This window comes from Medicago truncatula, chromosome 1 (assembly GCF_003473485.1).
Source record: "Medicago truncatula cultivar Jemalong A17 chromosome 1, MtrunA17r5.0-ANR, whole genome shotgun sequence".
Lineage (NCBI taxonomy): Eukaryota > Viridiplantae > Streptophyta > Magnoliopsida > Fabales > Fabaceae > Medicago > Medicago truncatula.
Window position 1 is genome coordinate 25,756,957 of NC_053042.1, and position 72,089 is coordinate 25,829,045.

At 35.1% G+C, this 72,089-nt stretch overlaps 1 protein-coding gene, 2 long non-coding RNA genes, 2 other non-coding genes and 1 pseudogene across 5 annotated transcripts; 3 read left to right on the top strand and 3 right to left on the bottom strand.

Annotated features, from left to right (window-relative positions):
- The first annotated feature begins 24,964 nt into the window (after positions 1-24,964).
- Positions 24,965-25,485, top strand: LOC25480831 (uncharacterized). The gene is made up of 2 exons (XR_003008402.2): positions 24,965-25,105; positions 25,203-25,485. It is a non-coding gene; the product is annotated as an uncharacterized lncRNA (long non-coding RNA).
- Positions 25,486-33,895: 8,410 nt separating this feature from the next.
- On the top strand, positions 33,896-36,912 carry LOC25480828 (FT-interacting protein 1). Its single transcript, XM_013586686.3, has one exon. It carries the CDS (start codon positions 34,111-34,113, stop codon positions 36,502-36,504), a length of 2,394 nt encoding a protein of 797 aa, XP_013442140.1. The 5' UTR covers positions 33,896-34,110; the 3' UTR covers positions 36,505-36,912.
- A 2,507-nt stretch (positions 36,913-39,419) lies between these two features.
- On the bottom strand, positions 39,420-39,526 carry LOC112417803 (small nucleolar RNA R71). Its single transcript, XR_003008281.1, has one exon. It is a non-coding gene; the product is annotated as a small nucleolar RNA R71 (small nucleolar RNA).
- Positions 39,527-43,966: 4,440 nt separating this feature from the next.
- LOC120577977 (small nucleolar RNA R71) lies at positions 43,967-44,073 on the bottom strand. Its single transcript, XR_005643953.1, has one exon. It is a non-coding gene; the product is annotated as a small nucleolar RNA R71 (small nucleolar RNA).
- A 12,986-nt stretch (positions 44,074-57,059) lies between these two features.
- LOC120580639 (uncharacterized) lies at positions 57,060-58,209 on the bottom strand (annotated as a pseudogene).
- Positions 58,210-61,008: 2,799 nt separating this feature from the next.
- LOC120580668 (uncharacterized) lies at positions 61,009-62,505 on the top strand. The gene is made up of 3 exons (XR_005646419.1): positions 61,009-61,166; positions 61,256-61,349; positions 62,158-62,505. It is a non-coding gene; the product is annotated as an uncharacterized lncRNA (long non-coding RNA).
- The last annotated feature ends 9,584 nt before the right edge of the window (positions 62,506-72,089 follow it).

Genomic DNA, 72,089 nt, shown 5'->3' on the forward strand with positions numbered 1-72,089 from the left:
CAAAATAATTGACACTTTAATACCAATATAATATTTATTATTTTACTAAATGTATTTTAGTAAATGATATTAATCTTACCAATTTTTTTTTGGATAAGCAAGGAACGTAGACAGGCATCAAGAGGTATCATTGACATCCCAACTAGGTTGGCACCTCGAGAGACCTCCATCCTATGCCGCCACGCTCTAAAAAATTTATTAAAAAAGGGGAAAAAATAATTACAAAAGGAGGGGGGACTAGACCAAAACCCTCAAAAAACAAAAAGAGAAGGAAACAGAAAATAAACAGAAGAAACAATAAAAAGCAACAAAAAAAACAGATCATGGGAATCTATAATTTGGAAGTCCACATCTATCCCTATAGAAATCAAGTCTTAAATCAATAGGTAGAGTGTCTAGCCAGACTACACCAACACTGGAGTGACCCATAGAAGTCAACCTATCTACGCAACTGTTTCCTTCACGGAAAATGTGCGAAGAAATAACCTGAACCTGTAAGTGTCGGGCATATGTTACCGATACCTCTAATATTCCAATAGAGACAATTCATTGATCAGTGGATTTATTGTCACCCCGTGCACGAGATTTAGAAGGCTTCTTTGAAAGAACATGTTGGACCTTCAGTTTCTGCTTTTGATTTCTTGTAAGAACCGGCATAAAGCCTGCAGATGCGTCAACTGCAGCTTCAACTGCTGATCGAGCATCATACTCTCGGACTCTTTTCCACAAATCTAAACCATGCTAAATGTTCTTGCTAGGATGAACCTCTTGTCTTTGTAATGTACCAACCTCTTGTGTTTTGTCCGTAGACATACCTTGTGACCCAGCAAGAGCATCGTAATTACCAATTTGAGCATCATCAGAATTTTCAGTAGTTACCATTGAAATCAATACAATCAATCATTTTTTTAATAGTCGTGTACAAACTTTAAACAACTACACGATTTAAAGACGAAGGGAGTATATGTGATATTAAATTTAAGGGTTAATAGGTAAATCCCTGTAATTTCTTTTTTTTAGATTTCGTCCATGTAAAATAAAGATTCTTTAGGATTGTCCTCTGAGCTCTTTGAGTCAGCAGAATCTTTGACATGGCAACTACGTGGCTTTTTCTTTTTCTTTTTTATTTATTTTTTGATTGGCACGCGTAAAAACAATATACACATCATTAATAATTAAAAATATGCTTGTTCAAAAAAAAAAATTAAAAATATGAAAATTAATTTTCAAAAATAAAAAAAAAATGAATTAATTAGGGAAATATTTTTTTAATTTAGAAAAAATTATAAAAAAATCTAAAATTTAATATATTTCGAAAAATTATAAAATAATTACGAAAAAAATTCTAAAATATCCAAATTAAAATTAAAATTAAAAAAACTTTGAAAACTAAAATATTTTCTAATTTTTTTTTATTTTGAAAATTAAGTTCCAATATTATTTTTTTTTAAATATTCCTAGTTTCGAAAAAAAATTCAGGAATAAAACTGTCGAAAAAAATCTGAATTCATTTTTGAATATAAATTTTTTGAAAAAAAAACTGAAATTAAGATTTTTTTTGAATTTAAAAAATATTTAAAATTTCGTATAATCTGAATTCTGGAACAATATTTCAGGATATTATAAAATTTAAAAAAAAATCTGAATTTTTTCTTAATTTAAAATTTTTGAAATAAATCCAAAGTTAAGATTTTAAAAACTTAAATAAAATCGAATTTTTTTCAGATTATATAATTGGAATTTGAAATCATTTATATCCATATTTTTAAAAACTAAAATATTTTTCAGAATTTTTTTTTTGTAGAAAAAATAAAAAAAACTTTTTTATTTCGAAAAAAATCTGCTAGGGTTGGCCTAGCGGTATATGCTTGAGAATTAGGAGTCTGCTCCTCCTCAAGGTCTCAGGTTCGATTCTCTCTGGTGCCAATTTGAAGAGGCTAATTTAGCTTCTTAAAAATATACAGACAGATAGGCACAGCTTAAAAGGCTCATTAAACATTGCACATGACTTTCTTTTCATTGCATAAACGATGTATTTGATCTATATTCTATATCAAATACATTAATTACTCAATGAATCTAAAAATTGACGAGTTTCACTTTTCTTTGCATTTAATTTTTTTTTTGTTTTCTTTTTCTTTTTGACGGCTCTGCTAGGGTTTTGCCTTCATTCCCTTTCTCCAATCTGTGATCGATCTTCATAATGAATCAATCCATATCATCACGATGTTTTGAGGTAATCATATATTGATTAGTGTTACAATTGGTTTTCTCTTGGTTGGAAAGTCAAACACGGCTTGCCTTCTCCTTTGAAATCCAATTCATATATTTAGTTTATTAATCATTCAACTTTTCAATTGTCGTCAGCTGCTTTAAGTTATTTTATCAGCATCGGTTTCTTTGATCCATTGCTCGCCATTCTTTCGAATTGCATATACATTGGGGTCGTGCAACCGTGTTAATGCCTCGGTGCATTACAAAGGTTGAACCATGCGTGTATCAATACTAGGATTGGTCTTGGTGGATAGATTTCAGTTTATAGATGGCATACGCGTGCCAATGGTCGTGTGTTTTGGAGACTACACCCTCTACAACTTTGTTAACTTCTGCAAAAATGGTGCAACCTACTACAACACCATTGTCTTTCGCAGCAGCTCTTGCGGGGACTAATGTTACGGATGACAGGCCTTTCCCTTCTCCTTGCATCAAAGGCGATGCTTTAAGCATCAAATTCTGTCAAGAAGAATACCATAAGGGACTGGAAGATTGTCGGAAAGTGTTAAGGGCTCAGTTGACTCTTAACAAAGGGGACAAACCCTACTGTGCATGTGATCTCAGTATTAAAATTGGAAAAATTTGGAAGACAGTGGCAAGATGGAAAATGGTGCCTCTTGGTAAGGGTTATTATGACTTTCACTTTAACTCGGCGGAGGACTTAAAAAAAATATGGGCAGTAGGAACGGTAAATCTTAAGCCTGGTTTGTTGAGATTTTCACAATGGACCAAGGACTTTAAATTTCAAGCGCAGAAACAAACTCATGTATCACTTTGGATATGTTTGGTAGAACTACCGCAAGAGTATTGGCGGGAGAGGACCTTGAAGGAAATTGCAAGTGCGGTTGGAACACCGATTGATATTGATGGACCAACTAGAAATCGTACTTTTGGTCATTATGCTCGCATTTTGGTGGACATTGATTTATCGAAGAAAGCATATGATGAGATTCTTGTTGAACGCGATGGCTTTGCGTTCATGATGGAAATCCAATATGAGTGGAGACCTCTGTTTTGCCATCATTGTTACTCCATTGGTCATAATATCAATACTTACAAATGGTTAAATCCGCAAGCCGCCAAGGATAAAGAGAATCGAGGGAAACAAGAGGTTAAAGATAATGTGGCTGCGGCCCCTAAGGCACCACAAAGCAAGGATGTGGATTCCTCTACCTCGGCCATTGGAGGTAAAGGGACATGGGTTCCGTTTGTTAGTTCTACCACTACCAGGATGACGGTCCCAGTTACTCAGACAACATAGGCTACACCAATTCCGGTCAACACACATACTCAATCAATTCTGGTTTCTTTACCTGCAGTACCGGTATCAGACATATCATCAAACTCGTTCAGTTTTCCGCTTCATAATGTTTTTGACAGAATTGATTGTATTTCGACTGAGGAGTCAGATAGGCTTACACCTGTGTTGGAGAAGGTTGTTTCCCATGTAGCGTACGATGACGTGCAACCTGTAGAAGCGGGAAGGTCTCAACAGACATCACGGGAGGTGGTGGAGAACCCCATGGTGTCTATTGTTACCAACTCGCGTCTGGATGGTGTGAGACACAATCTTGTGAACTCGAGGGAGCTGGCGGAGAGTCCCAACGGTTTCATTGAGCGTGTCACACACTCATCCCCTATTGGGCGTGAGGACGTACGCCCTGACGGAGTGGAACAGACAACTCAGACATCGTTGGAGGAGTTGGAGATACCCACGGTCGATGATGTTTCTGGTCTGCTTCAGGATGATGTGGAGCACGATCATGTGAGCCCACGGGAGCGGGTGGAGAGTCCCACGGGTGCTCGTGAGAATGTATCAAGATCCTTCATTGATGAGCATGTTGCTATGCATGAGTTAGATGCTGACCTACAGGGCCATCACGTGAATTTGGACATTACTGAAAATTCTGATGATGCTCGAATTGGTAATTATGATGCTTTTGCTGGTCCACATGGTATGTCTACGGACAATACACAAGAGGTTGGTACATTACAAAGACAAGAGGTACATCCTAGCAAGAACATTCAGCATGGTGTAGATTTGTGGGAAAGAATCCGAGAGTATGATGCTCGATCAGCAGCTGAAGCATCTGAAGGTACAACATGTTCTTTCAAAGTAGCCTTCTAAATCTCGTGCACGTGGTGACAATAAATCCATTGATCAATGAATTATATTAGAGGTTATTTCTTCCCACATTTTCCATGAAGGAAACAGCTGCGCAGATAGGTTCGCTTCTATGGGTCACTCCAGTGTTGGTGTAGTCATGCTAGACACTCTTCCTATTGATTTAAGGCTTGATTTCTATAGGGATAGATGTGAAGTAGATAAAATAGTCACAAGGAAGGGGGGATTTGAATTGTGACCCTTTAAAAATTATCCTGAAACTTAAAAATGATTCTCAAGTTGTTTACTTGGAATTATGTTAACTTTCTGACTTCAGAATGTTCTGAAGTTCATAAACAAAATTGCTTAATAAAGTATAAGTGTAAGTGTGTGTTGTGTATACTGTAAATAAAAGAGTATAGAGAAGAAAGAAAGAACACACAAAAAGTTATAGTGGTTCACCCAATGTGGGCTAGTCCACTCCCCACAATCCTGTGAGAGTTTCCACTAAGATGCTTGAGATAACCTCTCAAGTCCTGCACCTTACAATCTTGTTCACCTGAACAATTACACTCCTGTATTCTCTAAGCCTCAGCAGGCTTGCACCTTCTTGCTAAGTTAACCACTTAGACTTTTACAACCTTTGCTCAACCTAACACTTTAGGACCTCTAAAAGCTAGATGAGACTTTGTTACAATTTGTATGGAAGTTGGGTGTTTGTAAAACAAACAATGAAAGAAGAAGAAGAAGAGGTTATCCTACAGATAACAAGAGTATTGATTTGCACTAAGTTGATGAAAGACTTAGAGATTGATCAATTTCAGTTTGCAAAAGCTTCAAACAAAATCAGAGTTGTTTTCTTGTATGCTTTGCAATGGTGCAAGTTTTGCTAAGGCCAAGCCCTCTATTTATAGAGTCTTTGGGCTCATATAGCCGTTGTAGGGTGTCCAATGGTGTTATGCCATGTGTCCTGGGTCCCACAAGCTTTAACTTGAAATTCTGGGAAAACATTCTGATCTCTGATGAACATCAGAATGTTGTTGTGTTCATGATGATCTTCATCTGGGTTCATCATGTTCTTCATCTGGGTTCATCATGTATGAATGAGCACATGAAGTTCTGGGCTATGCATATGCTTTTCATATGAATTTCTGGACAATAACCAATGTATGGACTTTTCTTCATACATCAGAATGTTCCTTTCCCAGATTTTGTCTTGGAACCGGTGCAGGAGGATTTAGTGGGATTCTGCATCTTCATGCCCATGCTTTGAGAGATTGTGTTGTCCTTGTTCAGTACCAACTCTCAGACGTGTCTATCTCTTGTTGAATATGACAGATTTGCTTTGCTTTTGCTTTTTGCTTTTCACCTACTATACTGTTCATAAAGTAAGCATGAGCTGAGCTCGAACATTCTGATCATCAGAATGTTCCATCTGTTTCACTTAGGATGATTTGTAAGACTATCATTTGATGTAATCAAATCCTAATAGTGAAACAATAATGTAGAGCAGTGATAATAACATCTAGGATGATATTCCTTTGTGAAATATTCCTAGTACATCAATGTTCATAGTCTTAAATGAACATTGAATGCCTTCTTTGACATAACTCTTGTATATGCCTTTATTGCTTGATTGATCCATGCAAATGTACTTTCCTGGACATATATTCATGTCACATGTGCCTTGCATGACCTTGATCACAGTTCTTGAGATTCTTGGCTTGTATAAGAACAACCTTCTGAACTAGGTTGCTTCTGAACAACCTTCTGAACTGGTTGCTTCTAAACAACCTTCTGAACTAGGTTGCTTCTGAACAACCTTCTGAACTAGGTTGCTTCTGAACTGGTTGCTTCTGAACTGGTTGCTTCTGAACAACCTTCTGAACTAGGTTGCTTCTGAACTTGGTTGCTTCTGAACTGGTTGCTTCTGAACAACCTTCTGAACTAGGTTGCTTCTGAACAACCTTCTGAGCAACATTCTGATCTAACTTTCTGAACCTCAGAATTAGTTCATGGATTCAATGTCCTTTGATTTTATGCATCTTGGTATGATTCAGACCTTGTTCCTGTCTTAGTGAAAACACTCAAGAGCACAAGTTAAATACCAAGGAATTAATCAAAGTCCATTAATTCTTTAATCATATTGGTTTATTATCTTTAAAATTAATTAGGGATTTTGCCTCAACAATCTCCCCCTTTTTGAAGATGATAAACTTATGATTTAGGATTAAGGATTTTGATTATATAACAGAGCTAAAAAATTTATTTTAATGCTCCCCCTCATTTTTATAATCCATTATGCAGAGTTTTTAAGAACTTTAAAAAGCTCCCCCTCAATTTCATAATCTTTTGCATAGAGTAAAAATATGCAAGACTGAACCAAATTCAATATTCATTCATTTGATATAACATGAAGTACATTACATGAAAGGATGGTTCAAAAACAAAAAAGAAAATCAAAGTGCATGTGATCAAGAAAAGCAAAAGATGGAATTTATAAATTCCAATATCAATTGATCACCTAGACCTACTTAGGGCCTATAACTAAAAAAAAACTTAAAGACTTTGAATCCTAAAGCTTCTCCCCCTTTTGTCATCTGCAAAAAAGGATAGGGAGGATTTCTGAAAAGATTCATGGAGTGGAGTCTCCAGAATCAGAAGAGGGTTCTGCTTCAAAGATGGAGGGGTCATCAAATACTGGAGGTGGAATGGCCAAACCAGGAGCATGGACTTTGACAGTCCAGTCAGCCAGCACACAAGCAATTTTGTGGGTCTTGGTGGAGACTCTAAGTGCCCTTGAGGCTATCTTCTCTGCTCTTGAAGGCTTAGCAGGTTCAGCAGGACCAGAGGCTTCAGCTTGCTCTCTGTTTGCAGACACAAAGGTGTTGAGAGAGTCAAATAAAGCAGCCATGTTTGGAAGTTTGCTTCTTGTGGTGGTCTTCATTTGTTGTGGTGGTGGAGTGGATGAAGGAATGAAAGGTGGAGTAGGAAGGTCAGAGACCAAGAAGTTGGTAGCACCTGCAACAGAATCCATGGTGGAGGATGATGGGTTAACATTCTGACCATTTTGGGCCATGAGCTGTACCTCCTCAGAGGGCAGAGATCCTGATGCCAAAGGCATGGGATCAACTGACAGCTGGCCATCTGGAGGAAGTTCATTTGAGGCATGCTGATCATCAAGCTCTTGATTGTCTCGATCAGCCATGACATGAATATCTTCATCATTCTGGGCTTTAGACACTGCAACATTCTGACCAACAGAAGTTTCAACATTCTGAACATTCTGAACAGCAGGAATTTCAACATTCTGACCTTTTGGAGCTTGCTGAGTTGTTTCTTGTCCATCTTGAAACAACTCACTATTGAAGTCAATGTTGATATCTTCAATATTGAGATCAAATCCAGTTGAGAACTCCACATCTTGAGCTTCTTCTTCAATGTTCATATTTGAAGCTAAGAGCTCAGCCACTTCCTGAGTTTCTCCATCAACATTCTGAGTATCAAACTCAGTATTTTCTGCTGGTGGAGAGGGAGTTTTGGTATCTGTAATCTCTTCAACCCTTCTTTTCTTCACAGCTTTCTGAACATTCTGATCAGAATTTCTTTTACCAGATCCAGAGGGTTCAGAAGTTTTGGAGGCTGGCATGTTGGATGAAGTAATATGGAGTTGACCTAAGGTCTTGGAAGAAAAGGTCATAAAATCCAGCTTGCGTTTCTCTCCTTCAAGGGGCACTTTTGCCTTTTGAAAAATGGAAGTGAGATGCATTCCATAGGGTAGTCCAGCAGATGTTTGTTTTATGGCTAGGCATGAATCAATCATGTGTTGAATAATGATAAAACACAGATTTAATTTAATCTTTTTCATGAGATGGTAGATGAAACACAGATCTATGTCAGAGACAAGTTCAAAAGATCCACATCTAGGTAAAAGACAATGCCTAATCATGTTGTGAAGAATTTTGGGAGTATCTTCCAGGTTTGTGGAGTTAAAGGTGTGATTTTCTTTGGTGTATTTAACTATGAGTTTGTTACGGTTAACTCTAGACTCATCAAACCAGAAGCTAGAGTATAGCTGATTACCTTCATTTGGAATTTTGAATGTTTCAGAGACAAATTCCTGAGTCATCTTGATCTTTACACCTTTGACTGATGATATAAGAAACTTCTCATTTCCATTCTTCTTTTCCTGAACTGATAGGTTGGTGTAGAGCTCTCTGACCAAGTCTTCATAGGTGTGTTCTTGAAGAGTTATGAAGTTGGTCCATCCTTGAGGTTCAGTGAACTCCTTCATATTCCATGCCTTGGTTTCCAGACTTTCAAGGTTGAAATACTTGGTTCTACTCATTGGTCTGAGAGCAATTTTCTCAGCCCTAGATGCTTTTAAGGTAGCAGCAAGTTTGGTAATATCTTTACCTTTCCCATGCTTCTTAGAAGAGCCTTTCTCTTCTTCTTTTTCAGTCTTTTCTTCAGATTCTTCCTCTTTACTTTCTTCTTCATCTTCAGAGGTCTTTTCTTCAGATAAGGGCATAGCTTCAGCAGCAATCTCCTTCCTCCTTTGAAGTATTTTCTTTGTAAGTTCCTTATCCCTTTTTGAGGAAGCTTTTACTGATTTCATTGCGTCAGAAAGAGTTTGTTCAGAGTCTTCATCCTCTTCTTCTGGATCTTCCTCTGTTTCATCCTCAGAGTCTTCATCATCACTTGAATCTTCTTTTTCTTCGTCAGAATCTAGATTCACGTGAGATACCTTTGGTTTCTTCAAAGGTTTCTTCATCCTTGTTGATCGTCTGGTAGGTATTGGTCTGGGTTTGATGATGGGTTTTTTAGAGGATCTGGTTTTGGAAGATTTGGGATTTTCAGAAGCAGGAATGATTACGTCCTGAAGAATGGTGCGTACAGGGGTTTCACTCAAAAGTTGTTGATCAGAGGTTTGATCAGCAGCGGTGTTGGATGGTGGTGGTTGAAAATGTTCTTCAGAAAGTTTTGGGGTAGTTTTGGTTCTAGCCATTTTTTCAGAAAATAAAGAACAGAGCAGTTTGAATTTTTAGGAAATGAGATGGAAGTGAAATAATCAGAGTTGGTAACTGATTATATAGACAAAACGTGCAAGAGAAAAAGAATAGTAGTGATATGATGACAGTTAGCATTGGGAAGGATGAAAAACTGTCAAAAAGCAACGCCTAGGAGAGAGAAAGGAAAAAAATAGCCGTTTGGGAAGATGAATGGATTTTGGATGATTTGATGGTTAAGCCATTACATGGTGGTTAAACCTTAAACATGACTTCTTATAACCAAGCATTAAATGCTTAAGATTATGGAGGGATTTTTTGAACAAGTCAAAACAAGATCTCACGCATGAGATTGTTTGACCCAGAATTTGGGTTCTGAACAAAAAAAAAGTTTCAAGAACATCATGATTGGATAAACTCAGATGAACATACTTGTGACTGTTCTGATCGTATGAATATTGCAATGAACATTCTGATCATTTGAACATTCTGACCTGATGAACGTTCTGAACTCAGGAACATTCTGAACTCAGGAACATTCTGATGAGAGTGAGATAAAGATGGATCTATCTGATTTGTATCAGATGACATCAAGGGGTTTAGTTTAAGGCCCTTAGTGATCAGTAATCAATCTTTATTGGGATTTTTCATGATTAACAATTTTTCTTTAAGAAAATTGAATCTATCCTCAACAAGGGGTTTTGTGAAAATGTCAGCCAATTGATTTTCAGTATCAACAAAGCTTAATGCAATATTCTTTTTCTGAACATGGTCTCTAATGAAATGATGTTTTATTTCAATATGTTTAGACCTAGAATGCTGAATAGGATTTTTAGAAAGATTAATTGCACTTGTATTGTCACAATAAATAGGAACACTTGTGTACCTTAGAGAGTAATCTTCCAGCTGATTTCTTACCCATAAGATTTGAGAGCAGCAACTAGCTGCAGATACATACTCAGCTTCAGTTGTGGAGAGTGCAATAGTGTTTTGCTTTCTGCAAGACCATCCAATCAATGCTTGTCCTAAGAATTGACAGGATCCACTTGTGCTCTTCCTCTCAACTTTGTCTCCAGCATAATCAGCATCACAATAGGCTACAAGATTAAAACTAGAACCTTTTCTATACCAAAGGCCAAGATTAGTAGTACCTACTAGATATCTAAAGATTCTTTTAACTGCAGTTAAGTGAGATTCTTTTGCACATGTTTGAAATCTAGCACATAATCCTACTACAAACACTATATCAGGTCTGCTAGCAGTCAAATATAATAAAGAACCTATCATGCCTCTATATTCTTTTTCAGAAATAGATTTTCCACTCTCATCCTTATCTAAACTTGAAGATGGGTGCATAGGGGTGCTCATGATTTTTGCCTCATTCATTTTATATTTCTTAAGAATGTCTTTGACATACTTTTCTTGACTTATGAAAATTCCATTTGAATGTTGTTTGATTTGTAAACCAAGGAAAAAACCAAGTTCACCCATCATGCTCATCTCAAATTCACTTTGCATAAGGTTGGAAAATTCTTCACACATTTTTATTTTAGTAGCACCAAAAATGATGTCATCCACATATACTTGAACAATAAGCAAGTCAGTATTATGTGTTTTTCTAAAAAGTGTGGTATCAATTTTTCCTCTTGAAAAACCATTTTCAATTAAAAATGTACTAAGTCTGTCATACCAAGCTCTAGGAGCTTGTTTAAGACCATAAAGAGCTTTTGTTAATTTGAAAACATGATTTGGTTTTTCTTTGTTTATGAATCCAGGTGGTTGACTTACATAAACTTCTTCATTTAGAAAACCATTTAAAAATGCACTTTTCACATCCATTTGAAAAAGTTTAATGCTTTTATGTGCAGCATAAGCAAGAAGAATTCTGATGGCTTCTAACCTTGCAACTGGTGCAAAGGTCTCATCATAGTCAATACCTTCTTGTTGGTTGTAACCTTGAGCAACTAACCTTGCTTTGTTTCTGACAACTTTACCTTCTTCATCAAGCTTGTTTCTAAAAACCCATCTTGTTCCAATGATGGTTTTATCTTGATTATTTGGAACCAAGTTCCAAACTTTGTTTCTTTCAAACTGAGAAAGTTCTTCCTTCATGGCCTTAATCCAAGAGTCATCAATAATGGCTTCATTGATTGACTTGGGTTCCATTTGAGAAATCATTGCCATGTTGTTATCTTGAAAGGACAATCTGGTTCTTACACCATCAGTTGTGCTTCCAATGATTTGATCAGTAGGATGATCCCCTACCATTCTCCAGCTTCTAGGTGGACTTTGAAAAGATTGATCCTGAACATTCTGATCATCTTCTTTCTCTACTGTGTTCTCAGTATTTTGAACTGGAACATTCTGAAGTGTTGGTACTTCAGTGTCTTCATTCTCTTTAGGTTTAGAATGTTCATCATATTCATCAAATATGATATGCATACTAATTTCAACTGTCTGGGTTTTTAGATTGTACACTCTATAACCTTTAGAAGTTGTAGAGTATCCTAAAAAGATAGCTTTATCTGATTTAGGATCAAACTTACCCAATTTTTCTTTATTGTTCAGTATGTAACAATAGCAGCCAAAAATGTGAAAGTAAGATATGCTAGGTTTAATATTTTTCCAGAGTTCATATGGGGTTTTGTTAAGAACCTTTCTTATAGAAACTCTATTCAAAATGTAACAAGATGTGTTAATGGCTTCTGCCCAAAAGTAATTTTCAACATTTGATTCATTTAACATTGTTCTTGCCATTTCTTGCAAGGTTCTATTTTTTCTTTCAACAACTCCATTTTGTTGTGGAGTTCTTGCACAAGAAAAATTATGTTTAATACCATTTTCATCAAAGAATGTTTTGAAGGATGCATTTTCAAATTCTCCTCCATGATCACTCCTAACTGTGATGATATTATAACCTTTTTCATTTTGAACTCTTTTGCAAAAGTTTTGAAATGCTTCAAAAGATTCATCTTTATGTTTTAAAAATAGCACCCATGTAAATCTGGAGAAATCGTCAACAATAACAAATCCATATCTTTTGCCAGTTAGACTTGCAGTTTGAACAGGACCAAACAGATCAATGTGAAGAAGCTCTAAAGGTTTCTGAGTTGAGATAAACTCAATAGTTTTAAAACTACTTTTTACTTGTTTACCTTTAACACATGCTTCACAGATTCTGTCCTTTTCAAAGCTAATCTTAGGCAAACCTCTAACTAGATCAAGTTGAGAAAGTTTAGCAATGGTTTTCATGCTTATATGACCAGCCCTTTTGTGCCAGATCCATTTGTCTTTTTCAAGAGACATAAAACAAGATTCAGCAGGCATATCATTTAGTTCTAAAACATATAAGTTCTTTCTTCTTGAACCAGAGAAAAACAATTTGTTAGAGGAGGTTTGTCTGACTTCACATATGTTAGGTTTAAAGATAACTTCAAATCCACTATCACACAATTGACTTATGCTAAGTAGATTATGTTTTAAACCTTCCACATACTGAACATTTTCTATTCTAGCAGAGTTAAGATTACCTATAGTACCTTTACCTCTGATTTTACCTTTGTCATTGTTTCCAAATGTCACTAGTCCTCCATCCTTCTTTTCAAAAGTTAGAAAACAATCCCTGTCACCTGTCATGTGCCTAGAACAACCACTATCCAGGTACCATGGTTTTGTTCTTGCACCCTGAGGCAAGACCTACATTTGACAAGATAAAAATTTTAGGTACCCATGTAATGTTGGGTCCTTGAGGGTTAGTTCTTCTAAGAGATCTTTTCTGAAAGTAACATTCTGTCTTTTATGATCAGATTTGTTACAGTAGAAACATGTCTTCTTAGCCTTTTCAGCCTTTTGTGAACTTTCTGATCTATTGAGATGAGAACGTTCTGAACTAAGATTTAAATTATTTTGTTTGATAAATTTTTTCTTAACATGACATACTGATTCATTATGTCCATACTTATCACAAAAACAACATTTAACTCTTATTTTAGCTTTAGGTACAAAACTTCCAATAATTTTGCTTGGATCCTTAAAGCCTAAGCCAGATTTCTTAGTACTTTTATTTTGAGATCCTACTATGTTTTGAAAAGTTTCTGTAGATTTTATAAACCCTGTCAGATCCTTTTTCAATGTTTCAACTTCCTTTTTCAAAAGTATGTTTTCCTTTTGTACTTCAGAAGGTACAGACATAATGCCTTTTTGTTTTCTGTTTATCTCTCTTTGTTTTTCTGACATGTCAAAATGAGAATCTTGCAGAATTTTTATGGTCTTTCTGGACTCATCATACTTGTTCTGAAGTATTTCTTTTTCTTCTTTTATCTCAGAAAGTTCTTTGATTAAAGAGTGACATCTATTAGTTAAGAAGTTTGAATCATATAAGAGACTATCAATTTTGTTTTCAAGATCTTTATATAAAGAATCAGTTTTATAGATAATTACCTCTTCCTCATCATCTGACTGAGCCATCAGTCCCATGTCTGTATCTGCATCTTCTTGAGAATCTGATTCTTCCATGTCATCCCATGTGATCATTGCTTTCTTCTTGAAGGGAGGTTTTCTCTGAACCTTTTTGATGTCAGGACATTCATTTTTGAAATGTCCAGTTTTGTTGCATCCATAGCAAGTGACTTGACTTTTGTCAGCTTCAGTTTTGATGCTGATGTTGGTCTTTGGAAACTTCTTTCTGATCTGATTTCTTCTCAACATCATCCTTTGAATTCTTTTAGAGATTAGTGCAAGTTCATCTTCAGCTTCTTCTTCATGAACTTCTTCTAATTCTTGTGGTTCTTGCACATCTTCATCAGCAACTGATGGGGTTTGCTGAGATGCTTTCAAGGCAAGTGTTCTTACCTTCTTCACTGGTTTGTCTCCTTGAAGTACAACTTCATGAGCTCTTAGTGAACCAATGAGATCTTCCAGGTTCATAGATTTTAAATCTTTGGCCTGAGTGATTGCAGTGACCATAGGTCTCCACATACTTGGAAGACATCTCAGAATTTTTCTAATTCTATCATGAGTGGAATATGCCTTTCCAAGAGATCTCATTTCATTTACTATTGTAGTAAATCTTGCATACATCTCATCAATGGTTTCATTTTCACTCATTTCAAAGACTTCAAATTTTCTGACTCCAATGTCAATTCTAGTTTCTTTGACATGAGATGTACCCTCATGATGTATTTTCAGAGTATCCCATACTTCTTTAGCATTTGTACATTCATCAACTCTTTCACTTTCTTCCATGGTTAGTGCACATGATAGAAAGAGTCTAGCTTTAGAGTTTAGTAATACCTGAGCTTTTTCATCTGTTGACCATGCACTTTTTGCTTTGACAGCTCCTTCTTTGGTTGTTGGAACAAAGTCTCCATTTGTGATGACTGCCCACATATCATTGTCTTGAGATCTGAGAAAGAGTTCCATCTTGCCTTTCCAGAAGTAGTAGTTTGATCCATCAAAGAGTGGTGGTCTATTTGAAGATCCTCCTTCAGCTATGTACTTGACTTTAGACATACTTCCTGAATCTTTTCTCTAACACTTGTTTAAGTGTTCAAACCCTTAGAGCCTTGCTCTGATACCAATTGAAGTAGATAAAATAGTCACAAGGAAGGGGGGGTTTGAATTGTGACCCTTTAAAAATTATCCTGAAACTTAAAAATGATTCTCAAGTTGTTTACTTGGAATTATGTTAACTTTCTGACTTCAGAATGTTCTGAAGTTCATAAACAAAATTGCTTAATAAAGTATAAGTGTAAGTGTGTGTTGTGTATACTGTAAATAAAAGAGTATAGAGAAGAAAGAAAGAACACACAAAAAGTTATAGTGGTTCACCCAATGTGGGCTAGTCCACTCCCCACAATCCTGTGAGAGTTTCCACTAAGATGCTTGAGATAACCTCTCAAGTCCTGCACCTTACAATCTTGTTCACCTGAACAATTACACTCCTGTATTCTCTAAGCCTCAGCAGGCTTGCACCTTCTTGCTAAGTTAACCACTTAGACTTTTACAACCTTTGCTCAACCTAACACTTTAGGACCTCTAAAAGCTAGATGAGACTTTGTTACAATTTGTATGGAAGTTGGGTGTTTGTAAAACAAACAATGAAAGAAGAAGAAGAAGAGGTTATCCTACAGATAACAAGAGTATTGATTTGCACTAAGTTGATGAAAGACTTAGAGATTGATCAATTTCAGTTTGCAAAAGCTTCAAACAAAATCAGAGTTGTTTTCTTGTATGCTTTGCAATGGTGCAAGTTTTGCTAAGGCCAAGCCCTCTATTTATAGAGTCTTTGGGCTCATATAGCCGTTGTAGGGTGTCCAATGGTGTTATGCCATGTGTCCTGGGTCCCACAAGCTTTAACTTGAAATTCTGGGAAAACATTCTGATCTCTGATGAACATCAGAATGTTGTTGTGTTCATGATGATCTTCATCTGGGTTCATCATGTTCTTCATCTGGGTTCATCATGTATGAATGAGCACATGAAGTTCTGGGCTATGCATATGCTTTTCATATGAATTTCTGGACAATAACCAATGTATGGACTTTTCTTCATACATCAGAATGTTCCTTTCCCAGATTTTGTCTTGGAACCGGTGCAGGAGGATTTAGTGGGATTCTGCATCTTCATGCCCATGCTTTGAGAGATTGTGTTGTCCTTGTTCAGTACCAACTCTCAGACGTGTCTATCTCTTGTTGAATATGACAGATTTGCTTTGCTTTTGCTTTTTGCTTTTCACCTACTATACTGTTCATAAAGTAAGCATGAGCTGAGCTCGAACATTCTGATCATCAGAATGTTCCATCTGTTTCACTTAGGATGATTTGTAAGACTATCATTTGATGTAATCAAATCCTAATAGTGAAACAATAATGTAGAGCAGTGATAATAACATCTAGGATGATATTCCTTTGTGAAATATTCCTAGTACATCAATGTTCATAGTCTTAAATGAACATTGAATGCCTTCTTTGACATAACTCTTGTATATGCCTTTATTGCTTGATTGATCCATGCAAATGTACTTTCCTGGACATATATTCATGTCACATGTGCCTTGCATGACCTTGATCACAGTTCTTGAGATTCTTGGCTTGTATAAGAACAACCTTCTGAACTAGGTTGCTTCTGAACAACCTTCTGAACTGGTTGCTTCTGAACTGGTTGCTTCTGAACAACCTTCTGAACTAGGTTGCTTCTGAACAACCTTCTGAACTAGGTTGCTTCTGAACTGGTTGCTTCTGAACTGGTTGCTTCTGAACAACCTTCTGAACTAGGTTGCTTCTGAACTTGGTTGCTTCTGAACTGGTTGCTTCTGAACAACCTTCTGAACTAGGTTGCTTCTGAACAACCTTCTGAGCAACATTCTGATCTAACTTTCTGAACCTCAGAATTAGTTCATGGATTCAATGTCCTTTGATTTTATGCATCTTGGTATGATTCAGACCTTGTTCCTGTCTTAGTGAAAACACTCAAGAGCACAAGTTAAATACCAAGGAATTAATCAAAGTCCATTAATTCTTTAATCATATTGGTTTATTATCTTTAAAATTAATTAGGGATTTTGCCTCAACAAGATGTAGACTTCCAAATCACAGATTCCCATGATCTGTTTTTTGGTTGCTTTTTCTTGTTTCTTCTGTTTATTTTCTGATTCCTTCTCTTTTTGTTTTTTGAGGGTTTTGGTCTAGTCCCCCCTCCTTTTGTAATTATTTCTTCCCTTTTTTAATAAATTTTTTAGAGCGTGGCGGCATAGGATGGAGGTCTCTCGGGATGCCAACCTAGTTGGGATGTCGATGATGCCTCTTGATGTCTGTCTACGTTTCTTGATTATAAAAAAAAAAAAAAAAATCTCATTTTTTTTTTTAATTTCGAATTTTTTTCTTTCGAAAATTGAGTTCCATAATTTTTAAATATCTTCTTAATTTCTTAAAAGATAACAACCTTTTTCTAATTTTTTATATTTCGGGAAAAAAATCTAAATGGTTTATAATTTTTGAAAAAAAAAATCTGATTTTTTTAATTTAAAAAATAATTTAATTTTTTCAGATATTTTGAATTTTTTTAAATTTTGAAAATTAATTTTCAGATTTTTTTTATAAAAGATTTTCATTTTTTCGTATAATCCGAATTCATGAACCATATTTTAAGATTTTATAAAAAACTAAAAAAACAAATCTGACTTTTTTCTTAATTTAAAATTTTTGAAAAAAAATCTAAAGTTAAGATTTTAAAAACTTAAATAAAATCGAATTTTTTTTCAGATTATATAATTGGAATTTCCAAACATTTATATCCAGATTTTTAAAAATTAAAATATTTTCCTGAATTTTTTTTTTGTAGAAAAAATTAAAAAAAACTGAATTTTTTTAAATTTCGAATTTCTTTCTTTTGAAAATTAAATTCCATAATTTTTAAATATCTTCTTAATTTTGAAAAAGGTAAAAACCGTTTTCTAATTTTTAATATTTCCGGAAAAAAATCTATATGGTTTTTAATTTTTGAAAAAAAAAATCTTATTTTTTTAATTTAAAAAATAATTTGAATTTTTCAGATTTTTTTGATTTTTTTAAATTTTGAAAATTTTCAGAATTTTTTTATAAAATATTTTCGTGTTTTTAAATTTTATTTTATTTTTAAATATGAATGACGTGTAAACTGTTTTTTACGCATGGCAAGCCAAAAAAAAAAAGTCACGTAAGCGTCACATCAGAGATTCTGCTGAGTCAATAGACTTAGGGGGCAATCGTGAAAATTCTTCATTTTACAAGGACGGAATCTAAAGAAAAATTACAGTGGACAAAACCAAAAGTACTTTATATTAGAGAGATAAATGTCTATTAACTCTTAAATTAATTTGAAAATGTGCAATCATGAATCATGTGATCCACTTGCAGTAGCGATAACAGTACTACCCTGATTGAATTGAATTATTATGTTTTGTGTTCATATTCACGTATCTAATATCTAATGAGTCAAGTCAATATCCAAACATATTAACATAGTTCTTGAATACCTCAAACCCATCTCTGAGTTTATTGCTCTTAAGCTTAAACAAAAAATGCCTTTGCTCATTGTCTTTCACTTTTCATTCTTGAATTAATCTCATACTATTTCTGTTTTATTAATTTTTCTTTCAGTTTTTTGCTATTTTCTCATTCCTACTGCAAAAACAAAACAAAAAAACCAAAAACCAAAACTCAAAAATAGTGAACAAAAGTTATCTCATATATATATTCTCTGCATTTTTAATTTCCTATCAGTCTGTTCATTTCAAAGATTAGAGTTTCTTCAACAAGTGGTATGCATTAATTTGTTTTCCTTCACTAATAATTTGTGACTGAAGTTTGTTTTAATATTTTGTTATTGCAGTTCTTCGCAGATCATTTAGTTTTTTCATTTCGAAGCCAATTTGCATGGTCTTCACAATCCAGCACGTAAGAGGGTAATGTCTTCGGAAAGAAGAATCATATTTGAACAATCATTTAAGAACACTTTGATAATAACTTCTATTTTTATTAGTATAACACAAATAAAGAGAGATAATAAGAACATAATGCGAGTATAAGAAAAATAGTTGTCAAAAAATTATTACAAAATGGTTGTAAAAATATAATTTCTTCAAAAATTATGAATAGGTATAATAATATACTTCCCCATCAGTTATTTTTTTAAAAAACAAATGAGTAAACAAAATCTGATGTATTTTAATTGACCAATATATCTCTTATAAAAAAAAATCCGAAAGAGAGTAATTAAACTTAATATAATTAAATGTCATCATGGCCTATCTAAACTAATAGAAATATTGCATAATACATATACATGGGTTGTTGTTTGAATTCTTGACACCCATTTATTCAATTTATGAGTTGAGTTTTTAGTCTCTAGATTAATTGGAAGGAAAAAAAAGTAATATATTAATTTGATATTTGTTAGGATTTGTTTTCCTAAGCCCCGTTTTATTTGAGCTTATTTTGAAATTATGAAAAATAGCTTATGTAAATAAATAAGATTTTATTTTAACTTATAAGATTTCATTAACAAAAATTGTATCTTCATAAACATTTATTTTAAATAAGATTTGTTTTCTTGCATAAGTTGTTTTATATAAACTTTAAAATAAGTTAAATCCAAACGAAAATGTGTTGTGAGTTGATGTAAAATGAATGAATTTTGGTTTTTCTTATGATAAATTTTTTACTTTATTGGGTGACGAGAATGAATAATTGAGGGTGCCTTAAAAGAGTGCATCTTTGCTCCATTTTATCATTTCTCAATTTACCCCATTTTTAGACGTGGATATGTGACATGTGGAATGAAATCAATGACTGTGATTAAATGGTTTGAAAAAAGAAATTTGAAATGAGAAAAAATCATACGTTCTATACTCTGAAACTCTTCTTCTTCCTTTCTCAGGTAGCTTTCCACCTTCCTCCCCCATTATCATCGAAGCCACCTCTCCCTTCCTCCGGCACCGCCACAATATCTCCCTCTCTCTCGCCGATGCACCTCTCCATCCCGCTACCATCATGATTCATGAGCGAACCCCACCATCCCGCTTCCAACACTAACCAACCTGCCGCCGCCGTCTCCGACCATCCCAGCGCTGCTGTCATTGTTTTTGATCAAGGTAATATAGTTTGACATCTCTATTTTATTATTTGCCATCTCTTTACGTGATGTTGTTTTACTATGTTGATGAAAAATTAGGTTACTGGTTCACTTATGTGATGGTTAACTTACATGATATATATTATTTGCTATCTCTTAGCTTTACGGTTATGGTTGCCGTAATGGTAACTTTTGGTTTTTTCAATAAATTGGTGAACAACATTCATGAACAGAAAGTGCAACGCGGACAAGGAAGTATTGCCAACAATGTACCTCACTTGGAAATGAAGTTTGATTCTGAGGCGGTGGCTTATGAATTTTATAATGAGTACAGTAAAATAATTGGATTTGGTATTCGTTTAGAATATAGAAATAAAAGCAGAGTAGATGGATTTTTGACTTCAGGAAGATTCACATGGTTCAAATCCATTATATGGTTTCAACATTAGGGTAAACTCTTTTCATAATCATGTAACCATAAACCTCCCAAACAGTTTCAAATCGATTACACATCTGTGTAACATGAAGCAAAGCATTGAAACTCGATAAACCGAAGGACATCGAAAGAAGCGTCAATTAATATCGCTTTTACATAAGTTTTAATTAACAGATTGAGAACCGGAGGGTTCGAACCAGAGACTATAAACTGAAAATTTTTAACTTGTAGTCTGCAGTTTTCTCTTTCCACTTTGTAAACAAATGTTTTGCTATAAAAGGAGTAATTCTTGTGCAAGGACATCATTTCTTTTTCAAACACAAATCCATTATATGGTTTCTTTAATTTAGCTCTATTCTATTTACTGAATTCTACCCTTTTAATTTATATGACTGTGGCCAAGGTCTGAATTTAATATATATGGTTTCAAAATTACCTTCTTCATTCTCTTGTCATGAATCTGTGTAACTGAGACGGTGATACTTGACCAGACGCATGATACTAACTTTCATCTGCTTTATTTTGATGGTCCCATATTACAATTCAGATAAATTCAATGTTTATCTCAATATCATCCTTCAAGCATAAGCACTTCACTCAAATGATTTCTTGTACTTTGCTTTTCTCTTGATCATCTCTTTACAGGTTCAGTGTATCTTATGCTCAACATAACGTTCTGGAAGAGATGCAGATTTCCATATCATAGGCCCTTTTAATCTAAATGAATATTTGAGGTAGGATTCCTGATTTAATCATGACCTCTATCATGCATCTTATCGACTAGCTGCATGACACATGATTATACAACCTATGGACTGTCAACAAACTATGAGCACTTTTCATAGTAGTGCAACTTATTCTTTAGTAGGATAATGAAGCACTTTTCAGTGGCTTTATCTAGGTCAAGGCATTTTTTTCAAATGCCTATATAAGTCTAAGAAGCGAGTGAATTGATCATTTTGACTACTCCTTAATCTTTGAAACAATTTCCCATAAAAAATTAAAAAGATTCAACCAAGTATAAAATAGTAGAGAAAATAATTGACAACCATCTACACGAGGGGAAACTCTTGAGTGGACACAAAGATTTAAATCCTTTATTTGGTCACATATACATAAAAAGGAAAAAATAGAAAAAAAATAACAATTAAATAATCATTAATTTTCAAATGATTTTAGCATGTTCACTTTTTTGTGTGTGTGATCAAATAAAGGGTTTGTATCTACCCAAAAATTATTCCTACACGAAATGTTTAAACAATTTGAAATATATTTTAAAATCCTCTCATTGAGAATAAAACAATTTTAAACTGTAATTTGTTGTAACTTTTCCATTAGTGGTTGTGTTCCTCAAATGGCTTGATCGTATACTAAGTTAGATCTTAGAGAAGACTGCGGTAAAATCAAATTATCAAATAACAATTAAATTAATCATTAATTTTCAAATGATTTTAGCATGTTCACTTTTTTGTGTGTGTGACCAAATAGAGGGTTTGTGTCCACCCAAAAATTATGCCTACACGAAATGTTTAAACAATTTGAAATATATTTTAAAATCCTCTCATTGAGAATAAAACAATTTTAAACTGTAATTTTATCATTTGAAAATTAATGATTATTTAATTGTTATTTTTTTTACTTTTTCCTTTTTATGTGTGTGTGATCAAATAAAGGATCCAAATCTTTGTGTCCACTCAAGAGTTTCCCCTCGTGTAGGTGGTTGTCAATTATTTTCTCTACTATTTTATACTTGGTTGAATCTTTTTAATTTTTTATGGGAAATTGTTTCAAAGATTAAGGAGTAGTCAAAATGATCAATTCACTCGGTTCTTAGACTTATATAGAGGGAGGGCTATGCGTTTCCCATAGCTATTGAATATGAGGGTCTGCCGGAATTTTGCACTCACCGTAAGAGTATTGGTCACAATGTATCATCATGTCGTTGGTTACACCAACGAAGGGAGAGCAATATGGAGCAGCCAATTGATAAGGGTAAGAAGCCGACTCATTCGCAAAGATTGAAGCAAGGGTGGCAGCAGAAAGAAAACCCGGATGGCATTGGTTCATCTAAGGTCTTTGGTACGGCATCACCTACACAACAAACTGATGATAGAAATGATAATGCCAATGATATTGTCGACCCATAAATCATTGCAATGGAGACACAAATTATACCAACACAGCAGAAAGCAACCAATTTCGAACTTGTGCAACAAGAAAATTTGGCTCGTTTGGAAGAAACAGACACGGAACAAGACTTGGGATCCGCTCCTTCTAATGTTGAATGTAAGCAGCATGACGACACTTCGACACATATCACACCTCCTCAGGCAGCCACGGCTCGGTTACCAAGCACATCCATTCATGTTTTGGAGAAGGTTATTGTAGTAGAGCACGTTAACGTGCAACATAAGGTAATGGAACAAACCCAATTGGGAACTCGGGAAGATATTCATGAGACCCTTGATTCTGACATTGTTGTTACGGATATGGAGCAAACCACACCACTGACCCTTGACACCCAAACAGTGGCGCACACCACAAATGATAACATTATGCAGCCAGTTCGGGTTACCCCTACTCAACACCGTGAGGTTCAGATTTCTAGAAATGTCCAGAATGACTTGGATTTATGGGCTAGAATTCGTGAATATGACAAACGGACCGCGGAGGAAGGATTCACTCAAGTTCTTTCCAACAAGCAACAACAAGCACAGAAAAAACAAGTTTTAGGAAAATCATTGTATAACACTCGTACAAGGGGTGGCCCGTCACCACCTGCCCAATGATTTTGCTTTATAGGAATGTTTGATATGGCATCATGCTGATAGCTTAGCGAATTTGGGTCATGGCATATGGATTTCTTTCGTGACATAGTTGGTTTGCCTAACTACAGGTTGTCTGTTGTAGTCTGTTTTCGCATTTTCTGTTTGTTTTTCTTCAGAGGGTTTTGGCTTAGTCCCCCCTCTCCTTGTAAATATTTTTTTTTCCATTTTTTTTAATAAAATTTTAGAGTTTGGCGGCATAGGACGGAGATTTCCTAGGGTGCCAACCTGGTTGGAATGTCGGTGTTTTCTCCTGATGTCTGTCCTTACTCCTTGCTTAGCAAAAAAAAAAAAAAAAAACACGTTAGCACTCCGACGCTCCAGTCAGTAATGGAACTGAGAAAGAGTATCTAGAAAGTGTTGTGAAAAGTGAATCATACCTTGAGGGTGAAGCAAGTTCACCCTTATATAGGTGCACGTTAGTCATAACCGTGTCCGGATTATGCGACATGTGATTAGGGACAAAGGAGGACACATGTAAGGTGATCCTCGCAAGGGGGCGCGCTTCTGTGCGGTGCGGTGCACATAAACCAGCATTCTCCTTCAGGCTTGGAGCCTTATGGAGGTATAAGTTATGCCACGTGTTAACATGCGATTGATCTTCTGACCGATCCAGAACAATAATAAATATATTGTTCCAGTTTGATTCTTGTTGTTAAAATAATCATTATCAATTTTTAGTTTTTGCAAATTTAATATTCTCTCTAATTGCTGCTAATTTTCTTTTTTTTTTGGATTGTATGATGAATGTTTGAAAATGGTGATTTTTTTTTTTTTTTTTTTTTTAATTCTGGATTTTTTATGATAGATGTATGAAGATGAGATACGAAGAAAAGGGTGAGTTTTTAAATAAAACAAAAGTGTCAATTTTTTTTTTAAATCAATAAATACATGCGTGGCCTTTTTATTTTTTTTATAAAAGCAATTTACACATGTGGCCTGCTAGGTCCTTTAATGAAGTGCCACATATGCGTTGAAAAAGTCAAAATTTGCAAAAAAAGATAATTATTACAAAGGGGTTAATTCTTAGGTGATTAAATTTTTTATTTTTTTAATAGGAATCAAAATCGCAACATTTTAAAACTTAGGAGGCCAAAAATACACTTAAATCTAGACTGTAATATTGAATGTTTTCTTTGAGATAAATATGTGATATTTTTATTATAATAGTTGTTATTAAAGTTGCAAACATCTTATGATTTTTAATTACTGGGCACTAGGTGTTATTGTTGATTTTTCAAACATTTGATTGAGACTTATGTGTACGTTTGTGATATACCATACCTTAGGTAAACGATTTTTGAAAACTTGTACTTTTATCCGCTCATTATTTAACTTTTTTTAGATGTTAAATTTAACATTGAATACAAAGTTTATATTTTGGTGTTTTATGTGGGACAACATTAATCCTATTATATGTTGTTACCTCTTTGATGCATTATTTCTATAACATACATTTTTTCAACGGTTATCAATATTATTTCAATTTTGGGATTTTTCCCTTGTCTATCATGAAAGGCTATATACAAATTAAAAATAAAAATTCTAATGAATAGTTGGCAGACTTCAATATTTTTATTTAAACACGACACATTAATCCCAAAAAAAAAAGACACATTGATCTACCTTTAAAGGCATTTAACATTAATATCAATTTATTAATGGTTTCTTGCAACTCCTAAGTGCTCGGTTTTTTAAATTTGAAGTTAAAAAAGTGAAATTGGTACTTATAAAGTGTTCAAAAACAATTTATTATCAAATGTAAAAGAGAAAACATGTCTCAAATATTCAAGTTTAGTTTGATAATATTTTTTTCTCTATTACTTGTTGTTACCAATGGCTGTAAGTAAGTTTTTATATTATTTTCATATTTTCTTCTTTATGCTATACACAATATTTCGTTTATGTAGGTAATGTTCATTAATTCTTATTTGTCTTTGTAGATTGGAAATGCACACTTGACAACGATTGTCCAAAAAATATGTGTCTTCTTCCTCAAATTGCACAATGTGTTAAATTTAATTGTGAGTGCAAGTTTTATTTTTATGTGCAATAAGATGAATAAACAATATTATAGATGAAGGAGATCTCAACTAGGTTGGATTTAGAACCCAAAAATTAGTATCTTTTCGAGTTCCGGTAAATGTAACATGGGATAGTGCCCTATATAAAGTGTTATTGAAATAATATTATTATACGAATATGATCAGGTCTTTGGAATTGTGAGAACATGTGAAAGTGTAATGTAAGTTTTTTTTTAACGACACCAACAATATAACATTATTATAGTAATATTTGTTTAAAATATAATTGAAACAAATTAGATTTCAGGCAAAATCTAGTATTAATTATCTCCAATACTTAAATTATATAATACTATAATACTACATATAAAAGAAATGAGATTTTGGACTGACTTTTCATTATTTTCATTATAACTTTAAACAAATATTACTATAATAATGTTATATTATTTGTGTCATTAAAAAAAAAAACTTATATTACACTTTCTATATATCCTTCAACAAAAAAATAAAAAAATACACTTTCTATTGTTGGTGTCATTGAAAAAGTTAAACATGGTTTGTTAGGTATGATTTAACAGGTTTGTTATAATTAGAAATTCAAAAACATCGATTCCCTCATTTTTGAACTTACGTTTCTCTCCATTCTAACTAAGGAAGCTTTCCCAACCCACCACCACCACCTCCGCCCTTTACCACCCAAAAATCCAAATCCAGTTGTCAAGATGTAGATCCATGTTCTTGGTGGTGTGATATCGAGCTTGTTTGCTTCACGTCACTACCTTCAAACCTGATGGGTCTCTTACCCGAAGGGTTGTCTCCTTAATGGCGTCGTCGTGGTTGGTTTCTTGGTGTTGTCTTGTTTCCATGATGAATCTCTTGTTGGGTTGTCACTGTTTCGATCCTCTTTGGATGGTGGTGCACCGTCGTATGGTGGTTCAATTATGGTCCGATCTTGATATTCGTCCTATCGGGATCTAATGGTTTTCAAGCTTAGCTTGCTTCCTCCGCATTGGTAAGAGGTCAGGGGTTGTTTTTTGGTTAGCTCTCCAAGGAATTCCGGCGTTGTTTTCTACGGCTACGATCTCCTCATACTTGCATTTACAGTGATGGTTGCCTTGGTCACTGTTGTGTTTGTTTCTGTTTTCGTTTGGCTTTGGGAAGTTGAGGACGACTGTGGTTTTGTTCCGGCTTACGTGACTCTGTTTGATAATCTTTTATCCGGTTGTTACTGGATTTAGGATCTGGGTTCTAAAGTTCTGTTCATCGGTACATGGATTTGTTGGATGCATCCTGTGATCTAGATTCAACAAGTCTTTGTGTATTCGTCTGATGTTGCTTGAAAGGGTTGGGTGCGTAGATACCCCGCGTTGACAATATTTATCGTTTGATGTACCTTAAGAACTGTATTTGCGGTGATTGCTTTATACGCCGTCGGTAGACTGTGTTGGCTCTCCGTCGTTTGTTCATCCCTCGATCTGGCAACAATTGGATTGGTTCAGCGCGAAAGGGCGTTTATGACTTGGTATTTAGCTAAAAAATACCTAAAGTGCATGTTGCTAAACCTTCATAAAAACAAGTGGGTGTTTCTTAACAAATTCCTATATGTTTATATCAATCTCACACTAAATTTAAGAAAACAGTATATTTTTTTTTATAGAAATAACAATTCATTATTAATCTGCAAAATCAAAATTTATCTATTTTTTCATTAATTTATCTAGTTAAAAATATTCGACGAAGTTGAGGTTCTTTATATCTTCTACAAGCAAAAAAAATGGTAAAAATACTTGCATAAGATAATAGAAACAGTCTTTTGAGCTTATCAAAAGAAATTGAAAAGTCACAAAAGCATAAATAAAAGTGTGAAAATTTTCACAATAGTAAAAACATACATATTTTGTAGGAAAAAATAAAAGAAAAAAGAAACATACATATCAAATTGTAAACTAATTAGAAGTAACATAAAATTATTTGTAACTTTTTATTTTGTTTTATTAACGAGTGCCTCCAGAACACTCTTTAAGCATTTCAAAATAAGCAATTAATTTTTAGAAAAGTCAAATGTTTCGATTTCAAATGCTTTGATTACACATTTTTTCATAAATAGTTACTACTTATAATCCTTCAAGAGTACCTGAAGACACTCATTAACATTTCTTTTTTTTAAGGAATAAAATTATTTGTAACTTAATAGTTCAGCTTACAATTAAGCAGTTACATACTTCCAAATTACACATCGACTTTCTAGGATAGATACATTTATGATGTACACAATGCCTCCTTAATTACGCAGAGGAGCAAACCTGTATGCCAAATAACAATAAAAGTTAGAAGAAAGGAGTGAAAGATTTTATATTAGGCTTAAATATTGCACTCGTCCCTGTAAATATGGCCCGTTTAAGTTTTGGTCCTTGTAAAATAAAAATTCAGAAATCAGTCCTCGCAAAAAAATCTGTCTTTTAAAAATACCCCTGGGCCCATTTAGGTTATGACAAGTCATCAAAATGCCTACGTGGCGCACGCTGATTGAACCCATTTTGTAGATTTTGGTCCCTGCAAAATATTTTGTTTTTTAAAAAGGTCCCTGCAAAATTTTTTGTTTTTGAAAATAGGTTGTGAAAATTACAAAATATTTTGCAGGGACCAAAATCTACAAAATGGGTTCAATCAGCGTGCGCCACGTAGGCATTTTGATGACTTGTCATAACCTAAATGGGCCCAGGGGTATTTTTAAAAGACAGATTTTTTTGCGAGGACTGATTTCTGAATTTTTATTTTACAAGGACCAAAATTTAAACGGGCCATATTTGCAGGGACGAGTGCAATATTTAAGCCTTTATATTATGATAAACAATAAACATTGAAATGTGTGTGAAAAAATTACTTATGAAGGCTAGTTAAAACAAGAATTAGAGAAACAAATATGATTAAAGTATAAACAATTTTTATATGTTTTCCCATATGTTATCTCATTAATTTGAATGTAACAAACAAACAATTTTGTTCATTTTTTTTTTTTTTTTGATAAAATAAAAACAATTTTAATCACTTTATAAGTAGAACTCCTCAAGCTTTAGTAATTTCAATTAATTTATTTGTAAAACTTACAGAGTTCACAAAAGCCATTCATTTAATCAAAAGCTTAGTCCAAACAACCAAACTAATTTCTGGGCAATGGTCAAGAATAAAAAGTATCCATTTTGTGATTGCATCCATCTTCAAACAAAACTTGTGTATAATCATCTGTACTATAAGTGATATATGAAATGATGAATGTATCCACATATGTTTAAAAGTCGTTTGTAAAGTGGTACAATTTTGAATTTGATGATAGACAAAATAATCTTTTTACTTAAAGTAGGTACCAATAGAATGAGTCACTCTCACACATTTCAGCAAATATATGAGATTTAGAATTGAAAAAAATAATAAAAAAACCAAATCATAAAAAATGACACATTACAGTAAAAACATAAAACCCCAACACAAACATTATGACTTACAAGGGAGTGATGGAGTGTACAACAACACACAAAGTTCCATCCTTGCTAATTAGAAGTAGGCTAAACTGCACTTTTCGACCCCTAAGTTTTAAAACGTTGCGATTTTGGTACCCAATTAAAAAAAAAAATACAATTTTGGTCCCTTTCGTCCCAAAATTGTTGAGAAGACGCCACATGTCACAAAAAAGGGGAAATAATCGCAACTTTTTGAGAAGATAAGGGGTCTAAAGATCATATTTTCCTTATGTTATGGGTCAAAAGAGCATATTTCCCTAAACATGAGGGTCACTTTTGTCATTTTTTTTCATAGGGGCCAAAATCACAACTATTTAAAACTTAAGGGGTAAAAAATGCACTTTAGCCTTTAGAAGTAACATGAAATTATTTTTAGCTTCCTATTGAAAAAAAAAAGTTCAGCTTACCAGCAATGGCATGCTTCCAAATAACACACTGGATTTTTAGGAAATTTACAATCATCAAATACACAATCGTCCTTAGTTTGACAAGGAAGAAAACCTGTATGTCAAATAAGAACAAGTGGAAGTTATTAGAAAATGGTGCGGTTTGCATAAATCCAGAAATGGTTTTGGAGTACAACTCACATAAACTATTTCCACAGCAAAATAGTTTTGGCATAATTTTATACAAAACATACTATGATTTATGCAGGGTGTTGGAAACCATTAAGTACATCTAATGGTTTTGGAGTATAACTCACAGAAACCATTTCTGAATTTATGCAGAGTGCATAAGGAAATCCTTATGCAACATAACCGTAGCCATTAGAAAAAGGTAAACGATTTCAAACATGAAAAACATTAATATTGAAACATGTTTGAATAATTACTTACTATGGCTAGTGGCGACAATAATTAGGGAAACCAAGATGAGCAAAACATAGCTAATTTTTAGAATTGCTGCCATAGTTTATGTTTTTAATTTTCATGTAACAAACAAACAATTGTTTGATCACTTTATAAATAGAACACCCGTAAATGCCAAAAACCATTCATATAATTAACATTATTACTAAATGTCTCTTAGGTATATTAATATGTCGTTTTATCTCTAAAGCTCATTAAATTTATCATTGTACTATATTAAAGATGTAGGTATATTTTGATTATGATCAGAGGCCATTAACTTTTTAATAAACTTACTACATTTTTTTTTAATTTTTCATTAACATTTCATGACATAAAAATAGTGTGAAATGATTGTAGTTTGTAGATACTATAATTTATTGTTGTTTTAGAATTCTAATAGGACCAAATTTAATATAAATCAAATATGGAAATTGCAATCAACCAAAAAATAATAATATTGTAATTCAAAAAAACGAAAAATGGAAATTGCATCAGTTGATGAAGTTGTTTTTGTCATAAACAAGAAAATAAATGGAAGTTATGAAAATAAATGGAGGAGCGCATAACAGAAAACGATTACGATGGAGGATCATTAGACCGTGGCGATCAACGAACGATCTCCTCCTTCTAGTGATAAATGATCTATCTGATGAGGATAGATGAGTGACAACGGTGGCGGATAATGCTCCGCTGTGACAGTAACAGTTTCCAGTACGGCGGCGTTGAGTCTTTGCGGTGGAATAAAAGGTGTTTGCAGCACGTTAGCACTTCGACGCTCAAGTCAGTAATGAAACTGAAAAACAGTGTGTAGAAAGTGTTGTGAAAAGTGAATCATACCTTAAGGGTGAACTTCACCCTTATATAGGCGCGCGTTGAGCATAACCGTCTCCGGGTTATGCAGCGTTTGATTAGAGAAGGTTAGATGACACGTGTAATGTTATCTTCGCGCGGGGGCGCACTTATGTGTGGCTCTATGCACTTGAGCTGGCGTGTTCCCTCTGACACAGAGCCTTAAGGCGATGTAGGTTATACCACGTGTTAACGTGTGATTGGTCTTCTGAAAGGTCTAGAACAAATGTGAACTAAAATGGTAAGTGACCATATTAAGGGAGCTTCTACGGTGCAGTCAGGAAATTGACTTTTTTGATAAAGTTAATTTTGATTTTAACGATTGATTCATTTTTAAATTGTTGATTACTGATTAATGATCAATAGTAATTCATCTAGTAATGCTTGCAACATCTTGGACTTACATGTACTATTTTATCGTTGGAATCTTTAACATGCGAACAACGTTGATGATATTATGTGATAGTCTTAAGTGTTACACTTTGTGGGGTGTTACGCTTATAGCAAGTTAGGATAAAATTAGATTAAGTGTAGTCTTGTTAATCTGATGAATTGATGATACTATGAGGACTGAACTTTTGATGTCATTGTACAAACAGTGGGGTGTTACTCATTACAATTTTGATGTTATAGTGTTAACTTCATCAAAAAAGTCATTCTTATAACTTCACCATAGAATTTTTCTTTAAAACAACACGTCGCACACTATTCATCGTATTCATAGGTGAACGGTATCTTTTTACCAACTTTTTTTCTATTTTATTTTGTTAGAGTGGAATTTTTGTAATACAATAATTAAGTTGTGTCGTTAACCAATTTCAATACATTCCTTCAAAAAAAAAGAAAATTTCAATACACATTAACCACAAAAATATGTTGTGAACCGCTTTTTGATCTAAGTAAATCTGCCATTTTTTTTTTAGGGAAAATCTACCATTTTTTGAAGCTACGTAAATAAGGGATATTTATCTTCCAAAAGTGTTTAACATATATTTTAATGACTAATGAACTTATGAAATTTGTTGATGACACAACTCAACTTTTGTGTTACCAAAAATCCTCATCTATATTTTAAAAAAAAATGACAAAAGAGAAAGTTTTCACAGTATTAATAGGGTGAACAGTGTTGGTTACCTGCATTGTTGTCCCATTTGTGTGCCCAAATAACATTACTATTATTTATATTTGAGATTAGAGCACCAAAACAAGAAATTAATATATACTTTGCTTATAAAAGTCCCGGAAGTGTATCTCGGTTGATAATTACCAGTGATAATTTGTGTAGGGGTCAGGGATCGAACATCGAATTCTCCACTTCTCTATACATAATATGTGTAAATTTAGCCAATAAATTACTTGACAAAAAAATACTTTGCTTATAAAAAATATACTTGTCTTATAAGGTAAGTCACCCTTGAAAAGTTGCTTTAGAATGTTATTCTCTCGATCTTTATTCGTCCTTAGCTTTATCCTTTTCTTTGAGTTCAACGCGTACACACTTTATTTTCTTCAACTGTTTTGGTCTCCACACAGTACATTTACTCGCCAGCACAATATGGAAGGTTACATGCTTTTTATGTGTTTAGTCTTTTTTTTTTTTTTTGCTTTCGCACCGGTTTCCGACCCACCAAAGGTGAGCGACTAATCCGGCTCATGCGTAGAGGCATGCGCACTGGCCAAGTGTTGTTCCCCCTGGGAATCGAACCCGGTATTCCCCGGGTTATGTGTTTAGTCTTTGTAAATAAGAGTTATTTAAAAAATGGTCTCTGTATTTATTATTTCTGACATTTTACCCTCCCAAAATTTAATCATTTAAAATTTGGTTCTTCCCCCACTTAATCACTGCCACGTTATTAGATTAGCTGACAAAAATACCCCTAAGTAATTCCGCTGCCCACTGATGTAAGGAGGGGTATTCTTGTCACTTCACGCCAAACTTTGCGATTAAGTGGGGGCAGAGACCAAATTTTAAAAGATTAAAATTTGGGAGCGCAAAATGCCAGGATTAAGAAATACATGGACCATTTTTTAAATGACCCCTATTTGCTGGGACTAATCACATATAAAAGCCAAATTTATATAATCAAATCAAATTACTACATTAGCCATGTCTCACTACAAAATTACACCAAAAAAAAAGGTAAGAACAATGGTGAAGTAGTCTTTAATTATAAAATTTGGCTTCATGGAATAAAGACAAAAGCATCTAGGAAAGTTTGCAGCGGTTATGTGCAAGTTCATCATTATTTTGTTTTTCTAAAAGACCATCTTTGTCCTCTCAAATTGAGCCTTTACAACATTCTGGAATTTCGACAAGTGGCTTTTTCCTATCTCTACTTTCGAATAAGGTGAATGCACTCACAATGAATGTTCCTCTAGCATAAGATTATTTGATTGGAGAATCATATTCTTAACTTTAAGAATATGTTCAATTTGAAGGAATTGGACGGCCTCACTTGGCTGCCTTAGTGTAAGAAGGATTCTTCTACAAGACTTTGTTCTTATGATTAAAAAAAATAATAATGATAGATAGACACCCTTAATCTGTACAATGTGTACACTAATTTATGTTAATCAAATATATGGTGCGTGTGACCACATTTATTTAGTTGCGTGACCACTATTTATTTGGTTAATTAAGTGCAAAAATAGTGGTCACGCGTATTTTAGTTGCGACACCACACTTTTCAGCTTTTAAATGCTAAAAAAATAGTGGTCACGCAACTCAAAAATGTGGTCACAAAGACTATCTCTTAAATGAATATACTTATCTCCAATGATTAATTTATGTAATTGCGATAGAGGATACATTGATTTATAAAAAACAAAAACCTTCATGAAGATTTTAAAGTTGAGATCATGATATATCCATGCCTTAAAGGTGCATGGATAGAGCACCAAAGAATGAAATTGTCTTAAAACTGTAACAGATCATTTAAAATGTTATGATATATATACATGAGAAATTCTTAGATGGGAACGTAAGTAACATATCATCATTTATAAACAACCAATAAAAATATTACACCTCATTTAATTTATTAAAAAAATAGAGAATAAAATAAAGATGAAACTTGTCTTCCGTATTGCTTGCTATTCTTCCACCATTATTTTGAGCAAGCAAAACGGAGGACACGTTTCAACTTTATTTTATTCTCTATTTTTTTAATAAATTAAATGAGGTGTAATGTTTTGATTGGTTGTTTGTAAATGCTGACATGTTACTTACGTTCCCATCCAAGAATTTCCGTACATACATAACCATTTCATAAATGGGGAAGATGAAGTGTCATAGTAAAAAATATAAAATACATAATTAATAAACAACAAGCATATTAACTTTAAGAAAGGCCCAACTTTTTTGTTAAAGTATTTTCCAAGAGAGGCTCACTCACTCACTCACTCACTCACATATCTATGGTTAAAAGAGTTCAATCATCTCGAATTTTAAGAAAACCACTCTCATCACTTTTTCTCATTAGTCAAATAGAAGCAAAAATATATCATTGAAGTTTCACTTGCACCATTTAAATTCACTTCAGCTTCATCACAAACAAAGACACATAATAGTAAAAGTTATATCTGCATCAAGAAGAAACTTGAAAGATGAGTTCTTCTAAACCTGCTCCAAAGCCAAACACAGATGATTACAAGCTAAAAGACACAAAGCCAGAGCTAGGAGAAAAATGGCCACATGGAGGACAACGAGGCGGAACTGGTTGGCTATACAGCGAAAGAGCAACGAGCACTTACGACCTTGTGGAACAGATGTTCTACCTCTATGTTCGTGTTGTCAAAGCCAAAGAATTGCCACCAAATCCAGTCACAGGAAATGTAGATCCTTATGTTGAAGTGAAAGTTGGCAACTACAAAGGAAAAACAAGACACTTTGAGAAGAAAACAAACCCCGAATGGAAGCAAGTTTTCGCTTTCTCGAAGGAGAAGATACAATCATCGGTTGTTGAAGTATTTGTAAGAGACAAAGAGATGGTAGCTAGAGATGATTATATTGGAAAAGTTGAATTTGATATGCATGAAGTTCCAACAAGAGTTCCACCAGATAGTCCTTTGGCGCCGCAATGGTATAGACTAGGGAATTTGAAAGGTGAAACAAGAACAAGAGGTGAAGTTATGTTAGCTGTTTGGATGGGAACACAAGCTGATGAAGCTTTTCCTGAGGCATGGCATTCAGATTCAGCTTCAGTTAAAGGTGAAGGAGTTTACAATATTAGATCAAAGGTTTATGTTAATCCTAAACTTTGGTATTTAAGGGTTAATGTAATTGAAGCTCAAGATGTTCAGCCACATGATAAAAGCCAACCACCACAAGTTTTTGTAAAAGCTCAAGTTGGACAACAAGTGCTTAAAACTAAGCTATGTCCGACTAAAACGCCGAATCCAATGTGGAACGAAGATCTTGTATTCGTAGCTGCTGAGCCGTTCGAAGAAAACCTCGTGTTGACGTTGGAGAACAAGGCGAGTCCAGGGAAAGACGAAGTTGTGGCAAAGTTAACCTTGCCGTTGAACAAATTCGAGACTCGGATGGATCATCGGCCAGTGCATTCGCGGTGGTACAACGTTGAAAGATTTGGTTTCGGCGTTCTCGAAGGTGATAAAGGTAATGAACTTAAATTCTCAAGTAGGATTCACCTTAGAGTTTGTCTTGAAGGTGCTTATCATGTTCTTGATGAATCCACAATGTATATAAGTGATACAAGAACAACTGCTAGACAACTATGGAAGCAACCAATTGGGATTCTTGAAGTTGGAATATTGAGTGCACAAGGACTTTCACCAATGAAAACAAGCAATGGTAAAAGTTCAACAGATGCTTATTGTGTAGCAAAATATGGTATGAAATGGGTTAGAACAAGAACAATCACTGAGAGTTTTAATCCAAAATGGAATGAACAATACACATGGGAAGTTCATGATCCTTGCACAGTTATAACTTTTGGTGTTTTTGACAATTGTCATTTAGGTGGTGGAAATTCTCAACAAAGTGGAGCAAAAACTAATGATGCAAAAATTGGTAAAGTTCGAATTCGATTATCAACTTTAGAAATGGATAGAATCTACACAAACTCATATCCATTACTTGTTCTAAAACCTTCTGGATTGAAAAAAATGGGAGAACTTCAATTAGCGATTCGTTTCACATGTCTTTCTTTAGCTCACATAATTTACCTTTATGGACACCCTTTACTTCCAAAAATGCATTACTTGCATCCATTCACTGTGAACCAATTAGATAGTTTACGATATCAAGCTATGAATATCGTAGCAGTGAGGCTAGGAAGAGCAGAACCACCTCTTAGGAAAGAAGTAGTTGAGTACATGCTTGATGTGGATTCACATATATGGAGTTTAAGAAGAAGCAAAGCAAATTTTTTCAGAATTGTTTCACTTTTTTCAGGTGTAATATCTATGAGTAAATGGCTTGGTGAGGTACAAAAGTGGAAGAATCCAGTGACAACAATACTAGTTCATGTTCTTTTTTTCATCTTAATATGTTATCCAGAATTGATCCTACCAACAATTTTTCTCTACATGTTTCTCATTGGAATATGGAATTTTAGGAAAAGACCTAGAAACCCTCCACACATGGATACAAAAATTTCTTGGGCTGAAGCAGCACATCCTGATGAACTAGATGAAGAGTTTGATACTTTTCCAACCTCTAAAGCACAAGATGTGATAAGAATGAGGTATGATAGGCTTAGAAGTGTTGCAGGAAGAATACAAACTGTGGTTGGTGATATTGCAACACAAGGTGAGAGGCTTCAAGCTTTGCTTAGTTGGAGAGACCCAAGAGCAACATTTTTGTTTGTTATCTTCTGTCTTGTAACTGCTGTGGCATTATATGTTACACCGTTTAAGATTGTTATTTCTGTTGCTGGGATTTTCTGGCTAAGGCATCCAAAGTTTAGGAGCAAGTTGCCTTCTGTGCCTAGCAATTTCTTCAAGAGGTTGCCATCTGGTGCTGATAGCATGCTTTGAGCAAGATACATTTTAAAAGTTAGAACCCATTTGGGTTGGTCCGGTGGTATTGGTTTTGGATCTGGGAGTGTGCTCCTCCTCAAGGTCTCAGGTTCGATTCTCCCCAGTCTTAAAGAGGTTGCCATCTGGTGCTGATAGCATGCTTTGAATTGGCCTTTACTACAGATCAGTTATTTGGACGTCGCAACCGCGGTTTTATCCTGGTTCAAGCGGTTTTAGACGGTTGAATCGTGATTTGAGATCTTGCGATTTCGTTTTGTTTGGTTTTGGAAACATTGGCTTTGAGGATTCAAATGATCAAAACACAAGATCTCTTGCTGTTTATTTTTTTCTTTTCACTTGTTTTGTTTTGTATGAGTGCATTAGTAATTCTTTACTTTTGATGTATACGCAGTTATTATTGATTTTCCTCTATTGTCAAATTTTGTAAATTTAATTATTGTTATTTGGGATTCACGTGTTCTCAATTCTCAATATAAAACTAAGTAATGGATGTCCTAGTGAACTTAGTTAAGTTGGTAAGGACAGTGCATAATATATGCAAGATTCAAGATTGAAACCCCGGCCATTGATGTAGTAAGTAAATATTTATGTTATCGTCTCCACAAGGACTGGTGCGATATTCTAAGCCGTTCAACAATCTATATCGTTCTGAGTAATGGAGTGGTAATAAGTTTTGTTTCATAAACTAGAAAACTATGAAATTATAAAAGATTTGAGAGTTAACAGGGAAATGGTTATGCTAGGATTAAACTTCATCAACCTACGTATACGTATACGTATACTCGGATTAGTGTTGCGGATTCTAATTATCAATTGATATTATCACATATTGCTCAACAACTTCATTCGTGTCCAAGTGATGTTGTGATTTCATTGAGTCGTTTAATCATCGATTTCCCAAACTATTAAACGATCCAATAGTCGATTGTATTATTGCATAATTGATTTCCCAAACTATTAAATGATACAAACGCTTTAAGTTCCAATATTCAAAGTGATTATCAAAACCTAAATTCCATGTCTAGAACAAAAGCTTTGATAGAAGATTATTCTAACCTAGTTTCAAAAGGTATTTTTCAATAACATTTCAAACCCATAAGATTGTAATGGAAAACAAGAATAACTTCAACATCATAACATAATTAAAATCAATCAACATCATAATCAAAGGGAATACATGACGAGTCATTTATTATCTATTTTAATATGTTATTTGTTTTAATTAGATTTAAGTTTATTTTATTTTAATATTATTTCCTTTTTGAGCTATTTTACTACAATTGCATATTGTTATATTTCAGGAACGAATATTTGATGGATTGAGTCTTGAAGCAAAAGAAAGGGGTTTTGGAGCTGATTCGGTACGAAAATACGAAGATTCGGAGACAAAAATATATCTCCCTCAAGTCAGAAACTTGGCACGGCCCGTGCTAGGCTTGCCCTCCAGAACTACTTTTGCTGCTTTTGCTTAGATTTTAAGCTACTCTGTTTTAGTTTACTTGTGGAACGTTCTAGTGATTGCTTATATTTTAAGTCGAATGTAAACTATAAATAGAGTAGCTAGCCATCACAAATATTCATGTTTTCTTGGAATTCAATAAGTGACAATTGTCTTTCTAATAAACGTTCTCCATGTCTACGATGAACATGAGTGAGTAGACTTTTCTTTGTCTTGGGATTGTTGGATAAGTCTAAATGACATAATCCTAATCAAGCCAAGCTCTAAGCCTTAATCTTATGTAACCCTAATTTCTTATCTAAATTCACCGCTTTAACATGGATCAACCATTATCAAACTGTGGAAACGAAAGTGGAGGGTTTGATAATTGTTTATGCATCATCTCAAATATCAATTCATAAAACGAAAGTGGAGCTTTGATATTCGAACAAGTGAATTTAGACAAGGATTGCAAAGGCAGCGAAATAGTCTTTGCAATCTTTGAGACATATAGTTTCGATCTTCAAGGGAACTAATAATGATCAAGTCAGCGAAATAGGCTTGGTTGTTAGAGGAACCAAAATCTAATAGTAATCAAGTCAGCGAAATAGGCTTGGTTGCTAGAGGAACAAAAGAGAAACTGTCTTGAGAAATTATGTCTAACATAAAGTTATAAGCTTATAGTTTGGTTTGTGAAGGACTTGTCATTTAGATGAACCAATGATCCCAAGGCTCCTTTTATTATATTATATTTCAATCTTTTGAAAACCCCAACTTACAACTCGATTCTCCTCTAATCATCATCAAAGGTTAATTGAATTAAACTACTCCCTGTCGGAACGATACTCTTTTATTACTACTTCGGTAAGACCGTGCGCTTGCGGTTCTATCCCATCAAGTTTTTGGCGCCGCTGCCGGGGAGTAAACTAATTTAATTAACTCTTTCTTTGTGATTAGAACTCTTTCTTCTTCCTCTTTCTTTCTTTGTGTTACCATTAACTTCTTGGGTTCTCGATTTCTTATGCGAAGAAGTAAAAGTCTCCGAGAATTTATTCCTGAGATCGAAAGATATTTGCATAAGAAAAATAGAGAGGCACAAAATAATATTGCTATGGCTGAACGCACTCTCAAAGAGTATGCTACTCCTTCAACGGAAGAGCCACAAGCTATTATCGTGTACCCGACGGTTGAGGGTAACAACTTCGAGATCAAGCCTGCACTACTCAATTTGGTGCAGCAAAATCAGTTTTCTGGATCACCCACTGAGGATCCAAATTTCCATATCTCTTCCTTCTTAAGACTTAGTGGCACCATCAAAGAGAACCAAGAAGCCGTAAGACTTCATCTCTTTCCCTTTTCCTTAAGGGATAGAGCTAGTACTTGGTTCCATTCCCTAGAAGTTGGTTCCATCACTTCATGGGATCAAATGAGGCGAGCATTCCTTGCCCGATTCTTTCCCCCATCCAAAACCGCAAAACTAAGAGATCAAATTACGCGGTTCAACCAAAAAGATGGGGAATCTCTATATGATGCGTGGGAGCGTTTCAAGGAAATGCTTTGACTTTGTCCCCACCATGTCTTAGAAAAGTGGCTCATAGTCCACACTTTTTATAATGGCCTAACATATACAAAGGCTTACGCATTAATTGAAGACATGGCTCAGAATCACTACCAATGGACCAACGAAAGAGCCATCACCGCTTCTACACCCTCCAAAAAGGAGGCAGGTATGTACGAGGTCTCTGATTATGATCACCTTGCTCCTAAGGTTGATGCCTTAACTCAAAAATTTGAAAAACTTAATTTTAATACTGTCACACCTTCTACTACATCTCCTTCTTGTGAAATTTGTGGTGTTTTTGGTCATATAGGTGTTAGATTGTCAGTTAGGTAGTGCTGCCAATGGTATTGAACAAATGAACTACGCCCAATACAACTAAGGAACTAGACCTAAACAAATTTTTTATAAAAATCCTCAAGGTTCCTTTGGACAAGCAGCACCACCAGGCTATACAAACAACCAGACAGTGGCTCAGAAATCAAGTTTGGAGGCTGAATTCAATAAATTCTTAAACGTACTTAAAAAGATTTGCATTAAGATTCCCTTTGCTGAAGCTTTGTCTCGTATGCCTCTATATGCCGAGTTTTTAAAAGAAATTTTTTCAAAGAAAAAGGCTATAGAGCACAATGAGACAATAGCTTTGACAAGAGAAAGTAGTGCAATCATCAAGAAGCCGCCTACAAAGCTTAGAGATTCAGGTAGTTTTGCCATCCCTTGTATGATAGGGAGTGAAACCTTAGACCGAGCCTTATGTTATTTAGGTGCTAGTGTTAGTTTGTTGCCCTTATCCCTCTTTAAAAGGATGGGAATAGGAGAGTTGAAACCTACGGAAACAACATTGAAGTTAGCCGATCGTTCTAATATCCAACCTGTCGGATATGTTGAGGACATTTCCGTTAAAATAGAAGGGATATACATCCCGACTGATTTCATGGTGCTTAACATAGATGAGGACAATGAGTGCCCTATAATTGTAGGACGACCCTTTCTCGCTACTGCGGGTGCTATAGTCGATGTTAAGAGTGGTAGGATTGTTTTTGAAGTGAGTGAGGAGATGATAGGATTTGAGTTGGAGAATGTTATGAAAGGTCCCGCTCTTTATTCTTGTTGCATGATTAAAGATCATGATGTGAAAGAACGCTTCTTAGTGTCATCTACACAATATGATCTCTTTGATCCTTTCTAAGGACACTTTCTTAACGTCAAGCTAATGACTATAAAGAAGCGCTTCGTGGGAGGCAACCCACGCATTTAACTGCTTTGTTTTTTTTTTTTTTTTTTTTAAGTTATTTTGTAGGTAATTGTCCAAGAACAATTCAAGAAAACGAAAAATTTTGAAGCCCCGGAGCCCAGAACCTTGGCACGACCCGTGCTTACACTGGCACGGCCGTGCCATACCTTGCACACACCAAAACCAGGCCAAAACTCCAGGAACTTGGCACGGCCCGTGCCAACCTCAGCACGGCCGTGCCCGACCCCAGGTAAGGTTAAATCTCATTTTTCATCTTCTTCTTCCCTCATTCACCAAACCAAACATCTCTCATCCTTCCATCTTCTCTCTAAAACCTCCATAACCACAAAACGTCAAACCTCCATATCTCCCTCAAAACTTCACCAATTCACACAATTTCTCCACCCAATCAATCACAAACACCATTCCAATCATAACCCTCCATTCAAAAACAATTTTCATCCATTCAAACCAAAATCACCCAAATTCGTAGCCCCCATTAACCTAACCCAAAAACCATAAATTCATCACCAAACTCCACAACCCAACCCCTAAAACTCACTTAAACCTTCTCCCCATCACTAAACCAACCTCTTTCACCAAAAACATCCACTAAACCCAACCTTCACCAAAACTACACCAAGTCCACCCAAGGTCAAGGAAATGGCTTCCAAAAGAAGTGGAAAAGAAGTTGCAACATCTTCAAGAGGACCTCTCCCAAAGAAGCAAGTACTGACAAAGAATCATGGCATAATATTCAAGGACAACAAGCAAAGGGATATGTATAAAAATCTCATCTCTAAACCTTTACATCCTTGCAGGTACCCTGATAATTATGACTTGATTACACTAGGCCTTAGAGACAATGTGTTCAATTTGCTAGGACGATTAGGGTGGGTTGCTATGTTAAGACCTATGCGGGGTTATGAAAATTTCACCTATGAGTTTTTAAGTTCTATTGTTTTTACAAAGGATAGGATGAATTTTGATAACCCTAATCAGAGAATCTCTTTCCGGCTTATGAACATTGATTACGAGATGTCTCTCCAACACTTTTGTGATGAGATGGGCTTCGCTAACGCGGGGTTCATCCACGACTCTTGGGATCAAATTCTTAAGCCAGTTGACTATCAACCCGCCACCTTTTGGGAACGTATCACCGACCTTAGGCAATTTAACACACGTTCCAACAAATCTAGCAATATTCACAACCCGGTGCTTATGTACCTTCAAAGGGTAATGGCTTGCACTATTTGGGGTAGGACCGAATTGGGGAACACTGGGACGGATGAACTCTTCATGTTATGGGCCATGCTTAACAACCACCCCGTTAACACATCCTTTTACTTGTATGATTACCTTTCCCATGTCGGTAATAGGTTTGATGGTAGGGGAGAGATAGTTGTGGGTGGTATCATCACATACTAATGAGTCATTTATTGCTTATTTTTATATGCTTTTTAGTTTAGTTTTAATTAGATTTTATTTTATTTTATATTAGTATTATTTCCTTTTTAGAATAGTTTACTACAAATTGCATTTTATTTTATTTCAGGAATGAATATTGGATGGATTGAGTCTTGGAGCATAAGAAAGGGACTTGGAGCTGATTGAATGTGAAAATATGAAGATTGAGAGACAAAAATATGTCTCCCAAAGTCAGAAGCTTGGCACGGCCCGTGCTAGCATTGGCACGGCCGTGCCACCCTCCAAAGTGTCTTTTGCTGCTTTTGCTTAGATTTTAAGCTACTTTATTTTTAGCCTGGATGTAATTGCTTAGATTTTAAGTCAAATGTATGCTATAAATAGAGTAGCCATCCATCACAAATATTCATCTTTACTTGGAATTCAATAAGTGACAATTGCTTTTCTAATTAAAGTTCTTTTCTTTTCCTTTATTTTCTTGTCATTTACCTTTATGCTTTCTCTCTTCTCCCCCATGTCTACGATGAACATGAGTGAGTAGACTTCTCCTTGTCTTGGGATTGTTGGATAAGTCTAAATAACATAATCCTAATCAAGCCAAGCTCTAAGCCTTAATCTTATGTAACCCTAATTTCTTATCTAAATTCACCGCTTTAACATGGATCAACCATTATCAAACTGTGGAAACGAAAGTGGAGGGTTTGATAATTGTTTATCCATTATTCCAAATATCAATTCAGAAAACGAAAGTGGAGCTTTGATATTCGAACAAGTGAATTTAGACAAGGATTGCAAAGGCAGTGAAATAGTCTTTGCAATCTTTGAGACATATAGTTTCGATCTTCAAGGGAACTAATAATGATCAAGTCAGCGAAATAGGCTTGGTTGTTAGAGGAACCAGAATCTAATAGTAATCAAGTCAGCGAAAAAGGCTTGGTTGCTAGAGGAACATAACAGAATCTGTCTTGAGAAATTAGGTCTAACATACCATTATAAGCTTTTAGTTTGGTTTGTGAAGGACTTGTTATTTAGATGAAACCAACGATCCCAAGGCTCCTTTTATTATTATCTTTCAAACGCTTGAAAACCCCAATTTGCAATTCTTTTCTTCTCTAATCATTTCCAAAGGTTAATTGAATTAAACTACTCCCTGTCGGAACGATACTCTTTTCATACTACTTCGGTAAGACCGTGCACTTGCGGTTTTATCTCATCATGTTTTTGGCGCCGCTGCCGGGGAGTAAACTAATTTGATTAACTCTTTCTTTGTGATTAGAACTCCCTCTTCTCCCTCATTTCTTCTACTTCTTTCTTTCTTTGTATTACCACTAACTTTTGGGTTCTCGATTTCTTATGCGAAGAAGTAAAAGTCTCGGAGAATTTATTCCTGAGATCGAGAGATATTTGCATAAGAAAAAGAGAGTCACAAAATAATACTGCTATGGCTGAACGCACTCTCAAAGAGTATGCTACTCCTTCAACGGAAGAGCTACAAGCTATTATCGTGTACCCAACGGTTGAGGGTAACAATTTCGAGATCAAGCCTGCACTACTCAATTTGGTGCAGCAAAATCAGTTTTATGGATCACCCACTGAGGATCCAAATCTCCATATTTCTTCCTTCCTTAGATTCAGTGGCACTATAAAAGAGAACCAAGAAGCCGTAAGACTTCATCTCTTTCCCTTTTCCTTAAGGGATAGAGCTAGCGCTTGGTTCCATTCCCTAGAAGTCGGTTCCATCACTTCATGGGATCAGATGAGGCGAGCATTCCTTGCCCGATTCTTTCCCCCTTCTAAAACCGCCAAACTAAGAGACCAAATCACGCGGTTCAACCAAAAAGATGGGGAGTCTCTCTATGATGCGTGGGAGCGTTTCAAGGAAATGCTTAGACTTTGTCCCCACCATGGTTTGGAAAAGTGGCTCATAGTCCACACTTTTTATAATGGCCTAACATATACCACTAAGATGTCTGTTGATGCAGCTGCAGGTGGAGCACTAATGAACAAGAATTATACGGAGGCTTACGCATTGATTGAAGACATGGCTCAAAATCACTACCAATGGACCAACGAAAGAGCCATCACCGCCTCTACACCCTCCAAAAAGGAGGCAGGTATATACGAGGTCTCTGATTATGATCACCTTGTTGCTAAGGTCGATGCATTAACTCAAAAATTTGAAAAACTTAATGTTAATGCTGTCACACCTTCTCCTACATCTCCTCCGTGTGAAATCTGTGGTATATTTGGTCATATTGGTGTTGATTGTCAGTTAGGCAGTGCTACTAACAGTATTGAGCAATTAAAATATGCTCAATACAACCAAGGAACGAGGTCAAATCAAAACTTTTATAAAAACCCTCAAGGTTCCTATGGGCAAGTAGCACCACCTGGCTATACAAACAACCAGAGGGTGGCTCAGAAGTCTAGTTTGGAAATTCTGTTGGAAAATTGCATGATGAATCAAAATAAACAACTTCAAGAACTGAAAAACCAAACGGGATTTCTGAACGACTCTCTCTCCAAACTCACTACCAAGGTTGATTCTATCGCCACACACACTAAAATGCTTGAGACCCAAATCTCCCAAGTGGCCCAACAAGTAGCCACCTCTTCCCAAACATCGGGAGTATTTCCTGGTCAACCCGAAACAAACCCCAAAGCTCATGTCAATGCCATTTCTTGTGGGGGTAGTAAGCTGGAAGAGACAATTGCTAAAGCCAAAAGAATTAAGGGAGAGAGTGTTAGGCTTTTTGGTGAGAAAGGTGTGATAGAAAGTGAGAAACCGCTTGATAAGAACAAAGCCCTTAACCCATCAAGGCTTACTAAGCTTAATTTGGAGGCTCAATTCGATAAGTTCGTCAACATACTTAAGAAAATCTGCATTAAGATTCCCCTTGCGGAAGCTTTGTCTCGAATGCCTCTGTATGCCAAGTTCATAAAAGAAATCTTTTCAAAGAAAAAGGCTATAGATCACAAAGAGACAATAGCTTTAACTCGGGAAAGTAGTGCAATCATCAAGAAGCAACCCCAAAAGCTTAGAGATCCAGGTAGTTTTGCCATCCCTTGTGTGATAAGGAAAGAAACCGTAGACAAAGCCTTGTGCGACTTAGGAGCCAGTGTTAGTTTGTTGCCTCTATCCCTCTTTAAAAAGATGGGAATAGGAGAGTTGAAACCTACCGAGATGACATTAAAGTTAGCCGATCGTTCTGTTATCCCCATAGTGGGATATGTTGAAGACATCCCCGTTAAGATAGAAGGGATATACATCCCAACTGACTTTGTGGTTGTTGACATCGAGGAAGACCATGATTGCCCTATGATTCTAGGAAGACCCTTCCTCGCCACTACGGGTGCTATACTTGATGTTAAGAGTGGTAGGATAGTTTTTCAAGTGAGTGATGACATGGTAGGATTTGAGTTCGAAAATGTTAAGGAAGGTCCCGCCCTTTATTATTGCAATATGGTCAAAGAACATGATGTGAAAGAACGCTTTTTAGTGTCATCTACACAATACAATATCTTTGACCCTTTCTAATGGACACTTTCTTTAACGTCAAGCTAATGACTATAAGGAAGTGCTTCGTGGGAGGCAACCCACGCATTTAACTGCTTTTGTTTTGTTTTGTTGTTTTGTTTTTAATTATTTTGTAGGTAATTTTCCGAGTATGATTCAAGAAAAAGGAAAATTTTGAAGCCAATCTATCCAGCACCTTGGCACGGCCCGTGCTCACACTGGCACGGCCGTGCCAGATTTTGCCAAAGCCAAACCCCCCCCCCACATTCCAGAAAGTTGGCAAGGCCATGCCCGACCATCAAGTTTGCATATACACATCTTTTGGCCTTCTTCTTCCTTCACTTTCAACCACAAAACATCTCTCCACCTTCAAACTTCTCTCTAAAACCTCCATAATCACAAAGCCTTAAACCTCCATTTCTACACCAAAAACCTCACCGATTCACAAAATTTCTTCACCCAATCAACCACAAACACCATTCCGCTCATAAACCCCCATTTAGAAACAACTTTCACCCATCCAAACCAACATCACCCAAATTCGTAACCCTCATTAACCTAACCCAAAAACCAGAAATTCTTCACCAACCCCCAAAACCCAACCCCTACAACTCACTCAAACCATCACCGCCACCACACCAAATCAAAAACAAGGTCAATGCAATGGCTTCAAAGAGAAGTGGAAAAGAAGTTGCAAGCTCATCAGGGGGCCCTCCCCCAAAGAAGAAAACACAAGCCAAGAATCATGGCATCACCTTCAGGGACAACAAGCAAAGAGATAGGTACAAAATTCTAATCTCTAAACCTTTAGATCCTTGTAGGTACCCTGATAACCATGACTTGAATAAGCTAGGACTTAAAGACAATGTGTTTAATCTGCTAGAAAGGTTAGGATGGGTTGATATGTTGAGACCTATGAGAGGGTATGAGAATTTCACCTACAAATTTTTAAGTTCTATTGTCTTTACGAAAGATAGGTTGAATTTTCATAACCCTAACCATAGAGTTTCTTTCCGGCTTATGAATATTGATTATGAGATGTCTCTTCAACACTTCTATGATGAGATGGGCTTCGCAAACGCGGGGTTCATCCACGACTCTTGGAATCAAGATTTAAAGCCGGTTGACTATCAACCCGCTGCCTTTTGGGAGCGAATTACCGGTCTTGACCAGTTTAACACACGTGCCAACAAAGCTAGCAACATTCACAACCCTATACTTAGGTACCTTCAAAGGGTTATGGCTTGTACTATTTGGGGAAGGAGTAAATTAGGGAACACTAGGAGTGATGAACTCTTCATGCTTTGGGCTATGCTGCACAACCACCCCGTTAACACTTGTTTTTACTTGCTTGACTACCTCTCCCATATAGGAAATAGGTCCGATAGTAGGGGAGAAATAATAGTTGGTGGTATCATAACATACATAGCTAGGCAACTAGGAGTGAGTGAAGACCAAGGGATAAACAAGCTTGAGGGAAACAATAGGCTAAACATAGACACCCTTATCTCTATGAATTTCATAAAACCTCGAATCCCCTTTGTTTATACACTGAAACTCAAAGTGCCCACTTTGATATTACTGCCTAACCCATCTCGGACTAACACCGAGGTGGAAGAAAATTTGTTGTACGTTAATAATGACCCACAGGTGCATATAGAACAAGACAATGAAGACGTGGAAGGTGCACACTTGCACCAAGAAGAGGAAGGTGCACAATTGCACCATGATGAGGAGCACCATAACCATGCTGAAGGTGAAACAAATGAAAATACAAGATGGGCATGGATGCATACCGAGCTCGAGAGGATAAGCACCGAGAAACAAAGGCAAGGTGTTGAATTAATGGTGCTTCGGAACATGATGCACCACTTTCACCTCCAAGGTCCTCCCTATGGACCTCAATGATAAAAATGTGAGCTTTCCTCTTCCTCTCTTCCCTTCTTTCTCCTCCTTCTTTTTCTTCTTCTTCTTTTTTTTCCTCTCCTTCTCTTTTATTTTTCTATCTTGAATCATTGAGGACAATGCTTCTCCTAAGTGTGGGGGGAGCCTAATAAAGTGTCTTTAGTCGTAGTGTTTCCAAACTCCCTTAAACTTTATTCTTTTGTTTTGTTTTATTGTAAAAGGCATGAATAAGTAGCTTGTTTTTATTGTTTTAATATGACATAAATTTTTTGTTGTCTCTTCAATGGTCGTTTCTTGTACATGAAAGTGATTTCTTGTGTTGTAAGTGTCCTTGCTATACCCACATCAAGTTTTATTGTGAAAATTCTCCAATGAGAAAAGCACCTAGTTGCAATCCTTGAGTAAGTGTATGAATAGGTATTTTAAGGAACACGTTCTAACTTTAATGGTAAACTGGACCCTTAAAAATCTTCAGAGTAAAAGTAGTATAAGTTTGTCAGGGAATAATTCTAATGTGCTATAATGTGTAAACCAAAATGGGGCAGAAGAATATCACCAGCACGTGGAGGAAAGGATACCCTCTCTCTGACTTCCTAAGTGTGGTGATGACTTCTCAAACGAATTGTGCTTAAATTAAACCCTCTAAAAAGAGGAACTTCCTAAGTGAAGATGAATAAGTTGTAGCACTACTTAGGGTGATCATAGAAACTTGGAGGAAAGGATACCCCCTCACGGACTTCCAATGTGAAATGATAGCCCCTAGGCATCTACAAGCCCCCAAGTGTATAATTTATCAAATCTATCTAAACTCTCCCATCTCTCTTATATGAAATGAAGAAAGGATTTTTCTCAGTCACTTTAGTGTTAAGGTTAGAACCTGTTCCTCATAATATCTATCTTATACAGGAGCAAGAAAAGGGTTGGACTACACACACACACTCACTTAAGACTTGTTGTTGGGTTGAATAAGTTCACAAGGAATACTTGAAGTTGTGATTAGCGTACATTGAAATGAAACCTCAAGGGAGACATAAGCTTTTTTTTGAGTTGTCATAAATTAATCTTTTTTGTTGCTGCCATGTCTATGCCTTTTGCTTGAGGAGAAGCAAAGATTCAAGTGTGGGGGAGTTTGATGAGTCATTTATTGCTTATTTTTATATGCTTTTTAGTGTAGTTTTAATTAGATTTTATTTTATTTTATATTAGTATTATTTCCTTTTTAGAATAGTTTACTACAAATTGCATTTTATTTTATTTCAGGAATGAATATTGGATGGATTGAGTCTTGGAGCAAAAGAAAGGGACTTGGAGCTGATTGAATGCGAAAATATGAAGATTGAGAGACAAAAATATGTCTCCCCAAAGTCAAAAGCTTGGCACGGCCTGAGCTAGCATTGGCACGGCCGTGCCACCCTCCAGAGTGTCTTTTGCTGCTTTTGCTTAGATTTTAAGCTACTCTATTTTTAGCCCGAATGTAATTGCTTAGATTTTAAGTCAAATGTATGCTATAAATAGAGTAGCCATCCATCACAAATATTCATCTTTACTTGGAATTCAATAAGTGACAATTGCTTTTCTAATTAAAGTTCTTTTCTTTTCCTTTATTTTCTTGTCATTTACCTTTATGCTTTCTCTCTTCTCCCCCATGTCTACGATGAACATGAGTGAGTAGACTTCTCCTTGTCTTGGGATTGTTGGATAAGTCTAAATGACATAACCCTAATCAAGCCAAGCTCTAAGCCTTAATCTTATGTAACCCTAATTTCTTATCTAAATTCACGGCTTTAACATGGATCAACCATTATCAAACTGTGGAAACGATAGTGGAGGGTTTGATAATTGTTTATCCATTATTCCAAATATCAATTCATAAAACGAAAGTGGAGCTTTGATATTCGAACAAGTGAAGTTAGACAAGGATTGCAAAGGCAGCGAAATAGTCTTTGCAATCTTTGAGACATATAGTTTCGATCTTTAAGGGAACTAATAATAATCAAGTCAACGAAATAGGCTTGGTTGTTAGAGGAACCAGAATCTAATAGTAATCATGTCAGCGAAATAGGCTTGGTTGCTAGAGGAACATAAGAGAAAATGTCTTGAGAAATTAGGTCTAACATAACATTATAAGCTTTTAGTTTGGTTTGTGAAGGACTTGTTATTTAGATGAAACCAACGATCCCAAGGCTCCTTTTATTATTATCTTTCAAACGCTTGAAAACCCCAACTTGCAATTATTTTCTTCTCTAATCATTTCCAAAGGTTAATTGAATTAAACTACTCCCTGTCGGAACGATACTCTTTTCATACTACTTCGGTAAGACCGTGCACTTGCGGTTTTATCTCATCACATACATAGCTTGGTAATTGGGAGTGGGTGAGGACCAAGGGATTAACGAAATTGAGGGAAACAATAGGCTTAACATAGAGACCCTTATCTCTATGAACTTCATTAAGCCCCATCCACCCATGTCCTACACACTTAAACTCAATGTGCCTATTTTGATTGTACTTCCTAACCCATCTCAGACTAACACCGAGGTGGAAGAAAATTTGTTGTATGTTGTTGATGATCCACAGGTACATAAACAACACGATGATGTAGGCGAGGAAGGTGCACACTTGCACCAAGAAGAGGAAGGTGCACAATTGCACCATGATGAGGAGCACCATGAACATGATGCCGGAGAAACCAATGAAAATTCAAGATGGGCATGGATGCACACCAAGGTCGAGAGGATAAGCACAGAGCAACAAAGGCAAGGTGTTGAATTATCGGGACTAAGGAATGATGTCCTAAGGGGCAACCGCATATCCGAAGAAAATAACCAAATGCTTCGGAACATGATGCACCATTTTCACCTCCAAGGTCCTCCCTATGGACCTCAGTGAAAAATGTGAGCTTTCCTCTTCCTCTCTTCCCTCACTTCTTCTTCTTCTTCTTCTCCTTCTTCTTCTTTATTTCTCTTATTTTGAATCATTGAGGACAATGCTTCCCCTAAGTGTGGGGGGAGCGTAATAAAGTGTCTTGAGTCGTAGTGTTTCCAAACTCCCTTAAACTTCATTCTTTTGGTTTGTTTTTATTGTTAAAGGCATGGTTAAGTAGCTTGTTTTTATTAAAAAATTATCATGACATAAATTTTTTATTGTCTCCTCTTAATTGGTTATTTCTTGTACATGAAAGTAAACTCGTGTTTTAAGTTTTCTTGATATACCCACATCTTGTTTTAAAGTGAATAAATTCTCCAATGAGAAATGCACAAGTTGCTTCCCTTGAGTAAATGTATGGATAGGTATTTTAAGGAAATGCGTTCTAATATTAGTGGTACATTGACCTTTAAAAATTCTCAAAGTAAAAGTAGTATAAGTTAATATAAGGGAGTCTATAAAAAGCCAAATAGCCAAATTGATTTCAAGGTCGCATCATTGGATCTAGATTGGGGAAGGGGGTAGGTCCTCCGACTTCCTACGTGAAGATGATGTTTTAAGGGGCACTATTGAATCTAGATTGGGGAAGGGGGTAGGCCCTCTGACTTCCTACGTGAAGGTGTTGTTTCCTTAAATAAAGTACCCAAAAATGTGTAAATGGCAAAGATCAAAAGATCACAAATACTCCCATCTCTCTTATATGAAATGAAGAAAGAATTTTTCTTGGTTGGTTTAGCACTAGGATTAGAATATGTTTCCTCATAATATCTATCTTATACAAGAGCAAGAATAGGGTTGGACTACACACACACACTCACTTGAAACTTGATTGTTGGGTTGAATAAGGTTCACAAGAAATGCTTGAGTTTGTGATTAGTGTATGCTAGAAATTAAAGCCCTTGAGGAGACATGTGTTTTAATTAAATTGTCATATGATAATATTGTTTTGTGCTACCATGTTTATGCCTTTTGATTGAGGACAAGCAAAGATTCAAGTATGGGGGAGTTTGATGAGTCATTTATTATCTATTTTAATATGTTATTTAGTTTTGTTTTAATTAGATTTAAGTTTATTTTATTTTAATATTATTTCCTTTTTGAGATATTTTACTACAATTGCATATTGTTATATTTCAGGAACGAATATTTGATGGATTGAGTCTTGAAGCAAAAGAAAGGGGTTTTGCAGTTGATTCGGTACGAAAATACGAAGATTCGGAGACAAAAATATATCTCCCTCAAGTCAGAAACTTGGCACGGCCCGTGCTAGGCTTGGCACGGCTGTGCCACCCTCCAGAACTACTTTTGCTGCTTTTGCTTAGATTTTAAGCTACTCTGTTTTAGTTTACTTGTGGAACGTTCTAGTGATTGCTTAGATTTTAAGTCGAATGTAAACTATAAATAGAGTAGCTAGCCATCACAAATATTCATGTTTTCTTGGAATTCAATAAGTAACAATTGTCTTTCTAATAAAAGTTCTTTTCTTTTCCTTTACTTTCTTGTCATTTACTTTTATGGTTTCTCTCTTCTTCTCCATGTCTACGATGAACATGAGTGAGTAGACTTCTCTTTGTCTTGGGATTGTTGGATAAGTCTAAATGACATAATCCTAATCAAGCCAAGCTCTAAGCCTTAATCTTATGTAACCCTAATTTCTTATCAAAATTCACCGCTTTAACATGGATCAACCATTATCAAACTGTGGAAACGAAAGTGGAGGGTTTGATAATTGTTTATGCATCATCTCAAATATCAATTCATAAAACGAAAGTGGAACTTTGATATTCGAACAACTGAATTTAGACAAGGATTGCAAAGGCAGCGAAATAGTCTTTGCAATCTTTGAGACATATAGTTTCGATCTTCAAGGGAACTAATAATGATCAAGTCAGCGAAATAGGCTTGGTTGTTAGAGGAACCAAAATCTAATAGTAATCAAGTCAGCGAAATAGGCTTGGTTGCTAGAGGAACAAAAGAGAAACTGTCTTGAGAAATTATGTCTAACATAAAGTTATAAGCTTATAGTTTGGTTTGTGAAGGACTTGTCATTTAGATGAACCAATGATCCCAAGGCTCCTTTTATTATATTATCTTTCACTCTTTTGAAAACCCCAACTTACAACTCGATTCTCCTCTAATCATCATCAAAGGTTAATTGAATTAAACTACTCCCTGTCGGAATGATACTCTTTTATTACTAATTCGGTAAGACCGTGCACTTGTGGTTCTATCCCATAAATACATACTAATAGAGTTGATTAATTTAATCCCGACAAAAAGAGTCTAGCTACTCATTGTCATGGTAACCTTACAAGGAGAAAAGAAGAGATGGAATGGAAGCAAGCCATGATGTCTCAATGATCTTGTGAATCCCTTCAATCATTGTGTTCCTTTCTCCTTTAGGGTCTCTCTGTGTTTCCCCTATTTTCTCTCTTCCTAATGTGGCATATGATATGATGAATGCCCTTCTGAGTAAATGGCCTTTTATACTATGCATGTTCTGATTGAACTCGCCATGGCAGGTAATTTGCTCGCCATGGCGAGTTGAGCTTTCTTTACCAGTGGGTTTCTGCCACGTCAGATTTGAGGGATTAGGCCGCCTTAACTCGCCTCGCGAGTAATTTTGCTCGCCATGGCTAGTTAGCTCGCCATGAACTCGCCATGGCAGGTTGGTGGCGAGTTGCCACTAGTACTCTCTGCCTCTACTCACCTTGAACTCGTCTTCATGCTCGCCTCGCGAGTAATTCACTCGCCATGGCAAGTTGACTTTTTCACAAATCTTTGTTTTTCTTTCTTTTTTTAGTGTCTTGACGTTCAATTCCTGCACAAATGGATAGAGTAAGATATAAAAAGCGTAATAGGGCAATTGTTCATCTTTTTCTCGGCTTTTCCCTAAATAACTTTTAAGACAAGTAACAAAAGTGCTTTAATTGTAACATGTAATTAACTACTTTCTGGCACTTATCTAACTCTCCCCAACTTTACTCTTTGTTTGTCCTCAAACAAAAGATTAAAAAAAGGACAAGTTAGGTACAAGACACAAATAGAAAGGTTGTGAAAATTTGTTCAGATGTATGATTTAAAAAAATGAATGCGCGGGCAAGTATGAAGTTTCCCACTGATCCAAAATCTATTGCAAATATGAAATGAGTCCTATGCACAAAGTTCATGTCACACAGTTCAAGTAAATAATACACTTTGTCATACCCCCAAATTTTGACCACTTTTCTCTATTCTTACCCATTTTGTGCTATAATGTCAATAAGTCCGAAAAATCCCAGCAAGGGTCCAAAAAAAATAATTTTTTTTCATACGCCTCATATTCAGGCACATATTCAGGCAGATAGGCAGATTCATAGGGTCAAATTTTTGTTTCCAAATCCAGTACACAGTTGCTGTTTCTGCAACTTGTTTCCTTTTTCTCTTCAACCCTAATGCTATAAAATCAAACCTGCAAAACAGGGAAGAGGAGGCTGCACTGTTCACACACAGAGACGCCAATCATTGGCAGCCGCAGCTTTCACACAAAAACCCTAATTTCCATTCTGGTTCCCAATTTCAAAATCAAAACCACCAAAATCATGAACAAACTCAAGAACAATATGAATATCACATGAACTTCATGAACACTTATGAACACATTAACCTTTCCAGCAACATAACAACATAATAATTTCATCTCCTTTCAACAACCAACAAACCGAACCGGCGCGGAAACCGAGCAAGCCAGCAAGCTCGAATCCACGGAGAAGAAAGAAGCAGTGCGTGAATCGGAGCAAACGGAACTGGAACAGGAAGTTTGAGGTATCTAAGCTTGAACCGGATCGTGAAAGGAGAAGAAAGTGACAACAGAATCGAACCGGCTGAACCAGAATACATACCGAGCCAAACCGGATCTGAACCGTAGAGGAAGAGGTAAGCTGAACCGGTACGAGAAGTAACAAAGGGTAAGAGTTTTGTTCATCCTTTTTTCCGAATTTTGTTTTGTAGATATATGTAGATCCGTGCTTTGTTTTGAAATTTTGTTTTAAGAATTGAAACCAGCATGCAAAAGGATGTTTAAAACTACAAGAAATTTTTGAATCGGAGCAAGTTTGAACTCCGGCGCGGTGGTGCCACTACCGGCCACCGCGCCGGAAAACACTATCTCGCCGGAGAAGATGATATAAGGGGGCGGCTGTTTGTTTTGTTAAGAGAGAAGTGAGAACAATTATTTTTGAGTGTAGAGAGAAGGAAGAATTTGTGTTTAGAAAGAGAAGAGAAGAAACCAAATGAGTAATATGCCGTTCTTTTACGTTTTATAGTCTCTATTCCTTTTATTTTCCCATGTTGTTTCTCTTATCCCATTCCATGTGCCCTATTGTTTCTAGCAGTTGGATCTGGATAGTTCCATGATCAGACGGTCACTGTGCTTCCTGTGTTATTTCTCTACTTTTGTGCTGTTTTTTTTTAAACCGTTGGATCATTGATCTAGTGGCTGTGATTAGATCTAGACCTTCCGATTCATCAGACGGTCCAGATTTAACCAGTCTGAGCCCACTATTTTTAAAATTTACTACTGTTTTACTTTTGTCACCACTGATTTTACTTTCTGCACCTTTTTGCTTAAAATTTCCTTAAAAAGTTTACAGAAATATTTTACTTTGTGTTAATCATTTATTTACTGTTTTTTATTATTGTTATAGTATATTTGTATTAGTATTTTGAATCATCTCATGCATGTTTAATTTTTGTCATCTTATTTTATTGTTATTATTTTAGTGTGTATTTAGGAATTGATGTAATTTAATTTGTGCACTTTATTTTTTTCTTGTCGTTTATTTTCTCTTGAGGCTTTAGCATGTATCTAGGTCCCTTGTAAATATCCATAAATGAGAACATGCACCGACACATGCACCGTCACTTCACATTTATTTCTTGTTACGTTACGCCGTTATGTTAGTTTTCACCGTTAGTTAAAAAAATCATTTTCTCAAAAAAATCAAATATGTCAAAACTTCAAAAATATTTTTTAATAAACCTTGGTTTGTAACCCAAGTGTTTTCCTTTTATTTTCTTAATCAAATGCTTAATTGAATTAACATTCATAATAGACTTGATTTCTTGTAATTAAATTTGACCAACCTCACTTTATTTTCTCTCATGCCTTGAGGCCTCTTATCCCTTCTTAAAACTTTTTTTCAAAATTATTAAAATCAACCTAACCCACCAAAGAAATTCTTTAGGTGAACTACATTGGTTTTGATCCCTTTTCTTTAAGGGTATGTAGGCATGAGATTTTTATACTTCCAAATCAAATAAAAATAACCAAAAACATACTTCTTCTCCCTCATTCTTTCACTTAGATTTTTAGGTAATAAATGTTCAAATAAGCAATGAATTTAGCACAAGATAAATTAGGTAAGAGGTTCCTATGGAATACCATAGACGCTTAGGGTGCTAGCACCTTCCCTTCGCATAACCAACCCCCGAATCCAAAGTCTCGATAAGGGTTTTTACTCATTTTTTCCCTTCCCACGAATAAAAATCAATGAGTGAGGGTTATGAAACACACATCCGACAATCAAGTTGACATCTTGATCAAGTTATGTGTCCATCCAAATATCATCTTAAAAAAAAGTACAAAAGCATGAATCATAAGGTCTTTTAGGGTTGTAACTTGGCTCGGCTACAAAAGAAAGGACATTTGTGGGATAGTTGAATTCAAATGGCCAAGCATAGAGGAACACTCTTTCTATATACATACAAAATGTAAATTTACAACATTCCTCTAAATTCTAAACAAACCCTTCGTGATAAACAATCTACGCCTTGATCTTGACAACTTATTCTATTTTGATTTTTCTTTCTTTTCTTCTTTTTCTCTTTTTCATTTCTTTTCTTTTTCATGTACACATTTTGTTCTTCTTTTTATTTTTGAGTTTTCATAACAATGTCTTGATCAACAATTCAATTCCACCATTTCTTGAAAATTAAGTTAACCTCCCTTTTCTCCCCAACTTGAATCCAAACATAACTCTATTTGAATGTTCCCCTATTCAAGGGAAAGGGACAAATAAACATGAAGGTTTTAGGGTTCAACAATTAAAAACATATCAGAGTCATATAGTGTGTAAAAAATGAACAGAATTTTGAAAAACTTTTAGGGCAAATTCATCAAGCATAGTGCTCATGAATTGACAGTTCATAATTGAGGACTCCCATTCATTTGGCTCAGATGGGTTTAACAAATACTCACTCGTCTGCAGGGTAGGCTATATATGGTCAAGTATTTTTACTCACTTTTAAAAAATGTGCCTTGATCCTTTCCATGCTTACACACAATTCAAGACAATTATAGAATTTGACATAAAATGACCGAGTTAAACAATGAATGTCGGTCTCCTGCATATAGTACAAATAGATTGAGGTTTCCTCACATTTAGGCTAGTTTTAAGTGGTTCACAAACAGTTATGTTATTACGGAAAACTAAATGAAATGAAATTTGTGCAAAGTACTCGTTTTAGATTTAAGTAAACATATAGAAAAACAGGAAACACGTACCTTGGATTTGCACAATTCAAACAATATCAATCATAACCATGCACCTGATTTTTGTTCAATAACTTTGGCTCATGATAGGAATTTCTAAGAAAAACTTTGATCTGAGTCAACACCAAAAGTTAGCGGGAGCTTGTGGCAAAACACAGTGCAAAAAGGCTTACCAATGACTTAACCTTTAAATCTATGATGCAATAAGAAGTTTGTAATGCCTAGGGATCAAAACTTTCCAAACCTACTATAACTCGCCTCGCGAGAATATGCTCGCTATGGCGAGCAGTTTGGTGGTCAATGCAGGTCAAAGGACCTATAACACTCGCCATGGCGAGATTGTGCTCGCGAGTTATGACATTTTCAGAAAATGAAAATTTAACTTCTGTTGTTGCTTTTTGTGGGTGCAATGTGACTTATATCTCTAATATGCAAAAATAAAGCATGAAAAAATTAAACAAGGTTGGGTTGCCTCCCAACAAGCGCTTGTTTAACGTCGTTAGCTCGACGCCTTTTTCGTTAGGGTGGCCGAAATGAAACGGTCCACACATCATCTTTTGTAATCCTGCGCTTTGGGAGGAATTCCATGAACTTTAGGTACAATTGATGTGGAGTCCATATCTTCCCTAACTTTGGTTTATTGAACAAGGCGCATATTTCATCTATGACCCGATCAATTTCCACCTTGTTCACTTTCTTCCCCCTTGCTTTCATTGATTCTTCCGTTCTTAGTAACCATTCCTTTTTCTCTACCACCTTCATCACTTCTTCATTTTCAACAGTTACAACCTCTTCAGTATTTAACCATTCTTGAAGAAGTTCTATTTCATGTGGTGGCTCTCTTTCTTCCATTATTTTCATTGTGCCACATCCTTCTAACGTTGTACCTTCCTCAGTTTAAACAATACCTTCTTCAACAATCTCTCCGACTTTCTCAAATGTATTTGAATTATTTTCTTGTTCTCCGTGAGTGGATTGAATGTTGGCTTGAATATCCATGATTTGTGCTTGCATCATCTCCATCTGAAATGATAAATTCTTCAATCTCTGATTGGTATCTTGCATGTTTATCATGGATTGTTGCATGAAGATATTCAAAGTATTTTCGACATTGGTTATCCGTTCATCTTCAAAAGGATATTGTTGGTATTGTTGATATGGTTCATACTCAAATTGAGTGCAGAAGTTGAAACAGCCATGATCTCTTTTATGTGGAGAATCTAGTATAACTAACAAGAAATTTTCTTTGTATACCAAAGAGGGGTTAGTGCAGACAACTATACAATAGAGAATATAATCTTTGTAAAGGAAAACCTAGGTTTATGATCACTAGACCATTTTCCTCTTTTCTTAGGTTTTGAGATGGTACTCTCAAGGCCTTTAGTTGCCTCTTTGTCAAATACAACACTACATCTAGAGCAAAGCATTACCTCTGAATTCTTCATCGTGCATTGATTGAGGAAGTCAATCAATTCCTCTTCAGCTGTAAGATAGAATGTCTTTAACTTCTCGTCGAACTGAGGCTTTGGGGTAGTCTCTTCGACGTGTCCTGCACCTATAGTGATGTCCACCATTTGACATTCCGCAACATCAGCTTCTGCTTCCACGTTTGCTTCGACAGACAGATTGTCAACAACATCAACAATTGCTTTGACCATATTGCAACATGAAATGTCAGTGTACATCATACTCACATCTTTCAAAGGATCAGAGTTTACTTGCATTTGAGGCTTTGGCTTGTCTCCAAACTTCAGCATGCCTTCATTGAGACATTTATGAACCAAATCCCTGAAGAGGGGACATCGAGAGGTGTTATATCCCAAATAATTATGGTATTTACAAAAACCTCTTTTCTTACGTTGCTCTAGTGGCGGGATATTCAAATCCTTAAGTGCTACCATTTGACCATCAGCAACTAAGAGATCATAAATCTCGTCGCATTTGCTTACGTGCGACATAAGCATTATTCACTAAAAACAACCAACCCACAAATCTTTTTTTCCAACGAACTACGTAGGTTTGAGTTTCTCATTGCACACGACAATACGTAGGAGCCGGATCGCAACATCTCGTTAAGTACTGCAAATAAAAAAAATCTTTTTCTTGTTTTAATAATGTAGAAATAAGAAATCAGAGTATAGGCAGATAACCTAAACCTGTGAGAGTAAGAAAACCTTCCCCCTAAATGGTTTCAATTGAGTACAACAGATGCGACGGGTGCTAACACCTTCCTCTTGCATAACCAACTTCCTAGAAGTGGGCGCCTAGCGCCCTACCTCAGGCGCAGCGCCGCAAAACGCGCGTTTTCGCATGTTTCGGCGAGGATTTTTTCCATTTTTTGCCCCAAAATGCTTAGTTAGATCCCCCATTCACCCAAAATGATCAAAGGCTCAACCCAAGGCTCAAACACATTGAACACACTCATTTCTCTACACTTGAAACAACTTATGAAAACGATTTTCTCAAAACACCAAAGTTCTTAACAACAACAATTCACTTCTTTCAAAACAATTTAATCAACAACAACAACTCAACTTATCAACATCCAATTCATGAAATGACATAAACAACAACACTCAACAACAATCACAACTTATAGTCATGAATTCATCCACAATTCAACAACACAATATCACAATTCACCAATTTGAGCAAAATTCACAAAGTACCCATTTCTATATCACCTAAGCATGTAAATTCAACATCAACAACTTAATTATCATCAAATTCACATATCCAAAAATAGAAATAACATAAGAGCACAAATTTCACCAATTGAATTCACAATAAACACTTTTTCACAAATAAGCACTTTTGAATAAAAGTAGAAAATAGATTATAACTTAAAGATTATGATAGAACACTACCCCCCTTACCTCAATTGAACAAAAACCTAGCACTAGCCTCAATTTAGCTCCTTGAATCTTTATCCCCTTCTTGATCTTCAAGCTTCCTCTTCTAACCCTTTTTCTCTTCCTCTAGCTCCTTCTCTCTCTACCTCTCTCAAAAGTTATGTGAATGAATGTGAAACCCTATTTTCTCTAAAGACTAGAGTTTATATAGGCTCCACACTAATGGGCTTAACCCTTAAAATGTCTTAATGGGCTCAAAGCTCTCATTAACTAACTCACAAAGTTTCTAATCATTTACGGTTAAAAATAACGAATAGTTACCGGCTCTTAACTAAGTAAAAATATTAGTTCTCACTTGAAACACTAAAAATAATCCTCACAGTGAAATTACCAATTTACCCTTTCTCACACAATTACCTCAATACCCTAAGTCTAAAATGACTAAAATACCCTTCTAACACCGAATTCTAATAATCCCAACCAAAATACACACATAGGCAATTATTCGCATACAAGCACATATAATAATGAATTAAAATTAATTTAACGAAAATTGGGCTGTTACAGATCTCATGTGTCAAAGAGCTGAAAATGGTTGATAACTAGGGGATGATGATGTAGATGGTGGCAGGAGCAATGCAGATAATGCATGCATCTCAAAGACAGGTTATGAATCAGAATTAGCAACATCAGATTCTTTCCAAATTTTTATAAACACTTCGTCAATAAACCCACACAACTCAACCCACCCACCCCGTATGTTTTTCTCACCTTCAGTATTGCATTTAATCATTTATGATGTCACGAATTTAATCTTATAAATTTGTCAAAAGAAATTTATCCTATGATACTTTTAATGTACAAATAAATATTTTGTCACCTAATTTGATGCATAATTTTTAAAGCTTATTTTTTTAGCATACATCAATCTTTTCATATTTTTCCATTGTTTATCATCAAAATCTCAAATAATAAGAAAATCTATTGGAATTTAATAAGGTTGGGTGATCAATTAAGTGAGCTAAAGGGTAAATACGACATATTGACCTTTCTTAGCCACATTTAACAAACTTGATTTATTAATGGTTTCTTTCAGCACCTAAAGGGTAAAAACTATTAACTTGAAATTAACAAAGCGAATATTTTACTTATAAAGTGTTGAAATAAGTTTCAAGTTGTTACTTGGAAAGGAGGAAAAATATGGACCAAATTTCCAAGTCTTTTTATGCATTGATGATATTTCTTTCTCTAATTCTTGTTGTAACCAGTAATGGTATGTGGTTTTGCATTTTGTTCTTTATATTATACACAATCTTTCATTACCTTTTGATGAAATTGATTTATTGTTATTTTACTTTGCAGATATAAAGTGCACCGTCGCTGGTGATTGTCCAGACTTCTTTAGGTGTCCCCCTAATACATTTGTGAGGTGTATTAGTAATATTTGTATATGCAGGTTAGTCTATTTGAATACTTTTTTAGAAGTTATTATTGATAAAGTTTTTGTATTTTGAGAAAATAAATTCAGTTAATCCCGAATATTAAAGAAAGCAATAGTGTTAATAGAGAATAAAAGGTAGGTAGAGAATTAACACAACAAGGTAGTTGAAACAAGATGCAGAACTCAATCTTGATGATATCGGGGTAAGTCCATACGGAGCTTTGCTCTAGCTTTAAACGGGGCTCCTGCAAATGGACAGTGGGACTGATCTCTTCGGGTTACTCGGTCCTTGGAACATATACCGAGTTTTTAAAAAAATATTCCTATGATTGATTTAGCAATTCAAGTATAAATTTTAATTTTATAACCCTTCCATCTATTCTCTTAAAACACCAACACTTCCATTGATTAGTTTCATTATTTTGTTGCCATCTTCGTCATTAGAAGTCTGTTTCGCTTGAAATCAACGTGAAAATTATGTGTAATCCAAAGATATTATTATTATTATTATTATTATTATTATTATTATTAAAAATAAATAAATTAGAGTATGAACTCATATGTGTAGCTATTAGCAGTGACCACATTAATGACTTGATGATGAACATGAATGAGTAGATATATTACTTTAATTAACAATAAGTTTTTGACTCCTTAACCACAATTGATATTATGTATATGTTTAAACTATAGTGAATCATTTAAATTTGCAATATTTTTATTTAGTTATCATATTTGAATATATAAATACCTTGTAAATTATTTACCGACTGCTAATATAAATTAACATGATTTGATTACTCACCTTCGTGATTTGTGTTAGGAGTTTGTCACATTAGCAACCTTAAACAACTTTCAGAGGAAGTCAGTGTGTTGGTGACTATCAAGGATGTTTATCCATTTTAATTTGTACTAATAAGGTTCTATTTCGGAATAAGTGCCTTGATTTATTGATAGGTGATATCTAGTTGAAAAACAATAATTTTATCAAAATTATTGTTTTGATGGAATAAGTGTCTTGACATATTTATTTTTTTTGAGAATTATTTTAAATCTTATACTTCTTACAAATGTTACCAAAAACTATTGATTTCCTCATCTTAAATTTAGATTTAGGGTGTCACATAACCATTAATATGAAAAATATTATATGTTAGTTATAAATATATAATGTCATTTTTTGTCAAAATTTTCCGCACACTTTATTTTTGTTTTTTAACTTTCCATTTCTTTGACATTGAAAATGTATTTTATATAAGATATTAAAATCAAAAATGCCAGCATAATTTTCGACAATGTCACTACATAATTATAAGTATATCTACTTTGATAAATAATGTCAATATGTGACTCCGATGATTAATTATACATTCTACTTATAAATTTAGCATAGATTATTGAACGATATAAGTAATTTATTTACAAGTCTTAAAGATTATCCTTAGATACAAAAAGAGGTAGTGAAAATCTCCATAAATGTCACAGGCCTTAGAGCTTATTGATATATAACTTAGGCAAGTGCATCGGATCATACCAAGTTGATCGTACCTGATCACAAGGTGATTATCGATGCAGTTTTTGTACGGTGGTGGAATGATTCCGTTGACAAATGGAACGGCGAGGGAGTGTGTACCTATCACACTCTAAACTCCATATACCATAAATCATGCAATTAATTCAATAAATAAAAGATTTTGGATGCTACGTCTACATTTTTCCAAACCATGCATAATATAGTTTTCATAAAAATTTGCAACGGAAGACAATCATCATACATAATATATCATCGACATGTAATAATCCTCAAATACATGAGTAATAAATCTCATCATCATAACTCAGGCTTCAAATACATAACCATGGTCTCATCAAGTAAAATCCAACAATGGATAAATGAAAATAAAACATAAATGCTCGACACCCTAATCAGAGCCTAACTAGATTCGAGCAAAAGAGAAAGGAGGTAGCTCCAAGATATCCTCAAGAAACTCAATAACAAAGAAAACTCAGATCTGTAAGCCGTCTACCAATTCATACAAATAGGCAAACAATCAACCAAACAACCACTGGGCGTTAGATAATATTCCACATAATAAACATAATCAAATAGATAGTAATTAAGTATTCCGAAAATGAATTCTTGCATCAACATTATTTCTCAAGTATATTAACATAACCAAAAAACATATACAGGTCCACAACTTCACATAATTACCACATTCATTAAATCACACAATTCACATCATTAACCAAGGCACCTAATCAAATATGGCACATTTCACATATCTCAAGTGCATGTAATGCTCTAGACTTGACTCTACATGCATGTGGTACCAATGGGATGTCAGAGGTAATTTTACGGATTGATTCGTCTACATATATATTCTCCACATATAGGACTTATGAATGCATGGATGCTAAGTATTGACTCGATAATGCACAACATCAATATACTCTTCATATTCTCTACGTTTTCACCACTTTGCATTATCAAACAATACATCTACACATCAACAATTATTAAACACTTAATCTTCTCTACATATTCATCATCAAGTAATTATCTCCACATATTCATAATCAACAATGATAAACAATTGTTAAGTATTCATCACCACAAAGAAACAACATCACTTCATATAGCATAATTACATAATAATCAGACAATCGACCACATCATGATAACCAACCTATTAAACATCCAACAAACAGTGGCTCATTCTTGCTTCATCATGTTATCATGTTCATAAAGTCGTTTGCAAGTTATTCGATCATAAAACCTCATTTTGACAAAGTTCGTCTATTTTCACAAAATTGTCTATTTGAAATTTTCCTCAACAAAAGTAGGTTTCCATATTCTAACGTATCATGAAACCATCCATACATATCATCTAACATTAATGTTAATCGATCACAACATATTCACTTCACAAGGTTCATTTATTTTTAAATGTTCACAAAGTTCGTCTCATATTTCTTCATTTTACAAAGTCAATTCATTTCTAATATAAACATATGTTTAACGACTCTTAGAAGTTCAATTACACTTCATCTAATTAGGTTTAGCTGTTTAGGATAAATTGGTATACTTAAAAGTACTCAAAAATACGAAAAACCGGAGTTTCCGAGCACAAGTGGGTTGGCATGGTCGTGCCAACAGAGCCCACGGTCGAGCCACCGAATGTCGTGAAAACACGAACGGTCGTGCCTCTCTAATATGTGCAGAAATTTTGATTTTTGTTTGATCCCGTTTTCACCAAAGTCGTCCCAAACACTTAGACCATTGATACACAAAAAAAAAAAAATATAGCTTTACAACCCAAAACAACTTAATTTAACTCACCCCAAAATGGCTTATTTCACAAAAATGCTTAAAACAAATTTTACACAAAAATATGATTTTCTCCCAAACGATTTCTCACCAAAACACATTGATTGAAAATAGAAATTATCCTCAATTCAATTCATCATAACAACTTCATTAATCCACTTGAATTCATCAAAATCAAACTTCTCCACTTTTAACCCATTTTCTCAAAAGTCATGAAAACACAAAAACTTAATCACAACATCACTTTTATGATCACCCAATTCATGAATTATCATTACCAACATATAACCAACAACATTCATAGCATATAACCATGAATTCATCATCAATCAACCACAAGAACATTATTTTCATCATTTTAAGCCAAATTCTCAAAGTATTCACTTCAAGATATATCAACAATGAAAATAAAGGATCAACAAGTTTTCCACAAATTTCACATACCCAAAATCATCATCTAATTATGAGCAAAAAAATTAACATCCAAAATCATCAAAATCATAATTCATTCAAAAACAATTATGACCCATAAGTGAAAAATTATATTATAGCTTATTTAGTAGAACAAACATATCCCCCTTACCTTGGCTCCTCAAAAACTAAGCTAATCATTAAGAATCTTCACTCTCTCCAAAGAATCCTAGCCTCTTCACTTTTCTTCTCTCTCAATTCTCTCTAGCCTCTCTATTATGAAAGTGTGGAATGAGCTAAAACTGATTTCCTCTCATGAGCTATCTATTTTACTCCAATCATGGGCTAGGTTACTACGATTAATAATGGGCCTCAAAACTCTTACCACTTAATTCTAAAAATTTACTACACACTTAACTCATTAAACATCTCTTTAATTACCATCTCAAAATAATTACCACTAGCTACGACTAACTTAGTAAAAATAACTATTCTCACTAAAACACTAAAAATAATCTTCCTGTTAAAATTACTAATTTACCCGTACTCGTCAAATGACCAAAATACACTTAGTCTTAAAAATGACCAAAATACCATTCTCGACTAAAAATCCACTAATCCCAAATTAAACACACTAACAAGCAATTAAACACATATAATAAATAAATACAATAATCCAAGTGAAAATTGTTGTTGAAACATGTTTGAATTCACTTCATATATTTTTATACATGTTGTTATGTTGATGGGCTTTGAATTGTTGTGATTGTTTATGTAGTTTGAATGAAAATTGAGAAAAATTGTGGGTTTTGGTGAAAAATAGCATGATGATGATTTTGAGAGAAATTGGTGTTTATGATTCCGTGTTCATAGTGTTTTTGATTGGCTCTAAATGATTATAAACTAATGATAGTTCGCCACGGTGAGTTGTTCAGTGCTGAAAGCCCTAGATTTTGGCACTCTGAGCCTTTTGGGTCGTTCTGAGACACCTCTAAGTGTTTTTTTTAATGTGTTTGACTATTGTCTTTCTTTATAAACATGGGATAACCTTTTACTTGGATGGAGATTGATTTTCTGAATCAAATTGGAAACTTTTTGAAAAACATTCAAAAACAAGAATTTTCCGAAACACATTTTTTCTCAAAGTAAAAGGGTAGGGTTAGGGTTGTTTACTGTAACCTTGATTTATAAAAATGTTTTGGATGGTTTCCATGAGTTTTAACATGGTTTTTCTTTAAAAATATGAATTCTTTTGAAAAGTGATAAAGTGAGACGAACTTTGTGAAATTTTTGAATTAATCGGAATTGGCCTATGATGCCTATATGTATAAGCTACTGTGATCATATGTGAGTATTGTATATTATTGGTTGAGATATTTGATCATGTTTACCTTGTTTTGTCGAATTTATTAGAAAATGTAAAAAGTTGTGGAAATAGACGAACTTTGTTAAAATGTTATTTCTTGACCGTATACTTACAATTGGTTTTATGTTGATGATAATATAATGGAAGAAGAATGAATCAATGTTATTTGGATGTTTGATGTGATAAATATCATGATGTGGTTGGATGTTCGTATTTATGTGAAATATGAACTTAAAACGATAATGTTTCCTTAAGGTCATAGATGTTGATTAAGATGATGATTCTTTTGGTGATTTTAATTTGATAATATAATGATGACTCTTGTTTGAATTATGACATGTTGATTGCATGGATTGTAAAACTTGATAATGCATATGGTCTTGATTTATAAAGAGATGTAATTGAAGGTGTACTTTTACATTGTTTGGTGATTAATAGTTGGTGTTAGGGGCATTGTCGAGTCTTACTTGAAGTGCACACATCATGGTGATGAGTCATTTATTGCTTACTTTTATATGCTTTTTAGTTTAGTTTTAATTAGATTTTATTTTATTTCAAGAATGAATATTGGATGGATTGAGTCTTGGCGCAAAAGAAAGGGACTTGGAGCTGATTGGATGCAAAAATATGAAGATTGAGAGACAAAAATATGTCTCCCCAAAGTCAGAAGCTTGGCACGGCCCGTGCTAGCATTGGCACGGCCGTGCCACCCTCCAGAGTGCTTTTTGCTGCTTTTGCTTAGATTTTAAGCTACTCTATTTTTAGCCCGAATGTAATTGCTTAGATTTTAAGTCGAATGAATGCTATAAATAGAGTAGCCATCCATCACAAATATTCATCATTTCTTGGAATTCAATAAGTGACAATTGCTTTTCTAATTAAAGTTCTTTTCTTTTCCTTTATTTTCTTGTCATTTACCTTTATGCTTTCTCTCTTCTCCCCCATGTCTACGATGAACATGAGTGAGTAGACTTCTCCTTGTCTTGGCATTGTTGGATAAGTCTAAATGACATAATCCTAATCAAACCAAGCTCTAAGCCTTAATCTTATGTAACCCTAATTTCTTATCTAAATTCACCGTTTTAACATGGATCAACCATTATCAAACTGTGGAAACGAAAGTGGAGGGTTTGATAATTGTTTATCCATTATTCCAAATATCAATTCATAAAACGAAAGTGGAGCTTTGATATTCGAACAAGTGAATTTAGACAAGGATTGCAAAGTCAGCGAAATAGGCTTTGCAATCTTTGAGACATATAGTTTCGATCTTCAAGGGAACTAATAACAATCAAGTCAGCGAAATAGGCTTGGTTGTTAGAGGAACCAAAATCTAATAGTAATCAAATCAGCGAAATAGGCTTGGTTGCTAGAGGAACATAAGAGAAACTGTCTTGAGAAATTAGGTCTAACATAACATTATAAGCTTATTGTAACACCCCGTTTTCCCAATATACAAATTTCTTAAGCATTTATTAGAGTAAAAACCATAAACGGGATATCACATAGAAACGTAATCCAAAAACAGTTAAATAATAATTTAACTTTCACATAATATCTTAACATAGCAGCGGAGTATTAGTTCAGAAATCATAAATCAGTTTGGCACGCAGGCCCCAACAAAGTATCTCAAAAGAGTTAATCAAAACATAAATTATCATAGCAGTTAACGTAAAAGACTGAAGCATGTTATAGCATATAACCCCATCCCGTTACGTATCAGAGCGACCTAGACGACACAGAGAAGGCAAGGCCACTTACGACGGCAACTGCACACTAAGCACGATCACCTGCAAGTTACCCATACGAAGGGCAACATTTTCAAGCAGAAGGGGTGAGATTTCATAACAAAATAACATTAATCAATGTAATTGCGAATCATAAATTAACATCATAATCATTTCTTTAACAACATTGCATAATTGCTAAACAGTTATCGCGTAATCATATATCCAATTGTCATGAACAACATAACATAATTGATAAACACTTATCACGTAATCACATATTCAATCATTATCAACAAGGCATCTTAATCATGACAATGTGACAATGCTCTTAGACTCCTTATATGCATGTGGTACCAATCGTCATCATAAGTATTAATATACTTTAATCGTGCGGAGGACAAAGCTCCTATAAAACGTGCGGAGGACAAAGCTCCTAATAAACGTGGTGAGGACTAAGCTCAATGATATGCTATGCATGGACTCTTAACAACAAAACACCGTAATCAACATATCAACATGCATCCAATAATTTGGAGCTAAACTTCATCATATACCATATGCACTTAGTTAAATAACGGAAGCAGCATGAACAAGTCACATAACAAGATGATATCATTATATCAACAGCAAATCATTTGCATCATAATTAACTTTCATATCTTACATGATTGTACAATACATTAATCATGCTTAATTAACGACAACATGTCTTAAAGGCTTTACAGATTGCATTAAACGTCATCATTAGGTTTCATTACCAATTAGGGGTTCACTCTTGATCAACACGTGCGACACAGATCGCACAAACACTCAATCATCTAAATTCTGGTTGTGCTCGCGAGGCGAGAGTTCTTACTCGCCATGGCGAGTACCACTCATCTCCCAAACTAGTGTTGTTCTGGGTTCAATCTGATCCTACATTCATTCCTAATCAATACTAGGTATGTTCAGGCACTCTAAGGCATCCAAGGTCCAACTAAAAAGGTCGAAACACAAAATATGACATGCTCTCGGCCTAAGCTCGCGAGGCGAGGAAGGGTTGTTCGCCGTGGCGAGCGATGCCAGAAACGCTCGCGAGGCGAAAGGAAAGGGCTCGCGAGGCGAGCGATGAATGTCGTTACGGCCAGGTTTCCTAAAATCACAAAAATTCGTCGATCCACATGGTTCTAAGCTTGTTTTTGATTCCAAAGTTCGTCCTAAACATTATCTAAGGTCTAGGAACACTTTCTACATTAATTAAACCAATTCTCACCGTTTGATCATCAATTCTAAGGTTTTGACCTAGTTTTCGTTTTCTTCAATTAATCCTAATTCTTGCTAATTAATCATCAGAATTACAACGACTAATATTACTGAGTTATTAGTCTCATCCTTACCTTAAATTTGCAGAAATATCGCAGCCCGCTTGGTCTCTTGCTCCTCTCTAAGCTTTTTCTCCCTTTTTCCAAAAGTTTTCACGTACAATCAGTTTTTCTAAAAATTAGGTCTTCCCTATTTATATCTTTTCTTATTTACTTATCTTATCTCACTTTCTCCTAAACTATCTAAATATCAAACAGCCTCAACTAATATTTATATTATTTCAAATCTTATTTATTTAACAATAAATAATTTCATATCTTATCAAATCTTCAAACTCATAACTATCACGTCATCGATCAAATCATCGTAAATCATCAAAAGATATCAAAATCATGCATATATTATATAATTATAATATAATCACCTAAACTCGATTAAATAAACGATTAAACGAAATGGGCGTTACAACTCTCCCCCACTTAAAAGATTTTCGTCCTCGAAAATTTACCTCAAGCAAACAACTCTGGATAAGACTCCAGCATCTTACTCTCAAGCTCCCACGTCAAGCTTTCACCAGTCGCTCCCGTCCAAGCGACTCTCACGAGAGGTATCTCCTTGCCTCTCAACGTCTTCACTTTACGATCATCAATCCTCACCGGTAAAGTCTCTACCGTAAGGTTGTCTCTAACTTGCACATCGTCACTTTGGATTACATGAGATGGATCCGGAACATACTTTCGAAGTTGCGACACATGGAAAACGTTGTGCAAATTCGAGAGATGCGGCGGTAAACCCACTCGGTAAGCCACCGTTCCAACTCTTTCCAATATCTGATATGGACGAATGAACTTCGGGGTCAACTTCTTTGACTTCAAAGCACGTCCTACACCAGTCATAGGAGTGACTCTCAAAAACACGTGGTCTCCTTCTTGAAACTCAAGATCTTTTCTACGCTTATCGTGATAACTCTTTTGTCGATTCTGCGATGCCTTCATTTTCTCTTGGAGCATCCGAACTTTCTCAGTAGTCTGCTGAACAATCTCTGGTCCTAAGACCACTCTTTCACCTGACTCAAACCAGCACAACGGAGTTCTGCATCTCCGACCATATAAAGCCTCGAAAGGTGCCATTCCAATACTTGAATGATAACTATTATTGTATGTGAACTCGATCAACGGAAGATGACTATCCCAAGTTCCTCCTTGCTCGAGAACACAAATCCTCTAGTGACTGAATTGTCCTCTCCGACTGACCATCTGTCTGCGGATGATACGCCGAACTCAACCTCAACTTCGAACCCAAAGCCTCTTGCAAACTTTTCCAAAATCTAGAAGTAAATCTTGGATCTCTATCTGACACAATGGTCGAAGGAACACCATGCAACTTCACAATCTCCTTGATATAAATCTCTACCAACTGGGCAACAGGGAAACTAATATTAATCGGTATAAAATGAGCCGACTTCATCAATCTATCAACAATAACCCAAATTGCGTCGTTCCCTCTAGGAGTATTTGGCAAACTCGTCACAAAATCCATGGATATACTATCCCATTTCCATTCTGGCACATCTAAAGGTACCATCATTCCAGCAGGTTCCTGATGCTCAACTTTCGACTTCTGAAAAACTAAACAGGAATACATAAACTGTGCCACATCTCGTTTCAAACCAGACCACCAGAAAATCTTCTTGAAATCATGATACATCTTCGTAGCTCCCGGGTGAATACTCAAGCTACTTCTATGACTCTCTTCAAGAATCATCTTCTTAATCTCTTCATTGTCTGGGATACAAATTCTTCCTCGGAATCTCAACACACCTTGATCATCGATTTTAAAATCACTGTCTTCAGTCTGATCTCTAGCACCCAACAAGTCTACAAACTTGACATCAACTTTCTGCGCTTCCTTGATACTTTTCAGAAATTCACTATCAATCTTCAGCATACCCAATTTCACACTCTGAGGTGACCATTCGCAAACCAAACTCATATCTCTAAACTGTTCAAGCAATTTGAACTCTCTGACCATCATAGCGGACATATGCAATGTCTTCCTACTCAAGGCATCTGCAACAACATTAGCTTTACCTGGATGATAATTCAAACCAAAGTCATAATCTTTCAACAATTCAAGCCATCTTCGCTGTCTCATATTCAATTCCTTCTGATCGAACAAATACTTCAAACTCTTGTGATCACTAAACACCTCAAATCTCAAACCATACAAGTAATGTCTCCATATCTTCAATACAAAGACTACGGCCGCCAACTCGAGATCATGCGTAGGATAATTCTTCTCATGAATTCTCAACTGTCTTGAAGCATAGCTACCACTTTACCTTCTTGCATAAGTACACCTCCTAAACCCAGTTTGGACGCATCACAATATACCACAAAAGGTTCATCTGACTTCGGCAAAATTAACACTGGAGCAGTCGTCAAACGCTTCTTCAATTCACTGAAACTGTTCTCACAATTGACGTCCCACACAAAAGTTTTACCTTTACAAGTCAACTGCGTTAGCGGAAGAGCTAACTTAGAAAATCCTTCAATAAACCTTCTATAGTAACCAGCTAAACCCAAGAAACTTCTAATCTCAGTAACTGACTTAGG

Excerpts from the sequence above, each read along its gene's own strand:
- LOC25480828 (XM_013586686.3), top strand. The coding sequence starts at position 34,111 with ATGAGTTCTTCTAAACCTGCTCCAAAGCCAAACACAGATGATTACAAG.